The sequence below is a fragment of the Papaver somniferum genome, chromosome 10, assembly GCF_003573695.1.
Source record: "Papaver somniferum cultivar HN1 chromosome 10, ASM357369v1, whole genome shotgun sequence".
In the NCBI taxonomy this organism is placed as follows: Eukaryota; Viridiplantae; Streptophyta; class Magnoliopsida; order Ranunculales; family Papaveraceae; genus Papaver; species Papaver somniferum.
In genome coordinates, this window is record NC_039367.1 from 60,587,835 (window position 1) to 60,649,930 (window position 62,096).

The window sequence follows — 62,096 nt, forward strand, 5'->3', positions numbered from 1 at the left end:
GGTCATCTGCGAAGTTAATGAGTTCATGGTCGTGTGATCAAGTCCCAACACATGCGTATTTTTTCGCACATATATTTCTTTGATTATTTCGCACAGAAGAGAGTTGATGATAATTTCGCAAACAATAAGCTTGCACAATTGGTCACGAGGCATGAATGCAAGCAGCAGGTCGCGAGATCAATTCTTGCTTCTCGCATGATTATTTTTGTTACGCGAAATTTATACAGAATTGCCTCTCACACAGTTGGAATTTGATTACTTCACAAGAACTTTGATTATTTCGCAAGAGAGGGTTAGCATAGTTGGTATGGTGCGAGAATATGCAAGTAGAAGGTCGCGGGTTCAATTCTTGCCTCTCGCATCTATTTTTGCTAAGCGACATTTATACTTCATGCAACGTATTTTTCGCGCGAGATTGAAAACAACAACGAATCACATAAAATCTAAGTACCACTTTCCTTGAACATTTTACTTTTACAGAAAATAAAAGATTTTTGATTTGATTTACAAAAGGCGATATAATCGCAGAATTACAGAAATTTCAGAATTACAAAGATTCCACAATTACAAAAGAAACCGAGAAAAATCTCGCACAGATCAATTTATATATTTCTCTTGAAAATTTGCTTAGTTTCAAATGAGAATGATATCTAACATGGAGAGTAGTATGAGGCAAAATAAGACCTTCCATCAACAGGCTAGTAAGACCTTCCATCAACAGGCTGCGTAAGACCTCATTAGGATCATTTCCATGAAAGATGTTTATCGGATGATACGAAACAAGTTATATAAAGGAAATCAAAACAAAGAAAAACGATTTGAACTTGCAATTAAATGAAAATTTTTGATAAAAGAAATGTTGAATACTAATCTAAATTCTTATTTGCATTACAGCATTGCATGAGGCAGAGAACGTGGAGTATAATTTCGCAATACTTCTTATTCGCAATCAAGGACGGATACTTCTTATACTTCTCAAAGGATACTTCATACTTCTTATATTTAAAGGATTAAGTACTTCTTACACTTCTCAAAGGATACTTCATACTTCATACTTCTTATATATTTGGAGGATTGAGTACTTCTTATACTTCTTCAAGGATACTTCATACTTCGCATACTTCAAGAGATGATACTTCTTATTTACTTCGCAACGTTCCAGAACTTCACAAAAGAATAGAGGCAAGTACGTACTTTTCAAGTCCAGTATTCTTTCGCTCGTTCCTCCAACAACTACAAACAAGGTGGATTTTTTCCTGAAGATCGCTCTTCAAGCAATATTCAAGAAAAAGGAGGCAAGATGTAGGATCAGAATTTCGCGACAACGATACGCTCGCGAAATTCTTAACAACGCATTACAAAAATGTCACAGAGCACTTTGAGAAACGACACAATAGGTGATATTAGCTTAAACATAAGAAAAATGTAATAACTTTGCGAAGATTGGAAGATCTGCGAAATTAACATTTGTAAGCTTGCGATATCATCGCAAGCCAGATCCGAAATTAGGGGAAATCTTAGTTGTATATGAGTTGCCATCCACTAGGTAGCATCCTATATAAAGAGAAAGGTAGGAGAGAGAAAAAAACTTGTATTATTATTATCTTCTTATTCTTTCCAAAAAACCAGAGAGAGAGCTCCAAATACTCATTAATGAAGTCTCAATTGTAATTCATATGTAATTCAACAATCATAGTGAAGATCCCTAACCCCGTGGATGTAGATCACATTGATCGAACCACGTAAATCTTGTGTCTTATTTTCTATTTTCATTATCTTTATCTTTATTTCATATCAAATAAGTTTAGATCTAGAAATCATAGTCATGATAATACAAGGGGTGTGTTGTAGGATTTCCTGCAACTACACATTTATTGCCCAAAAATACCTACAAACACATCAAACACCATAATAAGTACAAAAATGGGTACTAACAATATACAAAATCGAGATGAAAATAGACACATAAATGCATCTATCAAATACCCCAAACTTATTATTTGCTAGTCCCGAGCAAATAAAATCTAGGAAAATAAAAACTCACTAGGTGGCCCTAGCGACGGAGTGTTGTCTCCGGAGGGTTTACCAGAGGTGTACCCACAAAACCTTTACTTCTAATTGGTCACAGGTATCCAAAGAGCTATGAGGACATACATATTCTCAACCTATCTCCAAGTAACTAGAATGCCAGAGAAATTAAAGGTGTCAGCTCTAAAGCTGACTGAATAAAAGGGGAGACACATCCGCAACACTGCTAGATAAAGAGATATCCGCTACACAGCTAGATAAACATTGTAAGATGCGTCCGCTGCTTTACAGCTGGATAAGATTAGGAGAGAGATAAAGATGAGAGGGACATCTGCTACACAGCTGAACTAATTATGTGTGATGAGTTAAACCAGTGCTAGAAAGATCTTGTGCCAGATTGAAAGCGGACTAACAAAACAACCAAATGTATCTTTCTTCGACTCTCTCATAGTGCTCAGTAGAAACAACGTCTTCTTCGGTCTTCAATTGTTGATGATAAACTATCGAACCTCATAGAACCTTCACAATTAACTCTTCTCTTCGATTTCTTGCGTGACTTAAAAATTTCTACTTCCCTATGGCCTTATTGAACAAAAAACTAATTATAGAACAAAAAGAACGTAATTATGATTATTTTTTTTTTGTTTCCTTTTTTTCATTCTTTTTTTTTTTTGACACAAAAATTACAAGAAAAAAAATTACATGGTCATGAGAGAAGGACTTTAAAAACTTGGATCTTCGCAACTTGTGATGTCTTGGTATCATGAATTCCAACAACTTAGATCATTTGATCTTATAACTTCTTGTAACTAAGTCTTCAACTTTGATTTTTGAATTATTCTTTTCTATTGTTGCTTCTAAACCTTAAACGTCTTCAACTTTCTTCATAGATTTTGATGTCGCTCCGCTTGTTGATGATGATAAGTTTCTACTGAGAGAGAGTCGTAATCCAGTAACTAAGACTACACTGTGAGGTTGTTTTGTCTTTCTGGCATTTCCTGGCCTACTTGCCTTTCTATCATGGATGGTTAGGTCCATCACGGTTACCCTCTAAAAGGAATAAGTTCTCTCCTGAATTTCAAAGATCTCAATGTATTTTTCTCTAATGTCTCAAAAGATTGTTATCTCTAGCATTCCAATTTCTATCTTTTCGGTAAGAAACAATATGTAAACTTAGCTAACTGGATACTATGTGACACTAGAAGTTTCTCCCTTACCCCCAAACTTAAATCTAACATTGTCCTCAATGTTCTAAAGATAAAATTAAAAACATGAACAAGGAGAAACTATTACCACTTGAGGGAAAAGAAATAAGGAAGAATATTACCATGTCGCATGAAAATGGGTTACCTCCCAAGAAGTGTTAAGTTTAAAGTCTTCAGCCAGACATTGGAAGAATTAGTCACCTCGTAGAATCATATAGCAGTAGCCGGAATAATTGTGGGTCATCTGGATTAAAAAGTATTACCCATAGGAAACTGCAACAGACCAAGAAGATATCGAACATACCCTTACTTAAGACAACTACATCTAGTTGTGGTTCAGGTTCAGGCTCTATAAAAGGGTCTAAATAAAAAGTTTTCATTGGTTGGATTTCCTCAAAGGAATTCTGAAGATCAGGCTGAAGAGTCTGGAAATACTCGAGTAAGAACTTAGAAGCGCATAACAAAAGCCTGAATAACTGGGGATCCTCTAAGTCAATCAGATTTGACACACACAGCTGACCACAATGAAAGAGGTGGTCTTCCTTAAGAAAATGTGTCGACCCTATTCTCCTAAAGTAATTAGGTTCAGTCTTAAAAATTTAATAACCGACACATCTGAAAATCATATGTTCCCACAATTGGAAGAAAATTTTTTGGTGGGAAAACAAAGTCAATCTTGGTATCATAGCCTGGGTTAACCACATCAACCAGAGGATGGGTTTCTAACAACTGAGCTTCTTTTTGGACACAACGAGGTTCAGGAAAAAGTGTATGAAGATAACCTTGTAAAATGGTTGAGGCACAAATTTCAAGTCCCAAGTGAGGGATCTTTGTAAGAGCTAAAGGTATGGCACAAGGAGAATGATAATCGACCCCAAACTTAGATTTTTAGGTATTTCTAGATAGACTAGCTATAATTTCCCTAATTTCTAGATCGTTGGAATCCTGAAAATAGTTAGTTGCTTCTTCTAGGTTATACTCAAGTGACGCATCCTCACTCATATTTAATAGCTCTACGAGTTCATTTTCTTCGTCTAAGACCATTGTTTCTAAATCGCTAGACTCTAAAACGGTATTCTCAGAATAAACTCGTTCCTCTAGACCATTATCGACTTCGTAATCAAAAGGAAATACTACATCATGTAAAGAAGTGGTATCTCTAATCAAATCCTCGTCCTTTTGAATAGGTGAATAATCATTAAAGTTATCGGGATTTGAACCAGAAATAACACTATCACCATAAAGTTCATTAGGAGTAAAAACTCCTGATCACCATGCCTAAATACTTCGGATTCTTCATCAACATTGTCCATATCATAATCATCATTATAATAACACGAAAATGGCTGAACCTCATCTACACAAGGAGTGTCACCAAATCTAACCTCTATATCTTGATTATGCAAATAACTAAACTCATTTTCAAGGGTATTATTGGATACACTACATTGGCAATTCAAGTCATTTCGAGCAATACTTTCGTTCGTATCTAACTCAAGTCTACGTGTCGTCTCAGCTATCCTCTCAAGGGTCTCTTCTAAAGAAAGGTCCCTAAGGGTTGGATCTAAGTTTTTAATTAACCTATGGAGGAGATCTTCCAAAGAAGATTCAGTCGTTGTTGTAGTTTTTTCATCCATAACTACGTTGTTCACCTCCTCTAATTTGTATGTCGATTCAGCTAACTTACGTGATGACTCAGCTAAATTCCTGAGAGACTCTTCTAGAGAAGGAATAAGAACTGAAGGATCATAAAAAGGACTACTTTTCAAAAGTTAGATTGTATCCTCTAAATACGAAGAACTAGTATTATAATCTTCTTGCTCGTAAGACTGATGCGCATGCGGATAGTAATTGGGCTCACCATGGTATGACCCAAAATCTTGAAAAGGTTGGCGTGCCCAACCACTATTCACACTATGATCATAAAAAGAGTAATGTCCATGTTGCTCAGTTGTATAATCATTGTATTGGCTATACCAGTTCGACATCCTAACTGCAAGGGGATTCTAAACAAGCACAAAGAAGGCTGACTCGACCACAACAAGCCTATTTTATCTAGCAAACAAAAAGCATGATGTCTCCACTTAGATTGTTTCTAGTCCATCTGCTAATCCTTCGAAAGGGAATTCGTTACAAATTAAGCAAACCCCTCTGGAATCAATCCGAGTCAAAGTAAGTTGAATAGAGGCGAGGGAAGCTGCGTGGATCTTTGATACCCAAGGCCTCACCGCATTACAAGGCGGCGCAGTCACGCATCAGCTCATAGAAACCATCATGAACTTCGAAGTATGCTTAAAAGAGTAACCAATATTTTTCGAATGACTTTCCTATTAAGCTCGTTACCCTATCAGTCTCGTTCTAGTCAAAATTTTAGGCTTAGGTTCGCGTTTGGTTTCGTTTTCCTAAGGCGGGCAAGAAGAGAACGGTGATGAAATCCGAACCCTTATCTTGTATGACCAGGCCTTGCCCTTTACTAGGAAATTAAAACAGCCGTATTCGATTCCTCAACATATATGCATACAAAATCATCCAGTAAACCCGCTGACAGGGGATTCGCGGGTGTTTAGAATTCTTACCTCCCGTTCCAGACGGGGGATGAACCGTTGAAGTCGACTCGGGCAACGACTCTTATGTCATGTACGAACCCGAGGGGCCGAGACGATATCGTAATCGTCGTCCTTCCCTGTGCAGTTTATATTTAAACCAACCCTTCCTTAGGGTTTTAAAAACAAATTCCAATATTCAATGTCCGAAAGAAGAAAAAAAAATGTCCAAAAATAAAAGATTACAAAAATAAAAACCTTAATTACAGTTTCTAAAAAAAAAAAATTATTTACAAAATCTTCTTCTTCACTCCTTTTGGATTTCTCTTTTCTTTCCTTTTTGGGCTTTGCCTTTCTTTTCAGCACTTTCTCCCCTTTTCTTTAGCTTATCTCCAAATCAGAAAGCAAACAAAAATACCAAAACGCGTAAAAAAAATAAATAAAATAAAACCTAAAAACAAATCCGCGTCGGCGGCGCCAAAAATTAATGTTATTTTAGATAGTGGTAGGTAGAGTTGTCGTTCACTCAGACTTGATGAGATGATTTTGAGAATTAATAAACTAAAATAATAAAAATACAAAGGATATACAAAATATGTCACGGGATGAAGAATTAACTGGGACTCAGGATTTTATTGTATTTCATATTCAAATGGTTAAAAATTAATCCTAGGCAATTATAGCTCAAAACAAAAGAAATATTAACTCTATTCTTTGCCAAAATAGATTTCATAAAACATCAATTGTAAATTACAAGCATAGTGTATCAAAAGCACCTAAGACTAAGCATACACTATCAAACAAGATAACAATTGATTAATAGAAATCATAAATCATTTAAAATCGGTGCAAAAAGTAAATAAAGAATTAAGTAAATTACCACAAGGATGAAATCTAGCTTCCTCCATTGTCCCAGTGTTTGGTTTAGCACCTCATGTTGTAGACACTCACAAAAGATTATTTTATTGCTCGAAAAGTGTTTACAATGGTGAAAATGAAGGGAAATAACAAAAGCAGCGAGTTTGCAACGATGTGATGATGTTACAAACTCGCCGTTACAAAGCAATTGTTGTGAACTGAAGCTAATCGTTGCTAATGGACTGTTACAGACTACATAAATATAAGACGCTGAAAACGACTGTCCTTCACAGTAATATGTTCTTCATGTTTATCTTCATGCAGCAGCAGCAGCAGAATTGCTTTGCAACTCTATTTTCTCGCTCTGTATCCTCCCCTAACTCTCCATGCCCCGTTTATGTGATCCCAGCATCCTATAAATACCCATTTGGACCGAGAATAAATCCCTATAACTCCAAATAATCTCGGCAATCAACCAAAAATATTTTATTTTACTTCCATGCAAGATACGAGATTTTTCTTTGCTATTTCAACTCCTCACGCAGCTGACTTGTGTTTGCACACTCCAAAAACGTTCCTAGCACCTTTTAAATCGCAACCAACTGCTTCTTCCCACACGCAAACATCAGCTGCACTCGGGACAGAGAAGGAAAAGAAAAACTGTGAAACCCTACTTCTCTGTTTTGCCAAAACTTCATGGATAACTCTGTTTCTTCGATTCAATGTCCATTACCAAGCCTGTTTGATCGAAACAGGCCTAAACCAACCCGAACCATGAGAAAGTCCAATAGAAAGCTCGTCCAAATCATAACCAGGTGACTTCGCCGAAAAAGACGAACAATCCCGACCAAAAATTTTGTTTAACTCCCAATCGTCGATATAGTCAATTCCAATCGAAACGAACACCACTACCAACCCTGTTTACTCCATTAGAGCAAATCCAATTAATTCCGTCCCGTTAGTCTCCCTAAAACATGCCCAAATCATAAACCCTAATTCTGCCGGTTGAGAGCTTCTTTTCCCGCCAAATTTCTGAATTCAAACGAAGGAGGAGATTGCCCTTATCCAACATCTGGGTTGCCAATAGCAGCGAGGTGCCCCTTAGTAATTAAAGTACCCCTTATCCAAACTGAGAGTTCACATAGTAGGCGTCCTCCGGGTGCCTTTATCAACTTTTCGAGCCGATTTCTCCAAAAACATTTATTGCCCAAAAATACCTACAAATACATCAAACACCATAATAAGTACAAAAATGGGTACTAACAATATACAAAATCGAGATGAAAATAGACACATAAATGCGTCTAGCAGTTATATAACGTTCTCTAAGAATGTTTTCAATGATTGAAATGAGAGTTTAGATTACATAACCATTGGTGGATATAAGCATTGTTGTGGAAACACATATATGCATAAGTCCTATTCCTTGAACCAAAGTTTGCTAAACTTTGTTGATCAAGAGAAGTTGGAAGTGGCGTGAACCAAGTCCGCGAACTCAGTCCGCGAACTTGCGGATCTTCTCGGCCCGAGATTTTTTGCTGGAGTTCGTGTACTCCTTCCATGAGCTTAAGTCCGTGAACCCAGTCCGCGAACTTGAGAAGGTTATATCTAAAGTCGGTTTTTCTTGAACTAATGTTTAAATAAACTAAGGAATGCTTTTGCAAAGCGTGGCTATAAAGTTCACGAACCGATTCGAGTGAATCAAACCGATTTTGCTTCAATTGTATCTTGTGTAGTTACATAAGATTTCCTTGCAATTGAACAACTCTCTAACTAGTTCATTTGATTCATTTGAACTAATTATGGTGAAGAAGAATAAGGTTGATATGAGAGTAATCATATGGCTAACCATTTGGTTGACTTGTTGAACCAAAAAATGTTAATGTTTGGGTACGGTTCATAAACCCAAAATTGGACATTTCATTTGTGTGTGACAAGCTAAGTTTTCGATCTAACGGTTGAGAACTATTAGCTTGAATCTAATCAGGTTTTCATCTAACGGTGAATATTGAATGCTTTGTTACTAAGCTAACATTGATTGCAAACCCTGATTTGAAAGTGTATATAAGGGAGAACTCTAGCAACTGGGAAACCTAATCCCAACACATTCTGTGTGATATTAGTTGTGCTAAGATAGAGTCGATTCTCCTTTAACCCTTAGTTTCTTCTTCTAAACCAGGTTAACGACTTAAAGACTTCATTGGGATTGTGAAGCCAGACCGATACTACTTTTCTTGTAGTTGTGTGATCTGATCTTGCATCTTCTATCGTACGAGTACAATTGAAATAATTGGATTGATATTTTATATCTCCGATAGGAAAGATAGAAAAGTAATCACAAACAAACTTCGTCTTATCGTTTATGATTCCACAATATCTTTTTTCGCTGCGTCGATTAAGATTATTGTGAGGTGATTGATAATACTAAGCTGTTCTTTGGGAATATAAGTCTGGTATTATTGATTGGTTCATGTTCACCTTGATTTATCAAAAAACGGAATAAAACTCGTAGGTATATTTGTGGGAGACGGATTTATCTATTATCGTAGACTTTTCTTCGTGATACAAATTTGTTTATTAAAGTCTTCGACTTTGGGTCGTAGAAACTCTTAGTTGTGGGTGAGATCAGCTAAGGGAATAAAATGCGCAGTATCCTGTTGGGATCAGAGGCGTAGGAGCATAATTGTACCTTGGATCAGTGTGAGATTGATTGGGGTTCAACTACAGTCCATACCGAAGTTAATTTGGAGTAGGCTAGCGTATATAGCGGCTTAATACATTGTGTGTTCAATCTGGACTAGGTCCCGGGGTTTTTCTGCATTTGCGGTTTCCTCGTTAACAAAATTCTGGTGTCTGTGTTATTTCTATTCCGCATTATATATTTTTTATATAATTGAAATAATACAAGTTGTGCGTTGTTCAATCAATTAGAATATCCAACCTTTTGGTTGTTGGTTTAAATTGATTGACACTTGGATATTGGTCTTTGGTACCATCCAAGTTATCTCTCTAGTATTTGATAAAGACTCGCAGATTTCTATTTGCTTGAGTATATATCAAATCGAGAGATTGAGATATAAACTCTTTGATATACTTTTTATCTAGATTGAGTCTGACTGTCTAGTTGATTCTCTAGAAAGTATATTGGAGTTTGTCTGTACAGATTGCTAAGCGAAATATTGGGTGTGGTTGTTGTACCCCCACTTTTTCAGATTGTTTCGTGTTTGCCTGCTCTGATACCAATTGAAAAGGCGAGGGTACCCAAATATACCTCATGGTAAAACTTTTCCTACCTATAAGTCCTTTCTCCGAAAGTGATTGTCTATGGACTTAGTCGAGACAATGCAACTAATCGGTTCACACTTCGTGTGATCGTCTATGGATACGTGATCGAGACAATACAACAACGAAGTATGTTTACTTGATAAAAAGGTTCAGACTTAACCAAACACAATAGGATTGCTTATCAAGTAAATAGGAATTAACGTTTGTGTAATTTACTTTAATTATAATAAAACAATTATAATGTGGAAAATAAAAGTAAATGACACAGCAAGATTTTGTTAACGAGAAAACCGCAAATGCAGAAAAACCCCGGATGCTTGTCCAAAATTGAATACTCTCAGGATTAAGCCGCTACACAAAATTAAGCCAACTTCGTATAGTTGAAACCAAGCAACTAAACCTATAGTTCACCTACTTCTGTCTGTGTTATTTCTATTCCGCATTATATTTGTTTATATAATTAAAATAATACAAGTTGTGCGTTGTTCAATCAATTAGAATATCCAACCTTTTGGTTGTTGATTTAAATTGATTGAAACTTGGATATTGGTCTTTGGTACCATCCAAGTTATCTCTCTAGTATTTGATAAAGACTCGCAGATTTCTATTTGCTTGAGTATATATCAAATCGAGTGATTGAGATATAAACTCTTTCATATACTTTTTATCTAGATTGAGTATGACTGTCTAGTTGATTCTCTAGAAAGTATATTGGAGTTTGTCTGTACAGATTGCTAAGTGAAATATTAGGTGTGGTTGTTGTACCCCCATTTTTTCAGATTGTTTCGTGTTTTCCTGCTCTGATACCAATTGAAAAGGCGAGGGTACCCAAATATACCTCAAGCTAAAACTTTTCCTACCTATAAGTCCTTTCTCCGAAAGTGGTTGTCTATGGACTGAGTCGAGACAATGCAACTAATCGGTTCACACTTCGTGTGATCGTCTATGGATACGAGATCGAGACAATACAACAACGAAGTATGTTTACTTGAAAAAAAGGTTCAGACTTAACCAAACACAATAGGATTGCTTATCAAGTAAATATGAATTAATATTTGTGTAATTTACTTTAATTATAATAAAACAATTATAATGTGGAAAATAAAAGTAAATGACACAGCAAGATTTTGTTAACGAGGAAACCGCAAATGCAGAAAAACCCCGGGACCTTGTCCAGAATTGAATACTCTCAATATTAAGCCGCTACACAAAATTAAACCAACTTCGTATAGTTGAAACCAAGCACCTAAACCTATAGTTCACCTAGTTCTGTCTGTATTCCCACGCCTCCAACTTATGAATAAGTCACGTATTTGGAACAATTCATTTGGTTCGTATTCCAAACAGTAAAGGAACAACAAATTTGTTTGGTATCAACTCTCTTCAACCAAGTGATGTGAGTTCGACAAAGGCTCTTTTGTTTATCTCAATAAACTCCTTCGTCGGGTTCTTAGATCTAACTTATTCTCAACTACCGATGTAATTGCTAAGATTTTGCAATCAATACTTTTAATCACAAAGAATTGTATTGATGTCGATCTACACAACTAATCAATCCAATCTACCACAAGGATAAACCGATTGTAGTTGGATCCTCTTATACCGAAACAAGTATTGTGCACACCAAAGATTATGAACCCCAAATCAGAAATCTTCAATATCTTCTTTGTCTTCAAATCTTCTTAGATCATCAATAAACACTTGCACACAACAACTTGAATCTCTTGTGATCAATCACGCACAGAACGGAGTCTGTTAACAATGGATTATCACAAGATCGTCTTTAGCACTAACAACAGTCTAAAGATCCCTGTCGAAACTTCGATCTAGTTTGAGTGAATCTTATATCAGAAGAGAAGATTCTCAAGCATAAACAAACTAGGTGCAATCAAAGTTCAACCATCGTTAGTCAATCAAATCAATCGAAAACACAAGATAAACCGCAATTATCTAGTTTCCCACCAACGGTACTAATAGAGCTTCTCAAACCCAAAGAAGACTTTAAACTGAGCGGTTGTAAGAGATTTCTCCTAATTAGGTTACTCTCATCTCTGAATAGTCTGCTTCACTAGTAACAACACAACCGAGGAAGTTTGTTGTCACCAAGGATTAGTTTGCTAGAAATGCAAACTTCAAGTATTTATACACAAGGAAGTTTGGACACCAAGGAATTTCCAAAACCAAAAATATTCTCAAGATATGCAGTATATTCCAAATTCGGTTTCCATAATTCCTGGAAATGCTCTGTCGGAAAATCTTTAACTAGTAAATGCACATTACTAATTCTCATTTTCCTAAAATAAAATTAAGACCTTAATTAAAAGATTATTAACTTATTTATGTTTCGATCCTGAGATTTTCTTCCTTTAGCTATTAAGGAATAACTCTGAACAATTAAAGATAAACATTATTGCATGTGTTCAAAGAGTGTCGACATACTTACTTTATAAGTCCTCTTTCATACTTACAACCTTGAAACCGATTTACCACACTTCCAACCAAGCTTAGAATTGGTTCATCTGACTTTCAAGAACTATGTGATTGATCAAGAACACTCAATCACAAATCATGGGTTTAACTGTTCTACCAAAACAAGTTTCGGTTCTACCTCCATGTGAGTATTGTGCATAGTCACACTAGCTTTCCAAAATTCGGTTGACTAGGTACTAGGATCGGTTCCCACATATATATGGTATCTAACTTATATGTGTTGCACATGTCCATAGGATCGGTTCCCCTTTCCCTAAAAACGTGTTGCACATGTCCATAGGATCAGTTCCCCTTTCTGCTACAAACTTGTTGCTCCTCATACAAGGATCGATTCCCCTTTGTGATGTGTTGCACCTCTTATTAGGATCGGTTCCCCTTTACCCAGATTCGGTCATACACAAATCACAAACTCGATCATACCATCTCAGGCGATTACTTAAGATCGGTTTCACTAATAAAAGTCATACCAATACATAAGTCAGGCCTTTGTGAATAGTTTTACCAAGAACACAAACAAGTCATGAGCGGTTATACTAAATCACTTATATTGGTTGTTCACAAGATATGCAATGAATAAAAATACCAATAACGCCTGGCGATTTCCTTTTCGATTCATAAACAAGTTAATGAACTTACTTCCTTAAAACACATGTAAAACGTTGTTTCCTAGGATGAAATCCTCACCTCATACCCATACATAATCACACTAACATTTAAACGATTATGTCGATGTCTTATCTACAAAGTTTAATGGTTAAGCAATAAACCTCGTATTGTATTCCTTAATACTATGTCTATCTAGAGTGTTCATGCTTCGCAGTTTTGTTTTCAATATGCACGACTTGAAAGATACGTTAGGGAATGAAACAGTTCAAGTCAAATATCACTAACCTCAAGTGGAAGGATGATGTTGTTGTTGTAACTTCTTACTTCTTCACTTCTTCAAGTCTTCGCAATACTTCTAATGTCTCATATCCTAATACTTTCAAGCTAACCTATACGAAGTTGACTCTAGTACATAATCAAGCGACTCTAAAAATGAGTTTTGATTCACTAAAATATGACAACCAAACTTGACATACCAACGCTTGGTGGGTTCAACCGAGCTATGCTCTAACAGTCTAGAAATCAAGACTTATAGTTTTGGCAACTAAACTTGACAAACAAGCTTGAGATAGCAAAGCTTGCGAGTTCGACCGAACAGTGCTCTAATAGTATAGAGATTAAGAGAAAAAGAGGAAGGATTTTGGAAGATATTCACTACAGAGAGACTTTGTCGGCATAGCAAAGCAATGTCAACGTTTGACATGCAAAAAAAAAAAAAAAAAACAAAAACAAAAACACACAAGGGTCGATATTGTATTTATCCCACAAATCATTTATCAGATGGGGTTAGGATAGCAGCGTCGATAGTAGAAAGATCTCAAAGAAGAGATATTACCTAATTATGATTTTCAACCAATTCGATCTATCTGTGAATCTCTTGATGTTGGGAGTAATAATAATATTAATCCTGATGGAGTTAGGGTTTGGGACTTCACTGATTGCAAAACTACTTTATCTGTTGGAGCATATTTAGGGGCGACACAAAAAGACAAAAAAAGGTCACCCAAACGTAAAATGTAGCTATCCCTTATCTCCCGTTTTTTTAATGGCCAAACTACCCTTCACAATAGGTAGATAATTTTACAATCGGAAGTTAATCCACAATCGGGAGTCAATTTAGTTTATATAACTTCCGAATATAAAGTATTCCCAAAATAAAATGCTCTATCTTTTGAATTTTGATTATCCTATAATCGGTAGTAAATAAAGTTATCTTGACTCCCGATTAAAGTAGACCTTTGGCAAAAATGGGACCATAATCGGTAGTGAATTTAGGTTATTTAACTCCCGAATATAGAGTCACCCCAAAATGAGATTTTGTTAAAATTCTCTATTTTTTGAATTTTGGTGCAGCCTATAATCGGTAGTACATAAAGTTATCTTGACTCCCAATTATACAATAGACCTTTGACAAAAATGGTACCATAATCGGTAGTGAATTTAGGTTATTGAACTCCCGAATATAGAGTCGCCCAAAAATGAGATTTGGAAAAAATTCTCTATTTTTTGAATTTTGGTGGAGCCTACAATCGGTAGTAAATAAAGATATCTTGACTCCCGATTATACAATACACCTTTGGAAAAAATGGTACCATAATCGGTAGTGAATTTAGGTTATTGAACTCCCGAATATAGAGTCGCCCCAAAATGAGATTTGGCAAAAATTCTCTATTTTTTGAATTTTGGTGGAGCCTACAATCGGTAGTAAATAAAGTTATCTTGACTCCCGATTATACAATAGACCTTTGGCAAAACTGGTACCATAATCGGTAGTGAATTTAGGTTGTTTAACTCCCGAATATAGAGTCGCCCCAAAATGAGATTTTGCCAAAATCCTCTATTTTTTGAATTTTGGTGGAGCCTATAATCGGCAGTAAATGAAGTTATCCTGACTTCCGATTATACAGTGGCTCTCTTTGCAAAATATCCTACCATAATCGGTAGTCAAGATAGTTCATATAACTACCGAATATAGAGTAGCCCCACAATGAGATTTTGCCAAAATCCTACCATAATCGGTTGTTTCGTGATGTTATTTATCTGCCGATTGTGATAGATAAAAAAAATACATGGTCACAATCGGTAGATAAAAAATACTAAACTACCGATTATGAAGGGACATATAAGTATTTTCAACCTATTTTGTCTTTTTGTGTCGCCCCTAATTCTTTTGGGGTCGCCCCTAAAAACGTCAGTTATTTTTTCACTTTAGGTTTAAATTCATTTATGATCATAGAGTTTCGAATATGGATTTTGTATGAAATTGTTTTTCAATTTGGGGTTTCAGTTTCAATTTTGAGAAATGGGGTTTGTTTACCATTTGACGATTCTTGGTCATTATGTTTGAAATAAATAATTTGAGAATCAAGTTGGAAGTGGGGATACAATTAGAGGAATGGTGCTTCCGCATAACCATCTAGCATATAGGAATCGCGCTCTAGGCCCATTATCTGGAGATTTGATGATCTTTTTCTTCGTTTAAATTTTGATGAATCTTTATTATCCCCAATTTGATTAAGGATAATATGGTTATTTCACACCTAAAAAAAACTTAGCTTAAATCTATCTCTATTTAACCTGGAATATTCTCCAATTGTGGGTTCTTCGTGAACTTTACACCATTGAAAAATATTTTAAAACCTATGTAGCATATATAAACATTATTATGCTAACAAAAGTCAATTAAAAAGGTAAATTCGGAAATATCCTCTTGTTTAATTATATAAGTCATCCATTAGTGAGAATACTAAATAGGTCATCAGTTTAGGATGGAGGGAGTATAATTCATCTAGAATTTTTTAAAAGAAGAAACAAATACTATTTTTTTTTTGTGATTTGTAATGTGAAAAGTTGTTTGGAATAAATAAGATATTGTTTGGAAATTAGAATCTAAGACAAATAACAAAACAAGTGGTTACAGGAACTAATAAGGAACTAATAAGATGTTGTTTTAAACTTAGAACTAAAGACAAATAACAAACAAACATATGAACTAAATCGCCCCTCCATAATAAAGTCACTCGAGACAGACCCGTTGCATCTTTGTACATAACATCCACTAAAGCATCATACTTACTCAACTTTATCGGACTCATATCCACAGTTTATTTAAGTCATGCAAGATACTTTGCAACAATATTATTCATTTTTCCACCTGCAAAATTTGAAAAGTAAAAATGTTTCTCTTTCAAACTTTCATCATCTTTCCGAAAATCCATTCTTCGTTTCTGGAGTTTGTACATGATTTGCCAAGACAGCTGGTATATCATATTACCTTCAACTTCAACAGAGCTTCCACAATCACAATTAGAAAGAGCAACAGAAACATCCAAAGAAGTGCAAATCAAATGAATATACTTAATCCTTAATCCTAAATCCAATTGCCACATCTATACCTACACTCGCTTCCCTCATCTCTTAATAAAATGTTGAAACATTTTTACTTTCATTACCAGTAAAATAAGAATGTGCAGTAATTGGTGCACCTTGCCAATTGCGAATTAGAACCCCAATGCCCAGGTCACAACTGCCAGCTCCATTTTTCTTATAGTATCCAACAACATGAACAAAGAAATATGCCTCATAATTATTATGATGTTCAATGTTACCTCAAATAGTCATAAATGAATCTAAAGGCCATTCCTTCCATCCCCGATTAATGTTATCGTCACGTCTGAGGCGTTTGGTTTGAGATGTCGCCTGCATCAAGTATAGAAGACATGTCCACACATATAAGATTAATATGCGCTATCAGATTAAGTGTGAAAAAAACGGGGGTATAACAACCACACCCAATAATTCGTTCGACAATCTGTATGGAATAAACTACAATTAAATTTCGAGAGCACAAACTTAAAAGTGAGACTCAATCAAGAATTATATCAAAGAGTTCTTATCTCTTTCTCAACACAATCATCAAATCAAATAGATAGAAATCCGCGAGCCTGATTGATATGAGAAATAACTTGGACGGTACCAAAGACCAATGCCCAAGTGTCAATCAAGTTCAATCCAACAACCAAGGTCGGATTTACCAACTTATTGAACTACGCACAACCTGTGATATTTCAATTATATAAATATATAATGCGGAAAAGAAATAACAAAGACACCACAAATTTTGTTAACGAGGAAACCGCAAATGATGAAAAACCCCGGGACCTAGTCCAGATTGAACACCACACTGTATTAAGCCGCTATAGACTCTAACCTGCTACAAGTTAAATTCGGCCTGGAATGTTGTTTATCCCTAACCAAGTCTCATACCGATTAAGATACAGTCGTGTTCCTTACGCCTCTAGAACCACGACGGATTCTGCACACTTGATTCCCTTAGCTAATCTCACCCACAACTAAGAGTTGTTACGACCCAAAGTCGAATACTTATAAGCAAATTTGTCTCTCACAGATATGTCTATCTTTTATTCTGTTTGTTCCGTATTTTGATACGAAAATCAAGGTGAACAGGAACCAACTAATAATCCGATCTTATACTCCCGAAGAGCAGCCTAGAAATATTAGTCACCTCACAATAACCCAAAATTAACAAGAAAAGTTATTGCAGAATCACAAGAGTCTGAGACGAAGAACTTTTGTAATTACCTTTTATATCTTACGTATCAGAGATAAATCTAGAGTAAATCTTAGAGAATATAAAACTCAATACGATAGAACAAGTAAGATCGGAATACGTAACTACAGAGAAAATAGTTGGATCTGGCTTCACGAATCCCAATGAAGTCTTTAAATCGTTAACCTAATAACGGTTTTGGAAAAACCTAGGTAGTAGAATCGACTCTAGTTTGCAACTAGGAACACATAGAAGTGTGGGGATTAGGTTTTCCAAGTGTTAGAGTTCTCCCTTATGTAGCCTTTCAAATCAGCGTTGCTTACAATCAAAGCTAAGATAGTTTAGTAACAAAGCATTCAATATTCACCGTTAGATGAACTCCTGATTTAAGATTCAAGCTAAGTCTGCTTAGAAATAAAGCAATCAATCTCTCCACCGTTAAATGGTCTTATCTTGTTACACAAAAATGAAATATACTTATATTAAGATATGGGTTACCGTACCTAAACGTGTATATTGAGTTGGCTCAATAACAGTTAACCGAAGTTAGCCATATGAACACTTTAGTCTTAGCCGTATTCATCTAACACTTCTAGATCAAATATGATGATCAATCAATCATGGAAGATAATCAAATGAATCTAATCGTGTTCCAAATAGAGTTATTCAATTGTTCACTATCTCATAGAAATGTATATAAACAAATTGAATCGAAATCGGTTTGATTCGTACTCGTACAAAGTACTTATACAAGAATCAATAAGCCACGGTTTGCAAACTTTGCATTCCTTAAATCATAAATGTCTTAGTTCATGAGTATGAAAATCATACATTACCGAATTTAGAACTTCATCACTGTGTTTGCAAACCAGGTACGCGAACAACAGCTCCGTACCTTGGCCTAGTCAAGCCATTCGCAAACCCGGTTCGCGAACAACCGTTCTGGACCCAACTCAGGTAAACTTGTTTGCATACTAGGTACGCAAACAAGAGTTCCGGACCTGAATCATCACAATAAAGTTCGCATACTAGGTATGCATACCGTGTTGTATCCAGATATGGGTAATTGTTCTAAACTCTCATTTCAATCATTGAAACATCCTTGGAAGGCGACAATAGTAATCTTACACATACTATTAGCTTCAAGTAATTTTTAAGTGATTGAATGATCAATACGAAACTTCCCAAGCTAACATCAAATGATTGTCTCACACAAATCATATAAGATGTTCAAGGTAATTATCACATGATCATCTTTTGACTTAATATATAGTTTCCAACAAATAGATTGTTTCCAACTAAACTCGTCAAGAATATGATGAACATAGGTAAAGCAAAAACTTCCAACATATATTTCGAGAAATAGATAAGAGAGATAAACTCGGCTCTAAAAATCAAATGTGTATAATATAAAAGTCTATATAGCTATACGACTTAGTCTCATTAGAAGATATAATAGATCTAATAGACTTCTTAGTGATAGATAAATTTTAGTCTCCGCATACCTTTTATTGATGAAGTTCCTCCAAGCTCCTCAATAGATTTTCTTCTTCAATTGGTGAACGCCGTGAAGTCTAAAGCCCAACTACATATTCTATCCTAATCCGAGACATAGCTATAAGTAGACAAGAAATCAAGTATATAGTTTTGATCAACTAAACTTGAAAAACAAGCTTGAGATAGCAACACTTTCGAGTTTGACCGAGCAGTGCTCTAACAATCTCCACTTTGTCAATTTTAGTGACAAAACTATCAATACATATGGATTACAAAATAAATAAACTTTGTAGCTTCTCATCCATCATGCTTGATTTCCTTGGCTCTTCAACATTCCTTGAATTCTTCATTACTCCAAGTACTCCAGCGATTCTGACATGTTCAACTCAGCATCATTGTTGCTGAAGATCCGTAGCCATAACAATAAGAAAACAGATGTTGTCAATCATTGTTATACAGTATCATAGTATTATTGTAGATAATCAAAGTACAATTGCATCACAACTTTGAAATAATATTATGGTGATATGTATCCCTCTCCCTTAGTCAATACTTCCATCTTGCAGTGAAAATCACTCCCCATTACATAATGATCTGTAAACCATATGTATGTAGTGTGAACTACCAAATAATTCTCCCCCTTTTTGTCAATATAAATTGGAAAAGGTACGAAAACTACGGAATCATAATGAAATTTTCAAAAAGATTCTTCATGACTAAAAGAGAACATATCAACTTTGTTTCGATGATTTCACATAGTCGAAACTTAGTGTATTCATCAAGGAGTTTATAAAGATACAAGATAACTCCTACAATATTCCACAACCACACTCCCCACAAAGATATATCCATTAAGCACAAGTTCAATTAAGAATTCTTCCCCGTTTGATGTCATTCCCAAGAGAAGAACATGACCGACCTTACTTTTACAAGAAAAGAAGGATTTCTTTGGACATTAACAAATCACATGGATTTGTATCCAGAAAACTCGAATAAATTAACCACAAGGAGACCTTTTGATTAAACTAATCGGAAAAAATTAACATAAGAAAACTTACAGAGTCTTGCAGTACTTTCACATAAAAGTGGATCAGGGAAAGATCAATACTGCGGAATTTTTCAAAAGTTCATTCTATCTTTCATCAATATTTGCATAAAGACGTAATAAACTTAACTTTTGAGCATATATGAGATAAGCATAGTTCACGAACATAAACACACACACACACACATATATATCTCAGAATCAACTGCAATATATGAAATCAAATAGATTAAATACTGCAAAAATCATCTTCCAAATAAATTTAAAATTTAAACAAATAAATTTAAAAACATTGCAAGATGAAAATCGTTGAAATAGCTATGTGTAATCACAATAATTGTTATTCCATACCCTAGTTCTCCTTCTTAAACACAAGAATAAATTATCATAAGAAGTTTCTTAGACATCATAGAGCCTTTTCAGGGTTTCTACAGAGAATTCTTTTTCATTGTTGAAGAATTCATTAATAATAGGATCATTTAATTTTTCCAAATCTTTAGAAATGTCAGTTAACTCGCTAAGCTCTGTTTTAAGCTCACACAAGGTGTTCTTTGTCAGAGACAACATTTGTTCATAGTGAGCTATCTTTTCTAAAGATAAAATGATTTGCGATTTTAAATCATTTCTTTTGCTAATGGAACCCTTTACTATAGCCCTAAAAAGTTATTGTCATGCTGACAAATCAATAAAAACAGTTAGAGGAACAACCTTTCTCATCATTTCTATAATTCTCCTTTTTCTTCCTTGAAGAAAGGATTCCTTCACATAGATACACATTAACTGCTTCCACTGCATCCTTTTTGTAGTACCTCTGGTTACAGGAGCCATGATTCTGTACCTTTCAAAGAAAAAGGTGAAGGGAATTTTTAATTTCATAAGAATATAAATAGACCACGGAGAACACAAAACCCTAAAGGTACTTTGAAAACGTCCCCACGGTTCATGATCCATTACCTATTTTTAACAGGAAAATGTTCTTTACACAAAAATAATCTAACATGTCCTTATTTAAATAAAAATAATTATATAAAACTTGAGCAACCTTGATGCAATCCTCATATTCTCAAGTTAATAATGAGGATGCGCATATTACTACAGTCAAGTAGCAACAGCATGAGCAGAATGCTCACTTCTGGTGTCACAGGGTGACATACCAAGGCTTTTTGTACAAGCAATTTTCTTACCTCGCCTGAGTCTGGTTCTTCGAGACTTCTTCTTGACATATGAGGATCCTTGTTGGTTACCCAATGCCAGATTCATCTTTAGAATATCATTATGAAGCTTGACAATTTTTTTGTTGTTCTTCTTGAATTTCCAACACTTACTTTGAAAATGATTCGCGTTTCCACAAAACAAGCAATTCAGAGATGGAATTTTGTTCTGGAAACTGACTTCCTTTTTATCACAACGTTCTACGTCCATCTTTCCAGAACCGTCCGTAACAAAGGAATTATTTGTGCTCACATCTTGCTGTTGACCAAATAACATTGCCGAGATTTTGTCAAAACTTCCAGACAACTTTTGCAAGTTACACTTAAGGGTATCAATCTCTTTTTCCTTCAAAGATAGGGTCTGGTAAATTCGTCATTTAGATTTTAAATCTCAAGATTTTTTACCTGAAGCGATGATTCAAATTTCTCCAACAAATTCTTTAGTTGAAGATTTTCTTGGTGAATATCCAAGAATTCCAAAATCTAAATGTCAAACTCATATTCTGAATCAGAATTTGAGTTACTAGAAGTTTCTGCCGAGAAAGCAGAATTTTATGTGTAAAATTCAGAAGTATGCATGTTATTGACGAATTGACATGATTTTACTTCTTGTATTGAATCATCTGTATTGGTCACAGCGTTGAACGCAGATGTTCTGACTGTATTCTGATCATGATCAAGTATGTTTAAGTTTCCAATAAATGAGTTTCTGGAAAGTGTTTCAAGGTTATTTCCTTCAACGATGACATGTTTATTAGAATCGTATCTAGCTGGTAGCGATCTGAGAATTTTCATCACAATGTCCTTTTCAGGAATAGTCTTACCCAATGCAAAAGATGCATTAACAATTTCAAACACTTTGTGATTGAACTCATCAAATGACTCTTCATCAGCCATACGAAGGTTTTTCCAATCAAAATTTAGGTTTTGAAGCCTAGCTTCTTTCTCAGAGGTATTTCCTTCAAATACGGTTTCTAAGATATCCCAAGCATCTTTAGACCGAGTGCACGTAGTCACATGGTACTGAAGATCTGGGGTAATGGCATCCGTCATAATTTTTCTTTGTGACAAGAATCTCGACAGGTTCATACTCACAAATATCCTTTGCAACAATAACACCGTCTACTGTAACTAATGGAGGATTATAGTCATTAACAACACGAACCCATGATTGAAAATCACGCGCTTGAAGAAAGGCACGCATAGAAATTTTCCACCATAAGTAATTCGAACCATCGAAGACTGGCAGTACGTTTATATAGATAGCACTTCTGTTTGCTTGCTCTGATACCAATTGAAAAAGTGGGGGTATAACAACCACTCCCAATAGCTCGTTCGGCAATCTGTATGGATTAAACTCTAATTTAATTCTGAAAGCACCAACTTAAAAGTGAGACTCAATCAAGAATTATATCAAAGATTTTTTATCTCTTTCTCAAAACAATCAGCAAATCAAAAAGATAGAAATCTGCAAGCTTGATTGATATGACAAATTACTTGGACGGTACCAAAGACCAATGCCCAAGTGTCAATCAAGTTCTATCCAACAAACAAGGTCGGATTAATCAACTGATTGAACTACGCACAACCTATGATATTTAAATTATATAAAGTGTAATGCGGAAAATAAATAACACAGACACCAGAAATTTTGTTTACGAGGAAACCGCAAATGCAGAAAAACCCCGGGACCTAGTCTAGATTGAACACCGTACTGTATTAAGCCGCTACATACTCTAGCCTACTACAAGTTAACTTCAGACTGGAATATAGTTGAGCCCTAACCAAGTATCACACCGGTTAAGGTACAGTCGCGTTCCTTATACGCCTCTAGAACCACGCCGGATTCTGCGCACTTGATTCCCTTTGCTGATCTCACCCACAGCTAAGAGTTGTTACGAACCAAAGTCAAAGACTTATAAACAAATATGTCTCCCACATATATGTTTATCCTTTATTCTGTTTGTTCCGTCTTTTGATACGAAAATCAAGGTGAACATGAATCAACTAATAATCTGGTCTTATACTCTCGAAGAGCATCCTAGAAATATTAGTCACCTCATAATAACCCAACTGATTAACAGGAAAAGTTATTGCGAAATATCAAGAGTCTGAGACGAAGAACTTTTGTGATTACTTTTTATATCTTACCTATCAATGATAAATCTCGAGTAAACCTTAGAAAAGATAAAACTCAATACGATAGAACAAGTAAGATTAGAATACGAACTATAGAGAAAATTGTTAGATCTGGCTTCACGAATCCCAATGAAGTCTTCAAGTCATTAACCTAATAATGGTTTTGGAAAAACCTAGGTTAAAGGAGAATCGACTCTAGTTTTCAACTAGGAACACATGGGGATTAGATTTTCCAGTTTCTAGAATTCTCCCTTATATATCCTTTCAAATTAGGGTTGCTTACAATCAAAGCTAAGATAACTTAGTAACAAAGCATTCAATATTCACCGTTAGATGAACTCCAAATTTAAGATTCAAGCTAAGTATGCTTAGAAATAAAGCAATCAATCTCCAAAGTGAGATGATCTTAGCTTGTTACACACAAATGAAATTGTACAGACTCTCAAGCACGTCAATGTTATTAGACCGATCTAGAGAGGATCAAGAGACGAATTATCCATTAATGACTCGATTAGGTAATATAGATTTTAATAATAGAAATTAATCTAACAATAATTTAGATTTTAAACTAGTATCGTTAGATAGGTCTCGAAAAGTTATGCGCAATGGACTACTCAAACGTGTCATTCGGATGTCGGACGAAGCGGAAATCATCGGATTCTTGTGTTGCTTCAGAATGACATGGCTGCCCTTATAATTTTTGGGTGCCTCAATAACTATCGTCAGTATTATCTCCAAATCGAGAAGAAAAACTCGATTTCTCTTTTCTTTCTTTCTTCTTCTTCTTCTTCTTCTCCGTTTCTCTCCGGCTATTCTGGGAGATGATCCTAAGGACATGAAATGTAAGAGAAACTTAGGGGAAAACTTTAAGATTTGATTGTTGGTGGTGGTGTGGATTCGAGAAACGAATTCAAACTCAACAGAAAAGGATGATCCGGTGGATCACGGATCTCGAGGTAGGAGTGGTTTGCCTTCAAAACAGGTGGAACTCTATAACCTTCTTGTAATCATTAAGCTTTCTTTTATCTGCGAGCATGATGAGTCTTTACTATTTGAGTGCATGATAGCGTATACTGTGATGTTCTATTTCTTGTATCTTGAGTATGACGTATATGTTGTATTTGTATGTACGGTGTTGCTATGATGTGTTATGGTTGATATGCATCGTGAGATTTCCCTGCGAGGAGTGTATGTGTTTCCCCACGGGTCTTAGCTAAGTTAAGTAAGGCGGTAATTCATCTGTCGACAATATTATTTAGTAGGGCGGTAATTCATCTGTTTAAATATTATTATAACTATTTCATTAGTAGGGCGTTAATTCATCCGTTATAATATTACTGCTTATTAATATAGTAGGGCGGTAACTCATCCGTTTGAATATTACCTAGTAGGGCGGTAATTCATCCGTTATGATATTATATATACTAATTTATTTGAGGGAAATCACTCGTGCGCATATTATACTTGTTTGTCTAACTTTCTGATCTTGATGGTAATATTCTGAATCATGGTTTGTATGGGTACTCTGTGTGGGCAATGTTATTATTATTGATTAAGGTTGCTTTCACGTCGTCTTATCCAATGAGTTTGGCGAGGTTACAGTGATACTTGCTTCTTGATGCATAAATTATTGTATGATTAGTTGTTCTTGTTTTTCTTCCAATTTATATTCTTTAGAACTGTAAAGCATGTTAGCGATTACTTGAAAGTTATATGTTTCCATTGGGCACCCCTTTGGGATAATGTGCTCACTTGTTACCACTTCAATTTCAGTTTACCGAAGAGATGGTGTACTTGAAGACATCCGCTTCTGTAGTTTAAACCGATATCCGCTTAAGAACGTTTTTGTATCTTTCATATATATGAATTCTTGTTGTTTGTAAAACAATACACATATATATTAAAATCTTTTGGGAGTTTCATCTATAAAGTATCAGAGTGCTTGGGAATTAGTTTTGTTTTTCTTTATGTAATTATATTCCTTTAGACCGATGATCTAGATGTTGTTACTCCAGGTTTAGGCTATGATACTATTGTCTAAGCAGGGTTTAAGATTAGGGGCGTGATAGAATTATACTTATATTTAGATGTGGGTTACCGTACATAAATGTGTATATTGAGTTGGCTCAATAACAGTTAACCGAAGTTAGACATATGAACACTTTTCTTAGCCGTATTCATCTAACACTTCTAGATCAAATATGATGATCAATCAAACATGAAAGATAATCAAATGAATCCAATTGTGTTTCAAATAGAGTTTTTCAATTGTTCACTATCCCATAAGAATATATATGAACAAATTGAATTGAAACCGGTTCGATTCGTACTCGTACAAAGTACTTATACAAGAATCAATTCACGAACACTAAGCCACGGTTTGCATACTTTACATTCCTTAAATCATAAATGTTTTAGTTCATGAGTATGAGAATCATATGTTACCGATTTTAGAACTTCACCACTGTGTTCGCAAACCAGGTACACGAACAACAACTCTGAATCTTGGCCTAGTCAAGCTGTTCGTAAACCCGGTTCGCGAACAATCGTTCCGGACCCAACTCAGGTAAACATGTTCGCATACTAGGTACGCAAACAAGAGTTCCGGACCTTCTCAAGTAAATCCGTTCGCATACTAGGCACGCAAACAAATTTTACGGACCTGAATCATCACAATACAGTTCACATACTAGGTATGCATACCTTGTTGTATCCAGGCATGGTTAATTGTTCTAAACTCTCATTTTAATCATTGAAACATCCTTGGAAGGCGATAATAGTAATCTTACACGTACTATTAGTTTCAAGTAATTTTCAAGTGATCGAATGATCAATACGAAACTTCCCAAGCTAACATAAAATGATTGTCTCACACAAATCATATAAATTGTTCAAGGTAATTTTCACATGAGCATCTCTTGACTTAATATTTAGTTTCCAACAAATATATTATTTCCAAACTAAATTCGTCAAGAATATGATGAACATAGCTAAAACAAAAGATTTCAACACATATTTCGAGAAATAGATAAGCGAGATAAACTCGGCTCAAAATATGAAATGTGTATAATGTAAAATTCTATATTTCTATACAACTTAGTCTCATTATAAGAATGAATAGAATAAACTTCTGAGTGATAGATAAGTTTTAGTCTCCACATACCTTTTGTTGATGATGTTACTCCAAGCTCCTCGGTAGATCTTCTTCTTCAATTGGTGAACATCGTGAAGTCTAAATCTCAACTACACATTCTATCCTAATCCGAGACATAACAAAAAAAATTTTGTAAGTTAAAATGCATTCCACAAGGCTAACTTAGGGAGTTAGAATCCCTTACAACAGAAAGAGTAGAGCCATATAATGTTAGGATGTTAGAAGCACCCCTAACATTTGATTTATCTAATGCTAGATCTTGATTAATACAAGAAGGAGGAATAGTTCTCCAATTTAAAATGTTCTTGAAAGATTTAGCTTCTTTGGCTAAAACATCTGCCACATTGTTTGCAGTCCTAGGAACTAAACAAAAACCCAAAAAAATTTGACACTAAGCAAATTTTTCTTTGACTTCATCCATGATCAATCTATTCTGCCAACTTATTTGAGAAGCTTTCCCATTTAAGTAATCGAACAGATTCTTACAATCTCCTTCCACTATGAAATTTGACAACCCTTTGTCCACTGCCCAGTTTGCTCCTTGCAGAAGGCCTATGGCTTCCGCTTCTTCAGGGGAAGAGGCTGTGAACGATCCTGCCCTGCCAAGCTCGAAATCCCCTGCGTCATTCCTGAGGATTAAAGAAAAACCTGCAGGCAAGTCTATGGAAATCCATGCAGCATCAATGTTAAGCTTTAACTGAGACTTGTTAGGCAAAGACCAGTTTTGTATCTTCAATTTTCCTTTAGGGAATTGTCTAGAAGGCATGTTACCCTTGTACCAGAAGTCTATATATATTTGTATTTCTAAGCCTAATTGAGTTTTGGTTTGCTTTTTCTGTTCAAAAACTCTGTTGCATCTCTTTTTCCATGTAAACCAAGCTTTTGTCAAGATTATTTCAATAGGTATGTCAGACTCTAAGCTCCCTATCCCTGTTTTGCAAATTTCTAGAAAGGACAATATATTATCTGAGTTAACTGTAATAGGAGTAGGCTCTAAAGCCCATACATATTTGGCATAAGGGCAAGTAATCAGAAGATGTTCTATGGTTTCAGCTGTATCACAACCAAAGGAACAATTAGGATGTACATCTTCCAAAAATTTAGATAATTGTGAATTTGTTGACAGGGCCCCCTGTAAACATTTCCAAGCAAAAATTTTGATTCTTTTTGACACATTAAGCTTCCACAAGTTATTCCAAAAGGAGGCAGGTTGTCCTAAGTTATATAAGTTTGCTGTTTTTTCAATGAGTTTGTGATACATAGATTTCACTGTATATACTCTAGAGGTTGTGAGGAGCCATCTCAGAGTGTCAAGTCTATTACCAGCTATTCTAATGTTGGTGATCTTCTTAGCAATGTGAGCAGGGAACATTTCGAAAATTAAAATTAAATTCCACTTCTTAGTGATAGGGTCAATCAGATCCTTCACAAGTGTTAAAAAAGAGTTTGCAGGAGTTTTAAAGATCTGAAGGCTTCCTTCCTGATTAGGTATCCATCTATCATCCCAAATATTAGTATTGTTTACATCCCCAATTTCCCAGATACTATTTTGTTCAATTAAGTGGATACCTTTGCTTATACATTTCCATATCCAGAAACTAGTTGATGGGGTTTTAGCTTTAAAAACAGAGGTGTTTCTAAAGTATCTAGGCTTTAACTGAGACACCCACAGAGCATCTGGCTCTGTTAATAATCTCCAAGCCAGTTTAGTTATCATAGCCAAGTTAAATTTATGAGCATCCCTGAAGCCTAGACCACCCTTACTTTTTGGTTTACAAAGGAAAGAATAAGATTTTGGGTAATAACCCTTATATTCTGATTCCTTGCCCCACCAAAAATCCCTTTGTAAGGCATCTATCTTATTAGTTATTTTCTTAGGCAAGATGAAACAACTCATTTGATAGCTAGCCATACTTGCCAAAGTTGACTTATTAAGAATAAGTTTACTGGCTTGGGCAAGAATTTTACCCATCCAACTTTGAATCTTCTGTTCCATTTTTTCTACTAAATTCTCAAACAGTTTAATTTTGGCTTTGATGACAAAGAGGGGGGTTCCTAAGTAGGAGTCTTTAGGAATGATTTTCTTGATTTTTAGGACTTCACTAATCATTCTTTGGTGTTTTGGTTGAACTTTTTTACTAAAGAAGACCCCTGATTTCTCAAAATTAATAAGTTGACCTGATGCTTTGCCAAATGATTCAATAAGAGCAAGAATGTTATGACATTCTTTAAAGTCATCTCTGATGAATAAGAGACAATCATCAACAAAGAAAAGATGAGAGATTGGACTATTTTTAGGGGTAATTTTGACCCCATTGATAAGTTTGTCTTGTTCACTTGTTAGTAACAATCTAGAGAAAATCTCCATGCATATGATAAAGAGATAAGGGGACAGGGGATCCCCTTGTCTAAGCCCCCTAGATGGTTTAAAGTATTCTCCAGGACTACCATTGAGTAGAACTGCAATGGATGAAGTTGAAATACATTGATGAATTAAATTACAGAAATTATTATTAAAGCCAAAAGCCTTCATGGCAGTTAATAATAATTCCTAGTCTACTCTATCAAAAGCCTTAGACATGTCTATCTTGATACCCATTCCAGCATGTTTCACTTTCTTTTTTTAAAGGAGTGAATTATCTCTTGGGCAATGATAATGTTATCAGAAATTTTCCTTTTAGATAGAAAAGCTGCTTGGAAAGGAGAGATGATAGAATTAAGAAGAGGCTTGATCCTATTTGAGAGAATCTTAGCTATGATTTTGTAAATAGTATAACAAAGACCAATGGGTCTGAAGCCACTAGGATCCTTAGGATGTTTGATCTTAGGTATTAAGAAAAGAAAAGTTTTATTGAAATCAGGGTGAAGTTTTCCTGATTCAAAGAATTGTTGAACATCAAGGACTACTTGTTCACCTACAGTCTCCCAATTCATTTTAAAAAAACTAGCTGGAAAACCATCTGGGCCAGGGGATTTATTTGGTTTAAGCTTTTTTATGACTAACCAAATTTCCTCAGCAGAGGGGATGGAGTTTAAAGAAATATTCTCATTAGGGGTTATACATGGGTGAATGTTTTGAAATAACAAAGGGTCACATACTAAAGGAGGAGAGGGAGCTGAAAAGAGTTTAGAGAAATAATCCATCAAGGATTTGTTCATTTCTTCTCTTTAAAAAGTAATAACATTATCATTCTTTTTAAGGCACTCAATATTATTCCACTTCCTTCTCTTCATAGTTTTAGTATGGAAATATTTTGTATTTTTTTCTCCTAGGTTGACCAGATTATCCCTCGATTGCTGCTTTGCTATGGCTTCTTGGGTGGCATACAGATTTTCTAGGTGTAAAAGTTTTTCCTTTATCTTTTCTTCTTTTTTGAACACAAAACTAGATTTAGTCAGAGTTTCAATTTGGGATAAAGTTTGCTTTATCTGTTTGAAAGGAAGACCAAAAATGTTTTTCTTCCAAAACTCTAGGTTAGTTTGTAAAGTTTGAAGATTCAAGATCAAAGACTCAGAAGGGTTTCCTTTAATAGTGAGATCCCAAGAATCTTTGATGGTTTGAATACAAGAACTTTCATTTTGCCAAGTGTCATAGAACTTAAAGGTATAGAAGCATTTAGTGTTATTATTATCTAGGTTTAAGGCTATAGGGAAATGGTCAGAGCCAGCTGCAACTAGGTGAGAAAGCTCAGCCCTAGTAAACATGGCACTCCAATCAGTGGTAGCTACTGCTCTATCCAGTCTCTCCTGAATATTTGCTTATTTCTCTCTGTGGTTATTCCAAGTATATTCACAACCCTTAAATCCTAAATCCAAAAGACCAGCTTTAGATAGGATGTTATGGAAGTATTCACTAGCATTTTTCCTAAAGGGTAGACCCCCTAACTTGTCATCTTGACTGAAGACCATGTTAAGATCCCCCAACAGAACCCAAGGCATCGAATATTTGTCTATTTGGTAAGAAATTTCAGAGATAAAATCCCAAGCTTCTTTTCTATTATGAGGATAAGGGCTACCATAAAAACAAGTCAGGAGCCATTTCTTAGTTTCTGAATTGGTTTGAACCAGAATATTGATCATGTTCAAATTTCGTTGAACAATTTCAAAGGAAAAACCATCAACCCAAGCCAGAGCTAGGCCTCCATCTTGTCCAACAGGGTTAACTATATGCACATTCGGATAATCCTTAAGAAGATTTGTAACTAAAGATTTCTTATATTTGGTTTCAGATAAGAAAAGGATTTGATCAAGTAGACTAGAAATCAAGTATATAGTTTTGATCAACTAAACTTGACAAACAAGCTTGAAATAGCAATGGTTGCGAGTTCGACCGAGCAGTGCTCTAACAAAGTGTATTTGGAAAAACAAGTAACCTAAAACATGAGAAAAACACATACAACCCCAGTAACATGCATTATTGTTTAACATCAAAAATTAGAACATCTTGATCAGCAAGAAATTAACAGATTTATTGGCCTGAACATGATGCCCACTCAAACAACATATAAACAAGAGAACATAGGATTGATTAGATAGATGGAGAAAAAAGTAAATAACTTTTGTGTAATTTACTACAAGAAGTAAAGAAGTAAAAACTACAAGAGTTCTCACAATTAGGTGAAACATAGTTGACTATTCATGAAAACATACAAAATTTATAGTTAGCAATTATCATAACTTTTATGCTCCATATTTCCCAATCCTACATGTAATTAACCGTAAGCTTCTTTCAAAATAAAGAAGAAAAAAACCTAAGCTAATACGATTCGTATTAGGAAAAACAAAAGTGAAACTGATTCATCTAATTCACTAACCATAATGCAACACTAGTACAAGCTATTATGATAACCTAAAGGTTTTTTTTTTTTGTTTGGTACTCAAGTTTTGACCAACTTTGTTGTTTGGTCTAACATTTGTCCAGCTTGGTGTTTGGTACTTGGAAATGACGTTGACCCGCGTGGACTCGGTTTGACCTTAAAGTCTGTTTAGTATTTTTTTTACTCGACGGTGCTGGTCAAACCGAGTCCACGCGGGTCAACGTCATTTCCAAGTACCAAACACCAAGCTGGACAAATGTTAGACCAAACAGCAAAGTTGGTCAAAACTTGAGTACCAAAAACAAAACAACCCTAACCTAAAATACAAGAACCAAACATGAATTATTTTAATATTAACAACATAAACTCACAATAAGCTAGACCTAGTTGTTCGGACTACATGGTCCTTTTATTTGGAAAACCATTTTCTCTCGGCACAAGAGGAAGCTACGTATAAATGGCTAGACAAAGAGGACTAAATGGCCGAGAAATATGCTTATATTGTTTCCCTCTTTTGGTAAAGTGAAAATTTGCGTATACCTCAAATAAAAATCTAAGAAGCTGAGAAGCAATACATATTCAAAGCATTACATATTAAGTAAATATATTAGAATCTTCTGCAAAGCCACTCGCACTCATAGTAGCCACCCGCATGCATTACAATGTGCTAACTACTGATCACATGCTTGTTCTTTGAAACTTAATATGTTAGAATAACTACTGAACCTTCTACTCGGCAAAGAAAGCAACCAAAAACATAAGAAAAGGTAAAGACAAGTAATCCTAGTCGTAGACATGCAATCTAAATTATTTTAACATCAAAATTTAGAACATCTCGATCAGCGAGGACTTAAAATTTTTATTTCCCAACGCATCATGCCCTACTATAATTATTTCCCTCAAAAAATCACAGAAACAACAGACTATATGCAAAATAGGTAACAAAAGAAAGAAGGAAATAAAACTACGTGAGTTTCAATGGTTACGTTAAGCAGAGTAGTCATATTAATGAAAATTAAAAATGTACAGTTTCAATCCATCTGAAATGTCCCCTTAACATTTTGTTTTAAACATAAAAACAAACAGTTAGCAACACCTACGGAAACACAGAACACTAAACGGGTCAAGATATGTCGCACAAACATGATAATCTGAACCTAAAACAACCCAAAACATTTGATGAAAATGCATCAAAAATATTCCCAAGACATGTCAACATTTTATTATCCTAAAATAAAATTTCTGATGTCCCTGTCCGTTTTATGTGAATTTCAACTAGGAAAAAAAAACACATGGGAAAAAGTTTTTTTTTCTTAAATAGACCCTCCATAGCCGATTGCCTCTTGTTAATCTACGCAAGCGATTAAGTAGGTCTCATTTTAAGCAGAGATTGCAAATATGAACTCAAAATGAATTAGACATAACATATGCCAAAAACAAGAACTATAAACTCTCAAGTTTTTACAGTTCATTGTCAAACACAAATTTAATAAATTTTCCCATGAAGCATATACTCTGCACCTATTTCATTTCACTGTCAAGAATATATTTAATATTTTTATTTTTCTTTGATCGATAAAGAATTTGGAGCTAGTGAGTCTAATTCAGGTCATTGGTACCAATGACTTTACCACCATACTACAGTGACACGGGAATAATAGGTTTAATATTAATTAAACACAATACAGTTCAGGGTCCAACTGCAACTCATACAAGAAGCAGCGCAATAGTAACCTCATAAAAATGGTTTTAGAATCTAACGACTCTGCAAAAATACATTTAAGATCAGACAATATTTCAGAACGCATAATGTAAAAAACATTGTTGGTGACAGATAATACAGAAGCATAGCACAACCCTAGTTACATGTTGGCAAGCTAGTATGATACCAAGAAATACACTGAGTGGAAGCATAACTCAGAAAACATGAAAATAAGCTTTCGCAGGCATTGAAGCACGCCAACTAACACTAGACAAACTATCTTTAAAACCATTAAATACGTACTTTATGGACCGTAGAAGAAAATCCGGCAAGGCTCTTTACATATTTCTGGAAAAAAACGAACACAAAGTATGATTTTAATCTCTCCTCTCGGGTCCGATTGTAGGATTGAGGGTCTTCTATCTTATAAAGATGTTGCACCAATTTCACAACATAGTAGTTAAGAATACCAGTTACACCATTACAAACAACATTCAATCTTAACAAGATAATAAAATTAGGATACATACATATTTGGAATACTTGGAATCAAAATTTTGATCAATGATTCACACTAGAATCAGAATCAGAGATACAAACATAATCCGATGGATCGTCAACATAGTCACTTTTTAAGTTGTTGTAAAGATCATCGACAATCGTCGGACCAAAAATCCAGAGACCAAATACTGGTATCAAAAAGGATATATGAATATCAATCAACTACATGAGTATATATACCTTTTTTTTATGAGAAGGATAATTTTCGTTAATCAAAAGATATAGTACAATAAGTTTATATTTTCATTTCTATCAAAAAAACTTGATTTTCTAATTTTTTTTTTTACTGCAAATGTTAGGACGTATGGTGTATGCTTTTGATTCTTGCTTCATTTGCTATTACATCTGCTGCTGAATTATGATCTCTGCTAATATATCTTACCTTAGCTTGGGGAAGTTTTTCCATGATTACTTTCACTTCAAACATTGTATTTTCAGCTTCACACGAAATTTCCTTACATTTATTATTAATAATAAAACTATCTAAGGTTTTGCAATCTGCGATAATTGTCACCTAATATGATTTCGCAATATGATTTAGTTGATTAAAGTGAAAGTTTATCCTCTTTTCATTTTCGGTTAGTTTGATTTTATTTTTTTGTTAATTTTATTTTTGATCAAATTGTGTTGGTTTTTAATTTTTCAATATTATCGTAGGATCGTAAAAACAAATTGGAGTTTTTGTATGATCCTACAATAATCCTAAATTTTTTTCTTTTACGGTACATATTTTCGTTGAATACATATCAATATCAACTATTGAATCATAAACTTTTTCCTTCAATACACATTTTCCTTCGGTACATATCAATATGTACTGTTGGATCGGTTACTCTTTTTCTTTGGTACTTTTCTTTTCCTTCGGTACATATTTTCCTTGAGTACATATCAATATGTATTGTTGGGTCAATATGTAAGGTTGAATCATACACTTTTCCTTCAGTGCATATCAATATATATTGTTGGTTAAATATGTACTGTTGGATCGTTTACTCTTTTGTTGTTTGTACTCTTTTTTCTTTCGGGACATATTTTTCTTCATACACTTTTTCGTTCAATACATATCAATATGTACAATTGGATCATCTACTATTTTTTTTCTTTTGTATTCTCTTCTTCTACTATAGTTTTTGTGTACTCTTAATATTCTTCAATCTTGTTCTCGTCAACATTCACTAAATGTAGATTTCTTCATAGTTTTAGAATATAGGGTTCTCTTCAATCTTTTTAAAGTAGAAATTGGGTTGGATCTACGCGTTGGATGATTACTTTTGATCGATTTTTAGTTTCTCTGTTTGATGATTTCTTTTTTGAGATTTCAGTTTGCTTGATCAGTTTGCAATTTTGATTTTTTAGTTTTTCCTGGGTTCACACGTGATGGGCGGGAAAGTAATTTTCAGTTTTCAAAAAGATTTTTGGACTATAAGATAAATAGTTTTTCCCACTGGACTATAAGATAACGTGTATCTCTCTGTTCTAAGATGTGGCCCACCTTTATTTTATTACACACATCCAACTTAAAACCAACCCCCTCCAAATGTCGTTAATTTCTTTACTTTTTGAAAAAAACGTAGGAAGCTAATAACAAATAACAACATGTTTGATTCAAGAAATTGAATTCTTGGAAATCCATCTCTGGGGAAATGTGGCCAATTCCTTGAACCAACAACACAAATCAATTCTATGTAATTAAGAACTTTGATCTAGGAATCCGATTCCCTTCAAATATAATAGATTTCCATTGTATTGGTCTAATTGTGCAATGGAATTGGATTTCATGGTAAAAACAAAAGTAACTAAATTACCTCAACCAGACGCTTATTTTTTGGAATTCAATTCCAAAAATTAGATTACCCATAATCAAGGTAGTCAATATCGGTTGTATAGGCCGATATTATCGGTTTTTATCGTATATCGGAAAAAAACCTTCACGATATCTAAAATATCGGCGATACAATGATTGAACGATAATAATGCTCGTATCGGCCTGTATAGGCCGATATACCGGGTTCACTGATACACTAAAAATATAGGTAAGGGTAATTTGGTAGAATAAATTATTTAGATTTGAAAAATTTAAACAGATCCTTCCTCATAGTCGTCTTCTTCCTCCGTACGCTTAAAAGCTCAATCCGATTCAGTAAAGAAATTTCCAACTATTTCATTTTCCGGTGTGAGTTGAAATTAGTGGAGACAATAGTGAAAATTAACGAGGGTTACTTGGAATAGATAGTGGAATGAGATTTAATTTGTAATGTGAAGCTTTTGATCTTGAGAATTAATGCATCATATGGCACCAAATTCTTTAGACTGAAACATGTATAAGTATTTAAAATTCTAGTCTTAACGTTGTATCACCTGTAAAAACCGATATAATCTTTTGTATAGGTGTATCAGACCCAACCGATACGATACCGATACACGATATTAACTACTTTGTCCATAATTACATTCCTAGGAATCCAATTCTTCTAACCAAACGAAATGTAAAGATAAAACAGTTAGGTAATAAAATTGTTGTGGAATTTTTTTCAACTTTATACGACGTGTCTGCGTATAAAGATGAGAAATATGTGGCCCAACTACATCATAGCCGCACCGAACTTGTATGCGGATTTTGGACCAACCAACAGATCTCCAAGTCTTTTTCTGGGTTCTTTCCGGTAGGCCCGGCCCAGATGACCCTGTGCTTAACCTAACTTGCTGCCGCCGTATCTTATCATGACTCTCCTCTTTTAATAATATTCTCGGCCCCAACGGTCGAAAACAATAACTAATAATAAGCCACGACCACCACACATCTATCTAATCTTGAGTTTAAGTCAAAATGTCAAACTATCTTTAGATCTAATCTGTTGATCGAAATCTATTGACGGTTTAGATTAGAGATCATATTGACCATGGTCAATAAGTTTTCTCCGAAAAAAAAATAAACACAGGAGAAGGAAAACATTACGGACATTCAAAAATCAGTTGGAGATGATGATTTTGGGGAGGTAAGAGATTTTAGGGAGAATCGGAGAACCAATTTGATTTTCAGGGTTCAAGAAAGAAGAAGATAGGTAAAGAAAAGAGAGAAAAATGTTTTCGAAGAAATTAAATTCCCAATTTCATATTGATAATGGCGGTGGTGAAGGGTTTGATGGGAAAAGAAGCGGTGTTAATAGAGGAGGAAGAAAGAAGTCTCATTGGGGTTTTCTGGTAAAAAAATACACCCATTTCTTTTCATCTAGTAAAGATTATGTTCATAGTTTCTTGGATTTTGTTGGTATCTTTGGGGATTCAATGGTTCTTTGATTTGATTTAGCGGAAATATGGATTTTTCTTCGGTGTAGCTGTAGGTTTCTAGGTTATGTATGTTCTTAGATTGATGATGTATCATTATGTTCGTTTCATCAGTTTTTATCTGCGTGTTATCTTCTTTAGCTGTTTGTTTGTTGCAATTTGTATGTGTTGTTAGGTTTTTAATTCACATTTTTGTTTGTTGCAAGGATTCTTGATGGCTAAACACTATTCTGAAATTGTTAATACAGGAAGAAATTGATGCACCAATGTGGGTTGATCTGAAGTTAGAATCAAAATCCATGTACCAAGATATGTGAGTACTTGGAAAATTAATATATTAGGGTTTTTTTTAATCTGTTTTTGGTCAATTGATTTATGATACGTACTGTAATTTGTGTTGCGTTGCAGAGATGATGCTTGGTTTCAAACAACTCACCCGTAAGCATCTTCAATCTTTCTCTGTAATCTTTATAATATGCTATCACTGTTTTTACAAAAGCCTTGCTTATGAAATAAAAGTGAGTAAATGTTGCTGTTAGAAACTATACTAAATCAGTTTCTATTATTTCAGGTTCCATCAGTGCTCATCACACAAGTTAATTGCCGAGTTTTCTGCTTTACAAGAAGAGCAGGTAACCTCAAATGCAGGCGTACTCGGGTCATCATCTACTCCTGAGCTTCCCCCTTCGGTGTCAAAGACGAGAGGCAAGAATTACAAGAGTAAGGAATGGAAAGGTAATGATCAAGCTAAAGTTGGGGATAAGCAGCACCCAATCAAGGTTTTGAACCGGAAAATCAAGCGCGTAGTGCCAGGAGTAAGCCATGATGTGAAGGAAAAAGCAAGCTTCCCAAATTCAAGACATACCTCGAGTTTGAAAACAATTTCAAAACCTGGTCCACTCCAAACCAAATCTAGCTCAGGATATACAAAGTGCACCTCGAGTTTGAAGACAACCGCAGGTAGTGAAAGCAGTTCAAATGGATCCAAGAAGCCGAATATTATACAAACCAAGACTAGTTTCGGAGTTTCAGAAAGCAAACCAACTGTAAAAGCATGTTCTGTGGGAGAAACCAGTTCAGACAGCATGCAAGCACCCAATTCTAGTAGCTCGTCAAGTTCAAGCACTGGCACTATGGTTCAAAGTTGTCAATCACAGCCATATTCTGACGTCAGACCTACTCAGTTGTTTGGTCGGAATAGTGATTTTTTTTCTGATGTAAAGATCAGTCTCAGAAGAAGCATCGTTACAAGACAAGCATCGAGGGTGGAAGTCAGGGATGGCAGAGAAATTCAGAGCTCTTCTTCTAGCAAGTCCAGTGTTGAGTCGCCGTCAAGTTCTAACTCTGACCCTAAGGACATTAAGAGAGCTGCAGGCAATAGTATAACCATGACGATTGCTTCTCAACATACGAACCAATACATACGAAATGGGACAACTATTTCCAAGTCATCTAGTAGTCAGTGTTCTAATCTCAATTCTAAGTTTGAGCGTGAACGTGTAGCTCGCCAATCAAGTTATATCTACCAAGATAAACCAAAGCTTAAGGCATCAAAGACAAAGGTGATGATAAACTGTACAACAGCTCCAGTTGGGATGCCAATAACGTGTGCAAACTGATCTAAAATTTAAATTAATCCTGCAGGTTTCTTATCAAGCTGATCCAAGAAGATCATTACGGGTGCGTAACGCACAAGAACAAAATTCACTTGGTTTGAAAGCTAAAAAGCTTTTAGCTGACAGTGGCAAAGTGTATCCTGGTGCGCCAGTTGGCCCAAATCGGAAAGCAAGTGTCAAAGATGATACCTTCAAGAGCAAACTTCAGTGTCCAGATGCTTCGACAAACGGCTTAGCAAGTAAGGATGGCAAAGGGCCACTAGAGGTATGAGTTTTTATTACCATTATGAATTGTTTACTTCATTTTCTTGTTACAATTCGATATGTTTGAAATTTAGAATAACCAAATTATCTGAATTTCAACATATCGACGCATGCATAAATTGCGTGAGTCATGTCATGCGAATCCACTGTGTAGAAAACAATGCGACTGGAGAGTTTGTGTACATTCCGATGTGATAAAAGTTGATTTAGAAGCCAACACATTCTGATATTTTCACTTTTATAGTCAGTATTGGTTAGTCATGTCATGCAAATCTCACTCTGTAGAAAACAATGCGGACGTTTGTGTAAGTTTTGATGTGAAGTTGGTTTAGAGGCCAACACTTAGTGATATACTCATTTTACATTCTTATTGGTGTTGTTGGGACAAACCTAACTGAACCATTACTGGTGTGTTTGTCTCGATATATAGAAATGGATAAATAATTTTATATCAATTTAGTACACCTATCCCTATTGAACTGTGTAGCAGCTTGACCTTTCTCCATTAGAAACAAGCTAAAACAACTTAGGAAGGAGCTTCCGATTCGAAATTATCTCGAACTGAAATGACGTGCAAACTTTCACTAAGAGCAAAAGCTTAGTCAGAGAACAGTAACAAATGGTGCAAGCTATGTCTTTTATATTTCGTGCATTTAGAGCAAACAAGGCACTTTTTTTCCGTTTATGTATATCCTTGTGATGAATGTATGAAGTTGATGTGTCGTTTATATGGATCAGAATGCTTTCACTTTCAAGTTTTTTTTGTAAATCTTTCTCAAAATGAAACAGTGCAACCTGTGTTCTGTAGATTTTATGTTTTTTCATCTCTTTAGTGTGAGTGTATGAAGTGGAAGCCTTAATTCTACTCTTAACAAACAGGAAAAAGCTGATGGAAGAATCAAAGGAAAAAATCCAAAGACTTTAGCACAGAAGAAGGTTTACTTTCGATAGAAGACTACTTTGAATGAAATTGTATAGTACTGTAAATACTTTCTTTTGTTTATCCCAAAAAGAAGACGGATTTCTCTTCTGCCATTTTCAAAAATCAGGACGCCTTGACCTGATTTACTCTTTTGTTGTAGACTCGTCTAACTTTGAGAATGTCTTTATACAATTTCATGTGCGATGGAATTTTTTCAGCAGCGTCCCTTTTTCTGTTTTCATGTGTAGAAAATTGTGGGCTGAAATATGCCTGAGTGTTTGTAATTTGAAGGAAAAAAGAAAAACATTGCTTGAATTGACAAGGCTGAACTACACAAAATCAAGGTTGGAAAAACGACGCCCCTTAAACATTTGGTTTTTCCTAGCTATTTTTCTGTAGCTTTAAGTCACATGAAATCCTCTTCCTCCTGCAAGGACTTGCTTGCCCATACAATTTGTTTGTTAAGAATCATCTTTTCCGACAAGAAAGACTTATGCAGCTCCTTATCATGCGTTTTCATTTCCTCACTATGTTTCGTGTCTCCATGCCTACATTTTCCCTCTGCCCTTTCTGCTGCACTAACTGCCTCTTGCTCCGTGGCTTCATTTACACGTTGGTTGTCTAGTTTAATCTATTAACCACTTTACGTTGATGTCACTGTGTCCACATGGAACCATCTTCAGGGAATCCATAATTGATGAGCTCTTCATTTTCGTGCTTATCCAAGCCCATAAAGATGAAATCACCAGAACCACAACTAGAGCTCGTTTTCCAGTAACAAGTACCAGGTCGAGCAGAGATAAACCGCATAACGATCTTATCTCCAGAGATGCGGCTAAAATTTTTACACCGGCTGCCTGTAGACCTAGGCGCAACTTACCCGAAGGCAAGAGTAATTCCTTAACACATCCCATGTCTTGTTCGCTTTCGGTACAGAGGGTGCAGTGGACATCACTTCGGTGGGATTATGCGTTCGCGACCATTCAGTGAAGTATCCACATATTCCATGTCCCGGCTGCAGGGCTACTGGGGGGTCTCCCCCATTCATGATCCCGCTAGCTGCAGAGTTACTGGGGGGGTCTCCCCATTCACAATTCTGCTATGGTTGTTTACATGTTCGCGGTTTAGACAATCCTACTAATAGAAGAGTGTAGGATCAGAATCTCGCAATGATAATGTTTCAGCGAAATTATTAATGAAACAACACTTAACGTCGCAGAACAATTCCAGAAATGATAAAATAAATGACGACAGCTAAGATCACGAGAAAGATATGATAGTCCTGCGAAAATTAGAGAGTTTGCGAAATTAATATTTGTAAGGTTGCGAGAATATCGCAGACCATATCCGAAAATAAAGGACAGATTAGCTGTCATCCACTATGTATTTCCTTATAAATAGTCATTCGAGTTGTAAAGAGGGAGAGAGATCTTTTTTGAGAAAGAAACAAGTAAATAGGAGAGAGAAAGTTTAGAGCAGAGATCATTCTTGAGTTCTTTATCTTTTCTTTGTAAGAACATCCATAGATTAATCAATAAAATTAAGAATATAAACCTAAAATGAGTTGATTAATAATGAAATCACATGAAGAGTGTAGTGTAGGAATTCCTGCAACTACATAATGGCGCTAGAAACAGGGAATTGAAGATCGAAAGTTGAAGATTGTTGATTGAGAATATTCAAGTCAAGAAAGTGATTAAATAAATCAGTGAATCAGTTAGAAGAAAGATGAATAGAATTAGTGAAAATGGCAAAAGATTGGAGTGTAATATGATAACAAAAACGATGATTAATGAATTCCATGAAAACATCAAAGGAAGAATACATAAACGAAATTTTGAAGGAAGGAAATTTATGGCGGTAGAAAAAACATCACCCTTGAAAGATTGGGAAAAGCAAAGAATTGCATTCATGGCGGAAGAAATACCAAAAGAAAATTTGAACCACACATCTCTGTTGGTCATCACATTGCCTATTACACGAAAAGAGAAGGAGACAACAATAAAATCCACAAGAGAATGGATGTTGAACAGAACTTTGATCGATACAGGAAGTTCAGTTGATATAATATTTTATCACGCATTCCGGGAAATGGGATTTAAAGATGAAGAAATGTCCAGTTCAACATATTTTGTTCACGGCTTTGGAAAATCCACGACAAAACCTAAAGGAGAGATAGTGGTACGAATTCCACTTGGAGAAATCGAAACACATGTACCATTGTGCGTGGTGGATATGGAATCGCCATATAATATGTTATTAGGAAGATCATGGATACATGCGATAAAATCTGTGGTATCAACGTTGCATCAATGAATTAAATTCCCCACTCCAAATGAAATAGGTGAAATCAGAGGAGATGTTGACAATGCGAAATTATGTCATCAAATTGAAGTAAAACATTATGAAGGACAAGCAAAAAAGAAACAATTTCGCAGAAAAGTGGCAAAGGAAACAAAGAAGTAAGAAGAATTCAGAGTATATATGATAAGGGCAAAAGAAGGCAAAGGAATACCCATCGAAATTTCGGAAGAAGGAGAAGGACCTGTGGTTATACCCTTTAGATGGGTACAAAGGGTATAACCAAATCCCTCTCGCTGAAGAAGATCAAGAACATACTGCTTTCTTTGCCCCTAGAGGTTTATATTGTTACACGAAAATGCCATTTGGTTTGCGAAACGCGGGAGCGACATATCAAAGAATGGTAGAGAAGGTGTTCGCAAAATGGATACACAAAACATTAGAAGTATACGTGGATGACATGTTAGTAAAGAGTAAAGAAGTTAAAGACCATGTACAAGACCTGAGGGAGATTTTTGAACAAATGCGACAATATAACATTAAATTGAATCCTGAGAAGTGTACTATTGGAGTTGCTTCGAAAAAAAATTTAGGCTACATTGTATCAAAGGAAGGAATACAGGTTGATCCGGAAAAAGTGCAAGCAGTTCGTGACATGCCAACACCAGCAACATTAAAAGATGTACAGAAGTTGAATGGGCTTCTAGCTTCGCTGGGGAGATTTATTTCGCGATCATTAGACAAATGCAAATATTTTTTCGATATACTCAAGAAGGGTGCAAAATTTAAATGGACTGATGAATGTGAAAAATCTTTTCAAGGAATCAAAGAACATCTTATGAATACAACTATTTTACAAAAAGCAGAATCAGGAGAAGAATTATTGATCTATCTTGCGACGACGTCGCATGCATTAAGTGTTGTGTTATTGCGAGTAGACGCAGGAGTGGAGAAACCCATTTATTACATTAGCAAAACTTTTAATAGTGCCGAGAAGAATTACTCAAAGATTGAAAAGTTAATTTTAGCATTAGTTTATGCATCATTTAAACTCCGCATATACTTTCAAGCACACAAGATAAAGGTATTAACAAAGGTACCAATTGAATCAGTGATGAAGAATTCTAAAAGATCAGGAAGAGTGGAGAGATGGAACGCACAAGTAGGTCACTTTGATATTAAATATGAAATTTTGTCTTCACCAAAATCACAAGTTGTTGCAGATTTTTTGGCAGAATTTCCTTTAGAAGAAGATGAAGCAGTAGAAGAAATTATGGAAGTAGAAGAAGAACATGGAAATCCAAAAGATTTGTTAACAGAACCAAATAGATGGGAGATATTGGTAGATGGATCATCAAATGGAGAAGGAAATGGAGTAGGAATTGTTTTAATTTCGCCAGAAGGAATAAAGATGGCTTTTTCATTCAGATTAGAATTTGCATCCACTAATAATGAAACAGAATATGAAGCTGTGGTACATGCCTTAAGATTCCAATAGAAATGAAACTAGAAAATGCCAGGATCACTAGTGATTCCCATATAGTTATTCGCCAAAAAAAGGGAGAGTATACTACAAATGAACCATCCTTGAAGAAATACAAGAAGCCGGTTGAAGAATTGTCAGCGAAAATCCCAAAAATAAGATGGAGGCACATTTCAAGAAAGGATTACAGACTCGCAGACGCTTTTGCTTTCATCTCAAGCATGATGACAGATCCAACTGCGAGATGCATAAAAATACAAACACTTTTGTCACCATCAATCAATAAAGAAGAAGAAGACGTGGACGTGATGATAATAGACAATGAAAAATAAGAACAAATGAACAATATCGCAGACTGGAGAATGGAACTTCATGCATATTTGGCGAAAGGAGAAACACCAAGAAATAGATTGGAAACACACAAGTTAAAAAGCCGTGCAACAAATTATGAATTAAGAGATGGGTTGCTATACCGAAAGTCCTTTAATGGACCATCACTTAGATGTTTGACACGAGAGGAAGGAGAAAAGGTAATAGGGTCAACTTACGTACCTCGTGTACATACCTCCTTCACGTGGATCGCTGCTTTCCACGCACTTCTGTCCAGCGCCAGCTCTCTGTCCAAGCCTCGGTCTGTCAAGTCCCGTTTAATCAGTTCATCTCATGTGAGTTTCGGTCTTCCCGGGCGCTTCATTCTACCTTCCGGCCGTGTGATTCGTCCTACCCGAACTGGGGCGTCCGGTGGTCTTCGCTGGAGGTGCCCGAACCAGCGTAGCCGATGTTGTGCCAGTATATCCTTCATTGGTGCTACCCCAAGTTTCCCACGCACACAATCATTTCTGATTTTATCGCGCCTTGTGTGTCCACATGCGCACCTTAGCATCCTCATTTCCGTCACATGGAGCGCCATGAGGTGCGAGCTTTTAGTTGCCCAGCATTCCGCTCCATATAATAGAGTGGGTTTGATTGCTGTCCTGTAGAATTTTCATTTCAATTTAACTGGGACCTTACGATCGCAGAGGACCCCAGTCGTCGGTCTCCATTTAACCCATCCTGACTGGGACCTGTGTCTAATGTCCTCCTTTATATCCCCATTGCTCTGGATCATAGATCCCAGATACCGAAAGGATTCTTTCATTGGTACGATCTGTCCGTCCAGTACCAGTTCTCCATCATCTCTCCCGGTTTCGTCAAAATCACATTTCAGATACTTGGTCTTAGTTCTACTGAGTCTGAAGCCCTTCGATTCCAGAGTCTGACGCCACAACTCGAGCTTACCTTCTATCTCTTGCTTGGACTCCCCAATAAGTGCCACATCATCCGCGAAGAGCATACACCAAGGGATCTCCCCATGTATATCCTTCGTTACTTGGTCCAGTACTAGCGCAAACAGATAGGGGCTCAGAGCTGACCCTTGGTGTAGTCCGATGTTGATCGGGAAGTCCTCTGAGACTCAGTCACATGTCCTGACCCCTGTGACCGCTCCCTCGTACATATCCTTGATAAGGGATATATATTTAGGTGATACCCTCTTCTGTTCGAGTGCCCACCACATTACCTCCCGTGGGACTTTGTCGTAGGCCTTCTCAATGTCTATGAATACCATGTGCAGGTTACGCATTTGTTCTCGGTAGCGCTCCATCATCTGTCGGACCAGGAAAATCACTTCAGTGGTGGATCTCCCTGGGCATACACCCAAACTGATTCTTCGTAACACCCGAGTTCCCTCGTAGCCAACGGTCGATAACACGTTCCCAGAGTTTCATTGTATGGCTCATAAATTTGATGCCCCTCTAGTTAGTACAACTCTGGATGTCACATAATCAGCTTGACTAGTACATTATCATTTCACTATTTCCATACCATCACTAAGAATAATGAAAATAAAACTGGAATGAGATCAACTGGATTAAATAGGTTTTACCATCAAAACTTGTTACAAAAGTAGGAGGTTCTCATTGTTCCTAGTGAGATACTTAAAAGGGTAGAAGTCGGGAGTTGTTTTGATTCAAAGATACACAACATATTCATCACCGATCTATATATATTAAAATAGAAAAAATCACCAATCTATGGAAATATTACATGACCAAAAACTTCTATGGCGTGACCCTAAGAACCAATTGTTGTTTCAAAAGATCCGGCGGTCAATAATCATCTCCTTAGAGCGCCATAATTCCTTGTTACCTGCAAACAGGAAAACAAAGAGTTACATACTGGTCCAACTGCTCTTTGTTAACGAAGCTAACGGACTCCAGTTTATTTTGTTCATGTTAGCTACAAGTTATTACTATCACTCTTGCAATTCTTTTTACCAACGTGAATAACATTCATATGCTTTATAAAAATTATTTTTTGAATTCCTACTTACCCGAGGTTGAGCCTTCTTCAACCTGTTAGCCATATCATCATCATCGTCGTCATCATCATTAGTCAAGATTGGTTTGTGACTAGAACAAGAATCCTGTTTCCGTCCCCTTTTATTAGATGATGTAGCGCCCCTACCTCTACCTCTTCCTCTTGCTCTTGTAGCTGGAGCTGCTCTTTTGCGACCTTTAGCGGGGATATCTTCGTTTTCCTTCACAAAAGAAAAGAAGAATCCAGACAATCATATATAGGCTATGTTAGGAATTTTATCTTGATAAAACTGATTTCAGCTAAGCAACACTTTGGTATGCAATGACAAGATCAAACAAGGGGAAGGATTGCTATGGTGAACTTTTTTAAGGAAGGCATTCACCACTCTCTTAAACACCATCTTTCATAACTGAAGTTCTACACTTGCCTGATAAGACAAATGTGTTGACATGACATAAGATTTCACTTAAAGAGATGTCTTAGATTTAAGCACTAATAACTCTATGTATCTAATATGCAATGTTCCTTAACTAGATCATACCTCTTATATCAAAGTAAATTTATTAGTTATGTAATTCCTCAGTGCATTCCTTCTTAAATTCGAACATAAGGCAATAGTTTTTAGAAGGGAATTAGGACTAACCGAACTGTCAAGGACGTCATTAACCCCAAATTCCTCCACCTCATCACTAGAAGGAGAATCCAATTTATCATCATCGTTCTCAGTACTTGGGACTGCACTTGGTGTAGCAACTAAAGCAGATCTGCAACGAATAAATTTTAAATAACCCTCGAAGCACAAAATCTTGTCTTTTATGTCATTGTAAAGTTCTACTGAAAGTATAATGCTTAGGTGGCAAAAGCCTCCCAAAGGCTAAAGATATTGCCCATTGGCTAACCTATCAGAACGCCGGATGGTCAGTGCTGCATCGAGAGTTGTTTGCTTAAGGTTACTAGATCCTCTTCCTTTACCCCTTCCCCTGGTCCCCCTACCTCTTGTAGAGGTTCCAAAAGCATCCTGAGAAGACCTAGAAGCAACAGCTGATGATTTGCTGCCTCTTGCAGTAGACCTTAAGCTTGATAACAGCTGGGCGGTGTCTTCATCATCACTGAAGGAATTAGAAATTCCAAATCCAGCTGTATTTTTACCCCTTGTATCCTATATACATGTAAAACTACAGCTAAATTTAATTACAAGAAAACGAGAATAACCTAGCTCAGGAAACTCATGCAATTTTGTTACATCAAACACACAGAAGGTAGGAACCCAACCCTGAAACTCCCTGAGAAGGGTGTGGCCTCTGTGCCGTCCTTGGAGCGCGTCGACATCTCTTTTACACGTGCCTGAAATATACTAGCGTTGGTTACAAAAATAAAAATAAAAAAAGAGGAAAAGCTTGATACAACACAACAGTTCCTGATGCAACAAGCACCAGCTTGACTTGGGGGGCAGTTGAAGACTTTTACACATGCTACAGCTTAAAAATAAGCATAAAAGATTCTTGCCTGCATGCACTCTCCGACTTTAAGAATTAGATCTTCCTCCTCAAACTTCAGAGTATCTGGTTCCTTTGAAATTTGTTTCTGTATAAATAGGACTTGATATGTCAGATATAAGCACAGAAAAAAATGTAATACCTCCTGAAAACAGAACACAATGCAAGAATATCTATTATGAAATAGTAACGGCGTAAGAAGTCAGAAGTCATAGCAAGGTTAAACTTACACGTGTTTCTTCCAAATTGTATTTCAGGCAATCATAAAATGCGTTTTTGTCGTCCTTGTTAACGAAATCGTGCAGTGCAACATCCAAATCATTAACTGGGAGGATCTCCATTTTCTGCAAACACGAGATATGATTACTGATGTGAATATAGAAAACGAATAGCTAAAAGGTCCCAACTAATATCAGAACGTATACATTGATATAGGGCAAGGGTAAACAACAATGACAAAGTAAATTAGGGTTTAGAAGGAACTGAAAAAGGTTGTATGGTCAAGATGAGCTTCACGAGGATAAATGGATAATGTCAACCATGAAAAAGGAAGAAATAAGAAAACAGAAAGTTATAGCTGGATACCAAATTACTTTCAGCAACCAGAGCCTCAATGTTTTGTTGATTTAACTCCTCGGGGCGAAGCCGTTCGGAATCATCAATCTTACCTACACCCCAACAACAAATAATCATAAAGTCCTCAGGGCACGAATGCAGAGTAGACTATACCGATTCTTTATATCAAAATTCAATATGAATAAATTAATTACCTTCATGAGCCTGGCGTTTCTTGGCAGCCTTCGAGAAAATTAAAATATCTTGTGGATTTGCAACCTACAAAATCTAACAAACATCAATCAATTTAATAAAGTGTGATCTAAAACTAATTAAAATACATTTCATAGTCCTTAACGATACTGAGTGGTAATTCAAGCCTCAAGTTACCTTTCCAACGTATTTCTGCCCAAATCTTTGAGGGTTTATTGTCATAAAACCAGAGTAGTCAATCTGTTGAATCAATAGATCACTGTATCAAACACCGCAGCATTAACAATTTACTAGCTAAAACCTTAATATAATTAAAAAGAAGGTGTTACCTTTAACCTGATTAACGGAAGGGCAAGCTCTGATCTACTCACAGCCGTCCCACTAGATTTCTCGATCAGATTTCTGACCTAAAGCGAATCGAGACTTTGTAAGATATAATGAGCATAAGAATAGTCAATAAACTCAAAAACTATTACATAAAGGGTGTACAGCCAGTAAATAAAAAGCAGAGCCGAGATAAATATAAGCCACAATCCATCAAGAACATAAAGTATCTCTTACCACATTGTCCAAATGTTCAAGAACTGATGCTTGATCATTGGGATCAATGTCAGCTTCATCCTTTAGCACAACCTAATTCATCGGCACTAGATGTGTAAGAGAGATTCAAGGAACTAAAAAGAAAGTTACGGTATACCTAGTTACTAACCTCAGCATATTCGAAAGGTCTGACTGAATGCAATGGTATCTTGGTAGGGCGATACTGATTTCCCTGTAAAAGTGAAGGTGTCAACCATTTAGGCAGTGCATAATGATGGGTCACATGTGCATTAGGAGGGAGGAGAAAATGACAGGATTTTGCACCATAACAACCTTAATTTCTAGAAGAAGGACATGCTTAGGTTTTGCTTCCCCGTCTATTAAAGAGGTTGCTACAGAAGAACCTGGCTGAGTAATATGGAAACCCATCCCTGGAACTTCCTGAAATCAGAAGCATATGAATAAGATGTTACATCAGATGACTGAGATAATTAAAAGTGAAAAATGAGAGAGAATGCGATAATTCTAAATAAGAAACAAGCATGCATAAGAAAGCTAACACGTCGTACCTGAGGGTCAACAAGGCACTCATGTTCATGCCCCCACACGACAAAATCCAGGAATCGTGGCAGAAAATGCTCATTGATTGCATTTTTAGGATTCGTCTTTATTCTGCATATCACATTGACTGTTTATTATAATGGCATTCCAGATGATCAAATTTTGCTTATACATATATATATATATATAAAAAAAAAGGATAAAATCTTGAAAATTTTGCACCGGAAAACATAACGCTCCCAAAAGAATAATCTCTGAGTTTCAATTGTTCAAGGAAATCATTTATCTATCACCTTTGACTAAATAATAGTTATGAAAATACAGTATATGACCTGTTCTGATGAAGAACGAGAATATTAAACCAGTCTGACACTTGACACCCTTCTTGAGGTTCAGGAAGCATCCACTGTACAGCATGTGGTGTCTGGTATTAAATAATAGAATGAACCCACATTTTAGTAACTTGGTATTAAAACCTACAAAAATCCTGAGACCTGTTTTAATTTTCAATCAAAAAAGTACCTGAAACATTCGATTGAGCCGTTCATCCCTTATGTTTCCAAGACCATACAGAGCCACAGCTGTTGAACCCTGCACTCAGAAACAGTAAGACTATTTTTCCATGCCTAGTGAAACTAATGCCCCACTCTCAGCATCATATATGTTAGTATAACTAACCTTTCGAATAAGAATAGGATGAAGAGTTATCTGACCAACACCTGAGCCTCCAAGGACCATTTTCCCAAAATAGTTCACAAGATTGCAAGCGGAAAGTATATCAATAGCAGACAGATTGTCCTGTCAGAACAGTTAAACAACAGTTTCTCGTCAGTGAACGGAGAGTAAATGTTGATGACTAAAAACGATTCATAAGATCAATTGATCAAGCCAGTACAGTATCTGGAGATTAGTCAGGTAGCTCTAAGAGGATGGCCTGGATATCCCGATTATCCACATAGAGATAAAAGGAGAAATTAAAAGAAAAGATGGCACTTTGAATTACAACAAATAAAAAGTACTATTCCCATAGCAATGAAACACCAGTAACCATGAATTCAGGGATTCTTTTAACGAAATCTGACCTAGGTTTTGACATTGAAAGAACGAAAAAATCCTATAATGTGAATAAGCTTAGTGAGATAGGGATGAAAACTATGGAGCATTATTCAATAGGCCAAAAAAAAAGGGAACAGATAGAATGTTCTGGTTGCTAACAGGTATCAACATATAGCTTACCACTCCGGCGGGATCATCATGATTTCCATGTATGGTAAACACTGGCAGGCCAACGTTGAAGTGGGGATCTTCATAGTTCACATGACCAAACCTGGATAAGCACATCGAAAGCTTTAGAACCTAAATGATGTTGTTCTCAATTTAAACAGATAAAGAACCAAGAAAGAACATACACTGACTACTAAATTCATTTAAGAAGAAACAAAAAGTAGGTAACTACCTTTTAGAAATAAAGGTAAGGATCTTACAGAAAAAAAAAGTTACAACGATATTTACTGAAAAAATGAAAGAACAAATTAAGAAAAGTTGAAGCATATAGAGACATTACATATTAGCGAAGTTCACTGTCTGATCACTGACAACTTGGAATTGCACGGGCTGATCATTGAGGCAGTATCGACGAAGGATCTCAATCGTCTTCACTAGGGTTGTTCTTGAAGGTTTATTCTCATGGAAAAGATCACCACCAAGAAGTAAGAAATCCACCTGCAATCAAGAGAATCAGCATACTGCTCTTAAGGATTCTACTTAACAGCAACACATGCATATCCACAAACAACATAACTATATATGTTAATAGATGGCATATAAGAGTAAAATTGAACCCTCAATAATTACACTGATTAAAAAAAAGTAATAGGGATGCAAGCAGAAGTATCATAACGAGACATTGGATAGGCTGCAGGAAGCCTGACCCAAAAATGCAAAGTGGAAACACCTATAACTATAAGCAGGATTCGACCTATAAGCGGCTTCATGGACCAAACGAAATTGGGCACTTTCAAACCAACCAGCTTTTAGAGCGTGAAAACCAAAAGTTAGCTATTCTGTCCCAGCTGGAAAAGAGATTATACTGGAGCAAGAGTTGAGTAACTAAGCATATATATAGAAACAAAGCCACTCAAAACGAAAAACGTGCATCTATGGGGGCATACAAACCATAGTTAAATATGCTCATATAGTAAGTGTATAGCAGGGATATGGCTTGCCTTTTTCTGCTCCGCAATTGAGCATATTTCCTCAAAGGACTGAAACGAATCAAATCGACGTATCTCATCTTTTTCCATATAACCCAGATGGCAATCAGTGGCAACAAGCACTCGAAATGTGTCACTGCCATCCTCCCTGTAATGTCAATCGAATAAATAAAAATTTAGAAAGACTGCAGAATAAAAAAAATAGTGCAAACAAGCATTATAAGTGTGTTTCATATTGCAAGCAGAGTCGAATACATTGCATTCCGCAGTATTTTCTTCTCCTCTCTTTTGTCTGGGCGAAAATGAATACAATGTGTAACAAGAAATAGTGTGCTTCATGGGTTAATACTACTGTTATGGAACTCAATCAAGTACAAAATGATCAAGGCAATCTCATTCCAAAACTCCAATTCATAAAAGTAAAACTTCTTAAGAAGAGAATTACCTAGAGGAATCACCCATCTTGTTTCAGCTTCACCCCAATAGATCCTGCAGAGACGAAATAACAAAATGAGGAACTCGTTGAAGAACAAATTAGAAAAATAAAATGGAGTAAACAAAGTGGAAAAAACGAAACCCAAACTAAAACGCCCAACAATAAAACCCTAGAAGAAGAAGAAAAATAATCTCAGGTGACAAAAGTGAATCAACTTAACTAAGAATCATAGGATTAAATCAACAGTAAACACTAAGGACTATAATAACATAATAATCAGAAACCCTAAAACAAACACTAAGGACAAAAATTTGACCTAATAACCGGAAAAAAAATAGCAAAGAAAACAGAAACAGAAAGAAACTAAAGATTAAGAACTACCTTTACTACTAGTCCACTCCAGTAAGCTATGGAGAGAGAGATTTCAGCAAGTGTGTAAGTATCTGAGGAGAGAGATGAAGAAGAAGGTGGCGCGGAATTTAAAAGTAAGAAATTCTGAAATACTATCCAATACACACGATTATCCTTGTCTTTTCGATAATTGACGATTATATCCCAATACTCATTCTCTTTATCAATGGTATTCGATGTAAATTTATTAAACGCTAGGGCTGTTCTCAGAACTTAAACCCTTCGTATAGATAAAACCCAAAATTCTGAAAATCTATACGCAATTATCAAATGTCGATTTCTTCTTCTCTATGTTCATCTCCAAACTTAATTCAGAAACCACCATTCAATTCAATTACTAAGAAAACTTGTCAGGTTAATTCTTATGGGTTTCTTCGTTGTAATCAACTTCTTCAGTTTCGTTATACTGAGACTAGAAGTATTCAACTACCAATAAAACGTTGTTCTGATTTTTCTGGGTTGTCAATTAAACAGTTCCCTATTGGGAGAAAACTAGGGCTCAGTGTTTGTGCAGAGAATGGAGAAGGAGAGGAAAAGAAGGATGTTGTTGATGAAGCTGAAGAAGCTAGAGGACAAAGTACAATGCCTTCTAGGTTTAGATATTTGACTAAAGAAGCTCCAGATCGTCCTGTCAGATGGCCATGGTTGATTGGTTAGTATATTTCAGTCAAGTTTTAGTTCTTTGGTTAATTGAGATCATGTTCTCACTTCTATAATAAACTGTTTCATACTATTGTCATTTCTGTATGTATGTGTGCCAAAATTTGCTTAAGGTGTTGAACATAGGGAATTTACCACAGATGTTAATAGTTCTTTCAAGGACAAAGTGAACAAGTAGATGTTTTATAAAAATTGCTTTCGGTGTTGTGTGTTGTTTGATGCTCCCTTGTATCACTGCACATAGGTTCCCTGAGAGAGTTGTACATTATGGTGAGATTCAAATTCACGCAGTAGTTATCTGCGGATAGGGGAGGGAAAAAGGGACTTTAGGAATTGAGTCTTGTGAGAAAAAAGCGAACAAATGATTGTTGTTAAACATCAAACAATTGGTTATTTATACTAAAGCAACAGAAGCAGTATACTAATTGAAACGTGTTACCAACAACCTCCATTTTCTGCAAAAATCTTGTCCAAGAAATAGCTTCCAGTTACATTTTGACTGTTTAAAGAGTTTACGGTGCTATCTGGATGCAAACAACTTTCTGTTGTTTTTTGTGCAAAGTAGCTCCCTTTAAAACAGTGAAAAGGATTCATGTATTATCTTCATTTCCATGGTTCTCAGTTAGGGTTAGCAACATAACAACATCTTATTGGCCTCTGTGATTTTTTTATATGATTGTACACACGCATTTTGTACCAATTCCTAGTTCCTAGGATGTCATGGTTCATGTCAAACTAGCTGTTGATATTGTTTGTCTTTTACATATTGGTAATCGTAATTCGCAAGTGATAAACAGGTAAGGTAGTGCTGTTGCTTTGTGAACACATGTTGACCTTGTCTACTTTGAAATAATTGGCAGCCCTGGCATTCCTCATTTACGCATGGCGATCAGTGTTATGGGAACTTTCTAACTGGAAAAAAGCTGTTGTGGGCATTGCCAGCTTCACCGCTTACCTTTCTAAACTTGCCTTGGCAATTGTATATCATTTCTTCGGTGATCCAATTACTGCAGTTCTTGGATTTTTCGAGACATCACTCTGCAGTGTTCGATACATGTACTCGGATATAGTTGCAGCAGCCCCTGTTCCAGAGCTAATGGTAATCATTCTCTTAACATCAGCAGTGCTAGCTATCGCAGAAGCCCCTGTACCAAACTCCATAAATTGCCAATCTTATCTCATATCCGTGGCTGGCTTTATTGGGTTAGCAGCTGTGAAGAGTTTCATCCCCGAGTCACTCTTCTGGGTGTTCCTTGTAGGACTATTCTGTTTCTCAAAGTTTGTTAAGAAGAAAGATAATGTCTCATCTGCAATGCCAGTCGCTGCAGTGTTGACCGCTGTAGGTGAGCCATGGGTGAGAGCTCTGGTGATGACTTTGTTTACCTCTCTCGCCATATATCACCACTCAAACATGAAGAAGAGTCTTCCAGAAGAATCTGCAGAAGTTGAAGTTGCAAGTTCTGTTCGAAAACTTCCAGTGCCGCTGGTGGGTGCGGCTTTGGCCATCGGTATCCATCTTGCTGCCAAATGGGTTCGTTACCGGCACTTGACTTGGATGATCGTATGAGTATGGATGGACATGTTTTGGCAACAATGTTCTCTTTAGCAGAAGCACCTAATTCTTGTTAAAAGATTGTAAAAGTTGCTATAGTAGCCTACATGTCCCAGTTAGTAAAGTTTGGCTAAATTGGAGTTAGAGTTAACTTGGTTTTTCCTTGTTGTACAAATTTTATAAACCTAAAGGCTAAAGCAGTAAGTCAGGTGTTTTTGTTTTGCTAATTGGGTTACACTCACAATCTCTCAGTCTTGGATCATAATGTTGCGGCAAATATGTTCCTGCTACTGAAAATATGTTGCTATCTACCTTTTTCTTTCACCTTATTCTCAATTTACTCACACTTATTTTTAAATTTTTTTTACACTATTACCTTATTCTCAATTTATTTACTTTTAAATCCGTAATCAATGGATTCTCCTGATGACGAGATGCAACTTCATATGAATCGATTTAAATCACAACAACAAATGTGTGTTCAAATGTTGTGACAACAGGATGACAAGTCAGGTGGAGATACAGAACTAATGTTCAGATGTTGTGACAACAAGATGACAAGTCAGGTGGAGATGGAGAACTAACCGACACTATGATGGTGGTACATTCATAGCAGATACTTGGAGCTCCAGAGCCAAAAGAAGCATTCACAAAAAGATATGTGTATCGAGGGAGGGATGAGTTCCACCAGAAGCTGATGCACGATTATTTTAATCCCGATTATGGATTCCCTAATGAAAATTTCCAGCGTTGATTATACGTTGCCCAGACACTTAGTGATAAAGATTATTAATGAGCTTTCTCAAGTACAACCTCGATTTCATTAACTCTGCATGTGTAGTTTCTTACTGCACAGCTTGTTATAAGTCAGGATATAGGAGGAAGACAGTGCTAGGTGTGCTGTCCCAATGTAAAAATAGCTGAACTTTCATGAAATGAGACCCATACATAAATCGTTCGGGGTCACTAGGGTGACGCGCCATATTGGAACCCGGGTATGGTATTAAATGAGCAAGGGTCGGGTTGTCACCTCTAAGGTGATGCACCATTTTTTTCTTTCTTTTTGAAGGGGAAAGGGTCCAAAGAGCCCATATCAGGACATGGGTATGGTGTTAAAATAGAAAAGGCCGGATCGTCTTCCTGTTAGTGGCGCGCTAAATCGTCGCCCGGATGTAGTGGTAAATGAGCGTGGGTCGTCTCCCGGATCTGCTTCAGAAGAAAAACAACAGTTAATCTGATAACTGTTACTATGTGGTTCATCTGGAAATCCAGATGTGAGCTCATCTTTAACAACAGGAGATGCTCTAGCACAAGCCTAAAGTACAGGATTCTAACTTATTGCAATGAGAATAAAATTCACATAAATCAGTCTGCAAGTACAGTCCAAGTAGATAGAAGTTTGATAGGCAGAAATAAAGCTAATAGAAATAACAATAGATGGATACCCCCTCCTAGAGGAAAATTAAAAATTAACATTGATGCTTCTATTTTACCTGATCATATTATTGCTATTATTGCTGTAATCATAAGAGATTTTACAGGGAGGATGGTGGAAGCCTGGACGCTGGTAGAAAGAGCCAGAGATGTAGCTCAAGCTGAAGCAGTGGCAGTGCTTAAAGCTTTACAGTGGATTGTCCAGTTGCAGATTCAGAATGTCATAGCGGAGGGAGACAATAAAGAAGTAATGGAAAGTGTTAGTGGTCCTCAGATTACTACCAGATGGGAGGATGTTAATATTATCAGAGATTGTCAACATCTAGTTAAGTGTTTAGGAAATGTTCAAGTTTGTTTTAGAAATAGGAAATGCAACCAAGTAGCTGATCTACTTGCTAAGTTTGCCAGAAATAACAATTGTACTAGGAAATGGAGTTCTGAACTCCCTTTGTGTGTTGAGTCTAGATTAGAGAGTGAAAAAGGAGTGATGTAATGCCTTTGGCTTGCCTTTGAGCTTAATGAAAATCTTTCAAGTTTTTCTATTAAAAAAATAAAAGATTGCGAAGGTAAAGGAAGTTAGCCTAGGTAAGTAGGATTCGCTGGGTAGCTGGAATGTAGGGTCCTAACAGGAAAGCTAAAAGATATAGTGGATACTCCGAGTAGGAAATGTGTAAATATCTTATGCTTTTAGAGCAAGGGATATGGGGGTTGAGAGTCTCTTTCAAAATGAAAGAGTTGATCAAATTTGATCAAATTAAGTCATACTATGGTAGAGGGTAACCCCCATTCACCCAAACTCAATCAGCCTCTCGTTCGTTGGAAAGAGTGCATAAAAGTCTTCCATATACGGCTAACAATTTGGCGTGCAAAATAATATGGGAAAAACGACCCTTGATTTGTCGTATAAAGTTGAAAAGAAAACAAACCGCTGTTGGTTTGCCGTAACTGATTTATAGAGAACATCATGAAGCAGAAAAAAAAGTGTCAGTCCGACGTATCACGGGATTCCTTCCTTATATCACGGGATTTACTGCCAACTAATGCTCTATCCAATAACATCATGCCAGCTATATTGCAAGGCTAAATGATTGCTTCTATTCCTTCTTTTTTTCTCTCAAACGGAAATTTGTTCACCGTATGGACTATTAATTCTCTATCGTATGGGTAGATTTGTACTCCTTCACTTTGATAGGGATAGATTCTAAAACAGTCTATCCCATAGGCATTGCTCTTAGGAAACTAAATAGACGGGCAAAAAGGCGAAGAAAGTGGGGGACACATGCTTCAAGATATGTACATAGGAGAAAAATAAAATAAGAATGGGGTAGGTATCTTAATCGATAAAATCCTCAAGGACGGAGTGGTCGTTAGAATATAAGGGGTTAGAGCGTCCACAGTGGTGCGAGTATAACCAAAGACCAAAGACTAAAAAAAAAGACCAAATTTGGGTTTAGTCCGTCATGTGGCGTAGTGGGAAAAGAGTATATTTGGTCGCGCGTTGATAAACATTACTCCTGGGATCAGGCGTTGGTAAAGATAACGCCCGAATGGGGCGTTGGTAAAGATAACGCGCGAGTGGGGCGTTGGTATAGTATACGCTTCAGAAACAAAAAAAAAAGAAAAAAATGGGGCGGAGGTATAAAGCCCGCCCCATGTAAGTTTCATAAATTTGTGAAAGTGGGGCGTTAAGTATATCAACGCCCCGTTTCATGCGTACATTATATCAACGCCCCATCGGGCGTACATTATATCAACGCCCCGTTTCAGGCGTACATTATATCAACGCCCCGTTTCATGCGTACATTATATCAACGCCCGATGAATGGCGGAGATTATATCAACGCCCGATGTGTAGCGGAGATTATATCAACGCCCGACTATATTTGGATTTGGTCCTGATCGCAGACCAAATTTGGTCTGGATTTTACTCTTTGATCAAATTTTGATCGATGGTCCGTCCCACTATGCCAGCCCACTCGATTGAAAATTTGGGTTTACTCGTCCATTGCAGTTGCTCTTAGGATCATCCTAGTCAAACTCGTAGTTGGAGATATGGTTTTGATCGTCATCAGTGTGTGTGCTCACAAGTAGGTTTAAGTGGGAAGCCAAGCGGGAATTCTGGAAGATCTAAATGGCATCGTTAGAGATGTGGCTAGTAGCGAGAAACTTTTTGTTAAAAGAGAGTTCAACGGTTACATTGGCACAAGTAGGGCGGGTTTAAGAGGGTGCATGGGGAGTTCAGGTACGGTGATAAAAACCAATAAGGAGGGGAAATTTTGATTTTTGTTATAGCCTATGACCTCATGATTTATAAGACCTTCTTTAGGAAGAGACAATCCATTTAGTGGTTTTCAGTAGTGGTCAATACTCTATCAAGATCTATTATGTTCTTACTAGGAAAGAGGATAGATGGGAATATATGGAGTTGTAAATTTATACCTGGAGAGTATATTGTCTCACAATATCAACTTTTGGTATCCTACTTTCTCCTTGGACTCGTGTTCGACGGGACAAAGGCTCAAAGGTTACAAGAACGAAGTGGTGGAAGCTCAAAGAAGACGCCTCAGGGGTGTTTAAAGATAGGCTTTTGGCAGAAGGGGTATGGAGCGTAGAAGTAGAAGCGAATAACATGTGAGAAGAGATGATAACTCGCATTCGAAAGGTGGTTGTAGAGGTCCTTGGAGAAACGAGAAAAAATAGACGTAAATCGAGAGATACTTGGTGGTGGAACGAGGACATACGAAAGGCAGTCAAGGAAGAAGGAGTGATACAAAATATTGCATCATCATAGGAGCGAGAAGAACATACGAAATTACAGAGCGATAAAAATGAACGCCAGGCAAGCGATAAGTGAAGCAAGGGGTCGTGTATATGAAGATTTGTACCAGAAGCTAAATACAATTGACGGGGAAAAAAGCGTTTATATCATATCTAAACTTCGTGAAAGGAATACGAGAGACTTCAACCAGGTTAAATGTATCAAAGATGAAAACAATCGACTTTTAGTAAAGGACACCGAGATAAAGAATAGACGAATAAAATACTTCAACGAGCTTTTCAACAGAGAGGATGACAACCACGATCGATCTAGATGACTCTTTTGATGGAACTAATAGAAGATTTGTTAGGAGGTCCGAAAGTCGGAGGTAAAAGAGACGTTAAAAAGGATGAAAATAGGGAAGGCGTTGGGGCCTGATAGCATCCCTATTGAAGTGAGAAAATGCCTTGAAGATGTAGGGATGACTTGGTTAACCAAGTTGTTCAACAAGATTTTCCAATCGAACAAGATGTCGGACGAGTATGAGGAGAAACGTTCTAGTACCAATATTCAAGAACAAATGAGATATCCAAAGCTGCACAAATTATAGAAAAAACAAGCTTATCAGTCCTACAATTACGCATCGCTTATAAAGGGAACAAGACAATTTGGTTTTAGACATGGGAGGTCGACTACGGAGGCGATCTATAACGAGGCAACTTATAGAATGATATCGGGAACAAAAGAAGGATATGACATGGTATATATCGACTTGAAGAAAGCGTACGACAAGGTTCTGAGACAGTTCATGTGGTGGGCTCTTGAAAATGAGAAATTCCCCACAAAATATAAGTTACCCTCATCAAGGATATGTATGATGGAGTTGTGACTAGTGTTCAGGCTTGCAAAAGCGAAACTAGTGATTTTCCTCTTAAAATAGGATTACATCAAGGGTCAGCGCTAAGCCATTATATTTTCACCTTGGTGATGAATGAAGTTACAAGGGATATTCAAGGAAAGATCCTTTGGTGCATGCTCTTCGCTGATGTCGTGGTGCTAATTGACGAGAGTGAGATAGAAGTTGACATGAAATTGGAGTTGTGGAGGCTGACTCTAGAATCAAAAGGCTTTAGACTTGGTAGGATTAAAATCGAGTGTATGATATATGGGTCTATATATGATATATCGGAGGATATGGAGGTCACTTTGGAAGAACAAGTATTGCCTCAAAAGGATAGCTTTCAATATTTAGGTTCGATGTTGCAGAATGATGGCGAGATTGATGAGGGTGTTAGTCATATGATTCAAGTGGGATAGGTAAAATGGCGATAAACATCTGGCACTATATGCAATAAAAAAGTTCTGCAAAAACTCAAAATCAAGTTTTATAAGTTGGCGGTCAAGCCTGTGATGATGTATGGTGCCGAATGTTCGGCTCGCATAATAAAACATGTTCAGAAGAAAAGTATAGCATAAATGTGTATGTTGCGTTGGAGTTGGGAAAACACGAGACTCTACCGAATTAAGTATGATGATATACATGATAGACTTGGAGTAGCACAGATCGAGGAAAATCTTATTCAGCATCAGTATGCACTGAGAATATAAGTCGTGATAGTTTAGATAGACTATATATGGTTTGGATACCTCCAACGGAATCCCCCTGAGACACCAGTATGTACAGGATATATAAGTCTCTCCGCGGACACAAAGAAAAATATAGGTTGGCCAAGATTGACAATGAGGAGGAGGCAGTGAAAAGAGACTTGAAGAAACAGAAGGTATCGAAAGAGTCGGTGTTAGACAAGAGCGCGCAAAAATCCACAATCCACATACAAGAACCATAAATAAGAAAGATGGTTTATGATCTGGGTTTCATTTCTAGCCTACTATAACATGTTTGGGACTAATGGCTTAGTTGTAGTCGTCGTCGTTGTTGTTTTGTTGTTGTACAATCCTTAAAAAAAGGTTACTTCAATCCTAATGGTTTTAGGTCACGTGCGTTCAGCTAATTCTAACAATGAGCACCTTCGTATTGGCAAAACAAGTCTTTCATAGTTTTGTGAAACAATGATTAATTATTTTGCTCCAACATAATTACAAAAACCAGTCGAATATTAAACCAAAACCAAGGTTGGGGATTTCCAAGAATGTTAGACAACTTTTTGACTGCATGCATTTATGTGGAAGGGATGCCCTATATATTGGGTCGGTCAATATAAAGTTCGTTACCTAAAACCAATTGTTGTCTTGGAAGTTGCTACTGCTTATGATTATTGGATATAATGAGTGTGTTTTTTTTGTCTTGCAGGTTCTCTAAATGACATAAATGTTTTGCACAAATCACTTCTGTTTGAAGATCTAAAGTAAGAATTTGCCATCAAATACATTTTACAGTCAATGAGAATCAATGCATACATGGATATTATCTTGCAGATGGAATCTATAAAAAATGGTAATTCTTGCAACTTTGGTCGTTGATTTAGTTATTTTAAGAGTAGACAAATGGATTTGAGGAAGGATATGGAACGGACTTTTGGAACTCTGAATTGAAAGTTCGCTAACATTTGCAGGATATGTCGTGGTTTAAGTACCCGTGAAATGTGTAAGATTATGCTCATGTGCATAATTATGCATAACCTGGTAATTCAGGAAACCCAACGTAATGAGAATTGGATTAACCACAATGATCAATATTTAATGTCCGAGATTCAACCACATAAAGGGTTGCCTGCAAGGAATTATGCACATATGGCTAGTTAGGATCATAACCAAAAATTGTATGATATGTTAGAGAAAGTCTGAAAGCTAATCCTTGGAGGATTTTGGAATATCTGGCGGGCATACTTTTTAATTTTATGTAATATCAAAGGTCTTCGCTCATGTCTCGTGATTCACTGTGCATCTGAGATGAATAAATGAGGGTCATTCTTTGTTCAAAAAGAGACAACAGCCTATAGGCACCTCTCCAGCTTATGTCCAGACTAGGACTTCAGATCCAGCTATCCAGCATCAAATGTGCTAAACCCCCTAAAGAATCCCTTTAATCTCTAGATGTTGTTCGGGCTTTGGCTATAGATATCTGAAAGTCTGCTATTGGACTAGCAAGCAATGTATGGAGGCGTTATGATAACTCGGATCTGCATTAGAGATGAGAGTAGACTTAATGTTTATAATATCATTTTTTGGTTTAAACATTTGAATGTTAAATTGTTTTGAGTTTGTTAGTATGTTTAATGCTGATTTTTAGTTTGTGTAATATTAATCTGAAACATGATCGTTTGCAGTTTTCATTTGACCGAGGGACCAAGACTCTACTGCTAACAA

The 62,096-nt window shown here is 36.2% G+C and overlaps 4 protein-coding genes across 4 annotated transcripts; 3 read left to right on the top strand and 1 right to left on the bottom strand.

Moving 5' to 3' along the window:
• The first annotated feature begins 36,637 nt into the window (after nucleotides 1-36,637).
• Nucleotides 36,638-40,113, top strand: LOC113319483 (serine-rich adhesin for platelets-like). The gene is made up of 6 exons (XM_026567732.1): nucleotides 36,638-36,912; nucleotides 37,245-37,309; nucleotides 37,405-37,434; nucleotides 37,568-38,558; nucleotides 38,641-38,877; nucleotides 39,756-40,113. The coding sequence occupies exons 1-6, from the start codon at nucleotides 36,793-36,795 to the stop codon at nucleotides 39,825-39,827; spliced, it is 1,515 nt and encodes a 504-aa protein (XP_026423517.1). The 5' UTR covers nucleotides 36,638-36,792; the 3' UTR covers nucleotides 39,828-40,113.
• Nucleotides 40,114-45,477: 5,364 nt separating this feature from the next.
• On the bottom strand, nucleotides 45,478-52,450 carry LOC113315160 (double-strand break repair protein MRE11-like). The gene is made up of 23 exons (XM_026563462.1): nucleotides 52,336-52,450; nucleotides 51,964-52,007; nucleotides 51,531-51,666; nucleotides 50,870-51,027; nucleotides 50,542-50,632; nucleotides 49,984-50,103; nucleotides 49,828-49,896; nucleotides 49,638-49,729; nucleotides 49,314-49,416; nucleotides 49,078-49,185; nucleotides 48,914-48,976; nucleotides 48,766-48,837; nucleotides 48,534-48,611; nucleotides 48,382-48,444; nucleotides 48,207-48,270; nucleotides 48,022-48,104; nucleotides 47,667-47,780; nucleotides 47,447-47,524; nucleotides 47,213-47,284; nucleotides 46,840-47,099; nucleotides 46,584-46,704; nucleotides 45,954-46,160; nucleotides 45,478-45,769 (listed from the first exon to the last, which is right to left on the bottom strand). The coding sequence occupies exons 2-23, from the start codon at nucleotides 51,978-51,980 to the stop codon at nucleotides 45,737-45,739; spliced, it is 2,202 nt and encodes a 733-aa protein (XP_026419247.1). The 5' UTR covers nucleotides 51,981-52,007; nucleotides 52,336-52,450; the 3' UTR covers nucleotides 45,478-45,736.
• Nucleotides 52,451-52,635: 185 nt separating this feature from the next.
• On the top strand, nucleotides 52,636-54,949 carry LOC113315068. The gene is made up of 2 exons (XM_026563381.1): nucleotides 52,636-53,017; nucleotides 53,886-54,949. The coding sequence occupies exons 1-2, from the start codon at nucleotides 52,636-52,638 to the stop codon at nucleotides 54,590-54,592; spliced, it is 1,089 nt and encodes a 362-aa protein (XP_026419166.1). The 3' UTR covers nucleotides 54,593-54,949.
• Nucleotides 54,950-55,826: 877 nt separating this feature from the next.
• Nucleotides 55,827-56,504, top strand: LOC113315697. Its single transcript, XM_026563953.1, has one exon. The coding sequence runs from the start codon at nucleotides 55,827-55,829 to the stop codon at nucleotides 56,502-56,504; it is 678 nt and encodes a 225-aa protein (XP_026419738.1).
• Nucleotides 56,505-62,096: the final 5,592 nt, after the last annotated feature.

Coding starts and splice junctions, on each gene's coding strand:
- LOC113315697 (XM_026563953.1), top strand. CDS start 55,827: ATGTGGTTCATCTGGAAATCCAGATGTGAGCTCATCTTTAACAACAGG.
- LOC113315068 (XM_026563381.1), top strand. CDS start 52,636: ATGTCGATTTCTTCTTCTCTATGTTCATCTCCAAACTTAATTCAGAAA. Junction 53,018..53,885: donor CAGATGGCCATGGTTGATTG/GTTAGTATATTT, acceptor AATAATTGGCAG/CCCTGGCATTCCTCATTTAC.
- LOC113315160 (XM_026563462.1), bottom strand. Junction 48,271..48,381: donor GGCAGAAATACGTTGGAAAG/GTAACTTGAGGC, acceptor TAGATTTTGTAG/GTTGCAAATCCACAAGATAT. Junction 48,105..48,206: donor GAAACGCCAGGCTCATGAAG/GTAATTAATTTA, acceptor GTTGGGGTGTAG/GTAAGATTGATGATTCCGAA.
- LOC113319483 (XM_026567732.1), top strand. CDS start 36,793: ATGTTTTCGAAGAAATTAAATTCCCAATTTCATATTGATAATGGCGGT. Junction 36,913..37,244: donor AGTCTCATTGGGGTTTTCTG/GTAAAAAAATAC, acceptor TTGTTAATACAG/GAAGAAATTGATGCACCAAT. Junction 38,559..38,640: donor TTAAGGCATCAAAGACAAAG/GTGATGATAAAC, acceptor TTAATCCTGCAG/GTTTCTTATCAAGCTGATCC.